General features: G+C 36.3%; 1 long non-coding RNA gene across 1 annotated transcript; it reads left to right on the top strand.

Annotated features, from left to right (window-relative positions):
• The first annotated feature begins 18,313 nt into the window (after window positions 1–18,313).
• Window positions 18,314–47,183, top strand: LOC103886308. The gene is made up of 3 exons (XR_649818.4): window positions 18,314–19,259; window positions 20,458–20,577; window positions 42,582–47,183. It is a non-coding gene; the product is annotated as an uncharacterized LOC103886308 (long non-coding RNA).
• The last annotated feature ends 24,906 nt before the right edge of the window (window positions 47,184–72,089 follow it).

Here is a 72,089-nt window from a genome sequence, read left to right on the forward strand (position 1 = left end):
TAGCAAGTATGTATATTACAGGAAAGAGTCAAGAGAGGGGAAATTGACCATGAAAAGATTGACTTCTTATCTTGAGAGGCAAATGGAGACTGGAGTATATGGAGTGGCTGGTTCTAGGAGACCTGGTATAGGAGGGTCTGGATGCCCAGGAGACAGATGTGGGACACGGGCTCTTAGAAGGTCTTTTGGAGATTGCTTCTATTTCTCAGTGAGATAATATGGAAAGTCATCCACTGAGGATGAAGACCAGGAAGAGATACTGGGAATTTGAGGAGAAGGAAAAATTGTGAAATAGTCATTTAGGAGAGAGAGTGAATTGACTGAGAGAAGCTGTAGGACTGATATGGGCACACTGAAGTTTAGCAGTCATGAATCTGAAGTAAAGCAGGCCAGCATGTGGCAGTTGATCCCAGGCCAGAGACGAGGGATGTAGAATGAGGAAAGGAAAGCATCTAGAATAGTTCCCAAATTTGTGCCCTGAGCAACAGGTAGAACTGGTGCCAGGGGATGTAAGTGGAGACACAGGTATAGATTGGGGAGTAGAAATGGTATGAATTGAGTTTTTAGGATGTTAACTTAAAAGTGCCTGTAGGATATCCAAGCGGTCTAGTATTCAGAATTTTAGGTTTGGTGAGATAAATTCACATCACCGACACATATAAACATGAATTGAATGCAGTTGGCCAGGTAGGATGTTTAAAATAAGCCTCATTGTAGTGTTTGCTGGGTGTAAGATGCCTGTGGGGGTGCTGAGTTATTAATGAGCATAGCATGAGAGTTATTCAGAAGTGGGGAAGCAAAGGGGTTTTTGCAGCATGAGAGGCAAACAGAGCTGAAGAGCTATACCCAATTGTTTGACTGAAGGTCATGGAGCGTTTGAGTCCACTGGTCCAACAGCTCCTCTGTATTGGTGTTGCTTTAATTTCCTTAACACCTATTACCATTTTACTTAAATACTAACCTATTTTAATTTATTTTGAAATCCTTTTTGAGTCAGATGTCAGTTGAACAAATACCTAACTGAATATTGTATTCTTCCAGCTTTCCCTGTACACAGAAATATTTCTGTCACATAGAAGGTAGTTAACACATATGTGCCAACTGGTTTATTGAAAGTACAAACAAAAATGTTTTTATCAAATTTGCTATGTTAAAAATCTATGATGTTATTATAATTGTATTTTGAAAGAAAATGCCTGTTTTTGAATATTTTTTCATAGATGTTAAAAACCTGATCCATAAATACACCATTTCCTTTAAGTTTCTCAGATTTTAACATCTACTTTCAGCTCAATTTTTAAACAGATCAAAATTGGAATAAATGACAATTAGAACAGGATCCAATTCATATGTACTTCTCTGGTTTAATTATAGGAACATTTTATGATATCTAACAGATTTATACAATAGAATTTAATGGTGCATCACATACATGATAAAACTGAAATATTGAAATGTTTTATAGTTAAATTATCTAGAAAACAATTATAGAAACCAATAGTGTCAAGAAAATGTTTAGGGAATAAATTAAAGCATTTGATCATATGCATTAAAGCATTGGGCATAGTCATATCAGAGGAAAGAATGTTTTAAAGGGAACCATGTTAATACATTTTTAATAATATTTTATAAGTATATAGTATTATGAAGTTAATCAGATCAACTTCATATGATAGTGCATTTTACATATTATTATTGAATCATATTCAGATTCAATGCTTTGTAATTGTATAAAACAGAACTGTCATTTTTAATTTTATAATATGCTAATAGTTAAATAATTTAGTATAAAATTAATGTACCACTTTGATAATATACCAGGATTTATAGAAAATTAGTTTATTTTATCTTTTATTCCCAAATCCCTAAAATAGGTGTCAGCATGTGAAACTCAATTTATATTTTCTCTTATAAAGATTACTCTCGAGTGAATTTGAATACAATACTTTTGAGGATCTAATAAAAATTTCAACTTTGAAAATGAAAATGAGTGTATTGAAACATGATTTTCTGATCAATATGTGCGCTTATATTTTTGTGCTCTCTTGAGAGAAGGCTTTTTTCAACCCCAGGTTAGGTCATGTACAATGAGCAGTACTGGGATGGATTCAAATCCTTGCTTACTTCTTTTGTGTTTGCTTGTGTATGTCTGTGTGTGCGCAGTTATGGTTAACACAACTTCACATAATCTTATGTATTTACATTTACTATTTCACTATCATTAGACAGAGATAACCCTTGCTGTATTTTATATACATCTTATTTTTCCTCCTACTCCCAATTCGTCACTTTGTATTACAGACTCTGTGTGTAATTACTCGGAGGATTCTTTCCTTTACATCTGTACATGGATGCAACTAATGATCTAGTAAAATTTTGGTTATCTGTATACTCAAATAGCTTTACCTTAAGAAGGCAGAATGTGTAGCAATTCTGAGTGCAAACTTTGCAGTTAGGGTTTACTCTGCCATTTTCCAGCTGTGTGATAAACTCTCTAAGTCTTAATTCTCCTCTGTGATATAGGGATAACAATACACATAGGAAAATCTACATCATAGGGTTATCATAAATATAAAATGAAATAACATAGGTAAAACATTGAGCAACATGCTTTGCTTATGATAAGTGGTTACTATACTGCCATTATTTTAATTAAGTTCAACTGGACTAACATTCACTTGGATGTTGTAGTGGACACCAATTGGAGTGTCTTTTTAGAACAGTATGATCTCCCTCTTTCTGAGAAAGGTGGGGATAGTCAGACGTACATAGTAATATGGCCTCTTTGATCAGAGTCAACAGGCCTAGGAGTAGAACCTGACCCTAACCATGCCAGTCAAGGTCCTTCTCTAGAAGTTTTCTTTTTTCTTTTCTTTTCTTTTTTTTCTTTCTTTCTTTCTTTTTTTTTTTTTTTGAGATGGATTCTCACTCTTGTTACCCAGGCTGGAGTGCAATGACTCAATCCCAGCTCTCTGCAACATTGCCTCCCAGGTTCAAGCATTTTTCTTGCCTCAGGCTCCCGAGTAGCTGGGATTACAGGCATGTGCCACCATGCCTGGCTAATTTTGCATTTTTTAGTAGAGATGGGGTTTCTCCATGTTGGTCAGGTTGGTCTTGAACTCCCGACCTCAGGTGATCCGCCCGCCTCAGCCTCTCTAAGTGCTGAGATTACAAGGGTGAGCCACTGCATCCAGCCTAGAAGTTTTCAGACTAGAGATGGAGAAAGAGCTTTATTGAATCTCAGAGGGTGGAGCTAAAATATGTCACACTTAAACACTATAGGGAGCTTGTATAGTAGCATGTGAAGGGCTCAGAGAGAGAATATGGTTAAAGGCAGAAAGAAGCATTGCTTCAGTCTTTCATCCTGTGTTTATTAAGCACCTCTTTTCTACATATAGCTATAGGCACTGAGGACACAATGGTGAGCAGCACCAGACAAGAGTCCTGTTTCTGGGGTTCATCAGCTGGTGTTGGAAATGAGTGTTACGGAATAAACACAACCAAGAGTGACTGACTGTACAGTAAGTGCTGTGAAGGAAGGTATAAAAGTCCATGACATCTTCTACAGAAGAAAGCAGATGTAGCCTAGGGAGTCAGAGAAGTCTTCTTGGGAGTAAGTCACACTTGAGCTGATACAAAGAATCAGAAGTAGCTATCTAGGTAAAGATGGAGAGAAAGGTGAATCAGGTATGGGGGAAAAACATGGAGAAAGAATCCAGGCATTGGCTGGGTGTAGTGGTTCATGCCTGTAATCCCAGCACTTTGGGAGGCCAACGCGGGAGGATCACCTGAGGTCAGGAGTTTGACACCAGCCTGGCCAATATGGTGAAACCCTGTCTCTACTAAAAATACAAAAATTAGCCAGGCATGGTGGCGGACACCTCTAATCCCAGCTACTCGGGAAGCTGAGGCAGGAGAATCACTTGAACCCGGGAGACTGAGGTTGCAGTGAGCCGAGATCATGCCATTACACTCCAGCCTGGACAGCAAGAGTGAAACTCCGTCTCCAAAAAAAAAAAAAAAAAAAAAAAAGGCAGGGAGGAACACGTAGCCTTTAAGAAACTGAAAAAGAAAAGTTAAGTGTGGAATGGAGGTTCAGAAAATAGGCTCTGGATTCAAATTATGTGGCTTCAAACAGAGACCTACTAATAATTAGCTGTGGCTCTTTGGGTAAATTGTTTAAACACACTCTGCATCAGTTTCCTCAACTGCTTAAAGGGATGACATAGCAATCTCAACGTGGTCTGTGAGGACTGAGTTAAATATTATATGCAGAGCAGTAAGCACAATGTGTTCAGCATGCATTAAGTGTTCAATGTCTACGAACAGTCCAGAGACTGGTTCAACTTACTATTTTTCAACTAGATGGTGAGAAAGCAATAAACATTCAGTAGAAACTGTATTTTCCGTACCCATACAACCATTCCGTTTTTCACTTTCAACACAGTATTCAATAAATTACATGAGACAGTCAATAATTTATTGTAAAATAACCTGTGTGTTAGATGCTTTTGCCCAACTATGGGCTAGTGTAAGTGCTCTGAGCACATTTAAGGTAGGCTAGTCTATGACGTTCAGTAGGTTAGATGTATTAAATGCATTTTTGGCTTACAATATTTTCATCTTATGATGTGTTTATCGGGATGTAATCCCGTTGTAAGTAAAGGAGCATCTGTATCTGCTATCATAGAGGGTAAGAGTGCTGGAAAAGTAGGCTGAGAAGTAGCCGAGTGCATGAGAGCTTATCAGATTTCCATTTTGGAAAGATCACCACGTCTGCAAAGTAGAAAAAAGATTTGACAGAGACAAGATTAGATAGAGAAGCCAGTTAGGAGGCAATGGCCATGCTATAAGGCTAGGTAACGGTAGCTTGGATGCGGAGGATGACAGTGGAGAGGACAGATTTTAAAGTGTTTGGGAAGTGAAATCTGTAGGACTTGGAGACAAACTGGAAGTAGAATGTAACGGAGAGGAAGGTGTCAGGAGAAGCAGGAAAGTTCTAAGAGGTGAAGAAAGAGGTGAAAGGTCAGGAAATGCAAGTACAAACAATTATAATTCAGGATAATAAGTCTTACTGAGGAAATGGGAGCAAATTGCTATAAGAACCCAGGAGAGAGTATGTTTGTAAACAGTCTGAGGGGCCCTGGGTATTTCCATTACAGATTTTGGGAAATTGCTGGTTTTTTGAACTCACTGTCAAAATAGACCAAAAATAATGTTGAGATTATGTTCTTACGCTTTTCTCCAAAAAATCAGGTGGTGACTCACTGAAAGCACAACATTTATATATCTGAGTGCTTTATCTTTATGCTTCCTTATTTTGTCAAAACTCTGAGGCCACCATCCTTAGCAAACTAACACAGGAACAGAAAAACAAACACTGCGTATTCTCACTTACAAATCAGAGCTAAATGATGAGAATAAATGAACACAAAGAAGGGAACAACCAATGCTGGGGCTGACTTGGAGGTGGAGGGCAGGAGGAGGGAGAGAATCAGAAAAAATAACTGTTGGGTACTAGGCTTAGTACCTGTGTGATGAAATAATCTGTACAACAAATACCTGTGATATGAGTTTACCTATATCACAAACCTGCACATGTACCCCTGAACCTAAAATAAAAGTTAAAATAACAACAACAAATCTTCTGCACTTCACTATACAATATTCAATGCTGATTTTCAGATACAAAACTATAATTAGGAAAAGCAAGCATTTCTGATAGACAGTGCAGACAACAGATATTGGACCCTTAATGGATCTTACCAAGCAGAGAGTTATTCTGTCTTCCCTGAGGGAAGTAAGCAGAGGGGTGGAGTGGGGGCAGTGTTCACTCCATGCTCTGTTCCTTCTGTGAGAGAAGAATTTCCTCTAGGGCAGTGGCCCCCAACCTCTTTGGCACCAGGGGCTGATTTTGTTGAAGACAATTTTTTTTTCCACGGACCAGATGGTGGAGGGAGATGATTTGGGAATGATTCAAGTGCATTACATTCGTTGTGCATTTTATTCCTGTTATTGTTCCATTGTAATATATAATGAAATAATTATACAACTCACCATAATGTAGAACCAGTGGGAGCTCTGAGCTTGTTTTCCTGCAACTAGATGGTCCCATCTGGGGCTGATGGAAGACAGTGACAGACCATTAGGCATTGGATTCTCATAAGAAGCGTGCAACCGAGATCCCGTGCGTGCACAGTTCACAATAGGGTTTGTGCTCCTATGAGAATCTAACGCTGCTGCTGATCTGATGGGAGGCGGAGCTTAGGTGGGAATGCAAGTGATGGGGAGCAGCTGTAAATACAGATGAAGCTTTGCTTTTCTCACCTGCTGCTCACCTCCCTCTGTGCAGCCCGGTTCCTGCTGTACCATCCATGGTTAGAGGTTGAGGATCCCTGCTCTAGGGAATCTAGAGGCAAACGTACAAGCATGTCCCCCACAGCAGGATGATGCAGCAAGTTAACACTAAAGAACTGAATGAAGTTTCTTCTGAATGTGTGAGACCTATACTTCATTTTTCATAAAACAACAAAAGAAATTAGGCAAAAAAATGCTTTCTTATTTAATAATTTGGAGTTTATGCAAACAAAAAAATAAATAATGCAAATTTTAAAAATGCTAATAAAATTTGTATTTCTGAAAATTGATTCAAAAATATATATCATTGTTTGACAAAGAATAGTTGTAATAATAAACTATAGTTTTACTAAAATGATAAAATTCACTGGAGGATATAAAAAAGAGGCAGCAATATTACACAATCTTTAGTTAGGAAACTGAAAAAAAAATTAAATAAAAACTCAAACCACGAAATCCCTAGCTAATGTTGAATATGCAAACACCTAGTTCTATTTTTTAAATGCAGTTTTGTTTGTCTGTCTGTTTTGTTTTATATCGTGATTTAAGATGTCAATTCTTAAAGAAATTATTCTCTAAAACTTTAGAATTTCAAAATTCTCATTCATATTGATGCCATGAGGTTCTACCATGAAAGTGAATTTTGATCATCCTAGTGTTCACTTACTAATAAGTGTTTATATTATATGTGTGTGTGTATATATACACACACACACATATATATAAATGCAGTATGGTATGAGTTTTCTCTTAATGCCTTAACAAGTAGCCACAAACATTGTGGCTTAAAATAAATGTATCTCACAGTTCTGTAGTTTAGAAGGCTGACATGGGTGTCACTGGACTAAAACCAACATGTCAGTCTAGCTGCATTCCGTGTGGGAGGTTCTGGGGCAGAATCTACTTCCAGGCTCATTCGATTTCTTAGCAGGATTCAGTTCCATGCAGTTGTAGGACTGAAGTTACCACTTCCTTGCTGGCTTTTGGCCAGGCATCCTTAGCTTCTAGAGACTATGCGAATTACGGGCTATACTTCTCTGTGCCCCCACCTTCTGCCTCATCTTTCTTGTTTCCTAGCCCACATTTCTTTGACTTCATCTGGAAAGAGTCCTCTACTTTTAAAGGCTTGTTTATTAGATCAGGTGTATCTGGATAATCCAGATGATAATAGTCTTTCTATATTAAGGTCCATAACCTTAATTACATCTGTAAAGTCCCTTTGCCAAGTAACAATGTTACATATTCACAGGTTCTGGGGATTCCAGCATGGAAATCTTGGGGAGGGGGTATTTTCCTACGTACCACAAGGATATATTCCCAAATAGTTATTTGTTTGAATCTTTGGAGTATTCATAGAGTCTAAAAAGTTTTTAAATAAACTAGTAAAAAATTAAAAAAATACATAACATGTGTGCTGCATTTTCATAAGGAAATTTGTAAATCGTACTTATATTAGCTAACATTGTTTTATTTCTTAAATTACCATCAAATTATACATGTTTGGTAACTCCCTTTGAAGTAAATGAGCAACATTTATTCTCTATAAAACTTCCATTTTAACTAGGCACATTAGATATCATTAGTACAAATTCATTATAAATTGCATTCCAGATTTCATACAGGGTTTATTTACCCAGATCTTGTTATATATGAAAAGTTAACTAAGATAATATTAATATTAGTTTTAGTAAATGCCCTGCAGTTAACGAGAATCTACTTAATATGAGAAGCAATTCTTGCTTTCTTTTGTAATATTCACAATGGATGAATATCTAATCCATGTTTAGTTTATACTTATTAATCTAACCATTCTACATTTATTTTCATTCTAATGATATATGTAAATTCAAAAACATAATTTAAGGTAGATGGATTTTAAATTTCAAACTTTGGTACTTAATGTCATTAATTATGCTGAAAGGTACATGAATTCTCTATAATTACCTGGCTTATCACTATTTTAATGTAACATCCTCTTTTAAAAATGTAATTTTGGTTTTTTGGCATTAGTCTTTGATTCATATTTTATCCCAGCGCTGCAGTCTTGGATATCCCCTGCAGAGATGGATCTATTCCTAACAAGGTTTTTTTTGTTTTGTTTTGGAACTTGGTAATGATTATAATACTGATGGCAATTCCTGTCACTCTTATTAGGCTATAGCTTTTCAAGGCAGAGTGGTGCTCCCTGATCCTTCTTAAGCCCCTGTTTAAATGTAAATTAGAGGAGACCAATTTACATTACCTATTCCAGGCATCCATATGCAATACCAGATTGCAAAAGGAAATATTTGTAAGGAGATATCCCTATATTTATCTTATGACACTCATCACTATGACACTTTAGTGCTTGAGCAGCCAAACTAGAATAATTTCAATTATCTACCTAAGAAAAAAAATAATCCAAAACAGACAGACTTTTGTGTCTTTCAAAGCTGGATTGAGTAAAAGGGAGTGAATTTTAGTGCTTTTGGTCTAATTAGATAGCAGTTTGGTCCAAAGGATTATTTGCATCCTTTCCTGAACTCAAGAGATTAAATGCCCTTAACTGAATTTTGAAAGGCAGAAAGAGACCTTAGATGGTCTGACATCACTTTTTCTGGTTTAGAATTTAATTTTTAAAATGTTCCAGCTCTAGGTAAATGATGGTACAGTATCGTGGGCAGAAGGCAATTATGAGCAGCATTCAAGGACAAAGGAGAAAGAAAAGCAGCAAGACCCTTCTCCCAGACTGCAGAAGGCGAAAAGTCAGTGAAAATTTGGATTTCACCTTTGAAGACAAAGTACATTTTTCTAAATTTTCATCAAGTTTTCTACTTAACTTTAACTTTGGTGATTTGGTATCCTATTAATTTAGAACTTGACTGGAAATTTTTCTTATCAGCTGAAGTGCAGTTATTATCACCAAACGTCCATCACCTGAAAATAGGCCAGGAGAAGCCAGGAAAACAGAATATGCTCCTTGTTAGTATTTAGTGAATGGGTAAAGTCTCATTGATATCCCTTACACAAGATGTCACCTGAAATCCTTGGATTGAGCCTCATTGCTTTCTCATTTATAATCTATGGAACTTTAACTCTCTGGGCCTAACTGTTTTCAGTAGCAAAACTGGGTCCATATTACCCATTTCACAGATTTGTTTTAATGGCTAATGGAGATCATGCTCATGAAGTCTTTTGCTTCTGTTTATTATGTAAGGGTACAATGATGGAAGATGCTATTAATGCTATCATATTATTTAATTAGATGCTCATAACAAATCTGTGAAACAGGCAAGAAAGGCATTATTATTATCATTTCTTTTAAAGAAATTGAAACTCAGAATTAGTTAGAAGCTTTCTTGTACATGATGAAAGGTCCACAGTGATTTCCACCTCTCCAGGCTGCTTCTCAGCCATGCAGTTTCCCATCTAGATATGAAGGAAGCATAATTTAGAGTATCTTTTTTATTAAAGATATGGAGTCACCTATCATGTACATAACACACTGCTAAGTATGCCAGAGGAAACAGACAGCACAGTTGTTACCCACGCTTCCTGTTAATCAGACATGAGGCCTGTGATACTTGGTTCATGGCCCTTCTTGGCTCAGAAAGCATAACCATGGTGTTGAGGTCAGCATTAGTGCTGCTGATAACATATACGCTGTTACATACCAAGGACTTGGTGCTAAAACTGGCTTTATTCTTCATTCTTCTATTCAAAATAATCATTCCTCATTATCCATTATTTTTCCTTTTCTCTCCTCATTGAGTAGACTTTTATTGGTAGATAAGCAGTTAAGCCTGACCTCTCTAGTGGGTAAATGTATTATTTCCTTTATGTATTTATTTTAATGTCTCTGAAAAAGCAAAATGAATAGCCTTGAGAGTGAAAATACAGATGATTTTTTCTGCATCTATCTATTGAAATTAACTAGCATTAGGTCCTTAGTAACAATGTTAATAAGCCATTTAAATTTCTCTTCCTTGACATAGAAATTAAATAGCACTGGTTGAAGAAAACATACTTTTTTTTTCCCCAAATGTTGGATTGTAAAGGGGAAGGTGGATAGAGTAGGATTGGAAAGGCATGATACCTTTCCTCGCCCAATGTAAGGGTCGTGGCTGACACTTCTATAACAAAAGACAGGTTGACAAGAGAAAAGCATAGCAAACTTATTTAATCAAAATTTTATGTGACATAGGAGCCTTCAGCAATGAAGACTCAAAGACGTGAGGAAAACTATTTTTATGCTTAGTTTCAGTGAAGAATAGACAGCTATGTAGAAATGTGATTAGGCAACAGGGTATGATCTAATTGTAATAGACTGAGTGGGAAACCCAGAATAGCCTGCCCAGTTTCTTCTTGGCTGCTCTATGTAGCATTCCTGCCTCCTGGGTACAGGTAGGACCCCTCTGGAAGGAGGGTCTTATGACCTACTATCCGACAAGGTGGGTCACAGAATTTCTTTATGGCCAGCTCCTACACAGAAAAGTAGAGGAAGGTTAGAATAATAGTTTTAGGTTTTATAGCTTGCTTTGGAGAAGAAGAGTTCTAGTTTCTATGACCTGTCTTAGGGAATAGGAATTCTGCCTTTTGTGATGTGCTTTGGGTGAGATAAGGGCAGGAGATCACAGGGCAGGAGAAGGCCAGAGAGAGGTGGCTTCTGAGGCCTTCCAATCTCCTTTGGTTCAAAGTACTCAACATTCCAAAGCATTATACTTTGGGGTATAGTTTTCTGAGCCCCAACGGCAACTTTCTTATAAACTTTTTTTACAACACCAAACAGAGCCAGCATTATCTTTTGAGAGACACAAGGAGATGGCTGACGTTCCCTGCAACCTGAGTATGTTGTCTTTGATCATATAACATGCTGACAGATGACTGTTGGTTACAACGATGTAAACATATAGGAACTAAGCAGGTAGATTGAGTTAGATGTTGGTATGTTCGTGTTTTATGTATGAATGTGTGCCTGTGTGTGTTGTGGGAGTGAGATTAGGTGAATTGGAGTTGCTAGACATTGAGAGTGGAAGAAAGAATAAAAGATACAATGGCACACACAAACAGTCTAGATGCTCCAAAACCCTAAGCCCTGATTTTGATCAGAACATACAAAGACATACACACTTTGTATGTCTCCTACAGCTTATCATTCTCCCTTTATTCCATTAGCTCTGTTTTAAATCTGTTGGGTAACAAGACAACTCTAGGGAGCTATGTTTTTTCCCCTCCAGTTTCATTTCAATATGAAGTCTGTGTAACTAGAAAACTCTGTTTTGAGGCAAATAGCATGACCCACACCATTAGACTATTTCTGAATGATGGAGAACCAGGTTGGTTATAGCAAATTCCAATAAGCTTCTTTTCTGAGCTTGTTCCTTATAGCTCAGTCTTAAAGTGTTTATCTTGCCATTGGGAAGATGGACTAGTTGTCTTAGGTTTTATTTTGTTTAACTGAAATTATGCAGGCAAGAGACAGGAAATGGCCAGAATTGCCATTCACCATGTAAATGGGAACAAATAAAATCTTTCCAGATGCACTTCCACAAATTGTTGTTAAAAATCACAGAAGATTGCCCTTATTCTGAATTCCAGAAGTCTATCATATTTTAGAATCCAGAAAATATGATAGAGCATAATGAACTACTTTTCCAAGGTATCTCTATGGAATTTTAGGGTAAATTTTTCTCTTGTGATAAACTGGGATCATATATCCGGATTTTAGAATTGGAAGGTGTTTTATAAACCAGCTAATTTAACCACCTTTTAACAGAGATATTAACTGAATCATAGAGAGACCAAAGAGCTTGCCTTATTTTGCATAGGAAGTTAGTGAAAAGTTCTGAATAAGAACAAATTTAAATCTCCAGGAAATCTCACATGTTGGAAAAATCTAGGCATTTTGAGGAAAAAAACATGATGAAGAAACTGAAAATTATTGCTAAATGAACTATAGTGAAGATACTCTAATTTGATTCATCTAACAACAGGAACAATTAAACTACTCTTTTCAGACTAAGTGATATGTGGCTTACCGATAATCCAGTTCTTTCAGCTGTAGCTACCCAACATGCCTCTTTCTGGTGAATGTCACCTCACAGCTGAAGCAAGTTTATGGGGCACTGCAGTTCCCCGGGCGCTCTTTGTTCCGTGAGGAACCAGAGAACTTCAGTCTCAGGGACTGTGAATCCACCACCTTTCATCAGTCTGAAATGCATTTTAAATGAATGTCAGGCTGGCTGCAAAATTGATGTCGCCAGCTTCATAGTAACTCCAGCTGTTCCACAGTCCCGGGAGTACCTATCCCAATTACATATGATAAAACATAAGAAATGAGCAAAAACAATAATTTTATGCTAGCTGACTGAGATAAGAGACAAAAAAAGACAAAATTATAAAACTGCAGAATCGAAAACAATACTCCTAGCCAAAGCCAATATAGGGGGAAAAAAAACACAAAAAAACAAAAAAAAAAAACCTCCTGGGCATATTATCATGGATGTAAAGAAAATATATATGGATAGAAGCTTTATGTTGCTATATATACCAAAGTAAAACTATTAAATTTTGGTGTCTTCTCTGGAGAATGTTGAAAATCTTTCTTTTTCTTTTGTCTGGCATTTCTGAAGCTATTTTTCTCACATCTGACTTTGGTTAGCCAGTATTTCAAACATTATTATACTGAAAACGTTATTATATTGAAAACTCAAGTAAAATGATTTTGCCTGTAGGTCTCAGATTCCACTCAGAATTCTTTAATTATTAGTAAAGAAGGTTTGATTTTTGCCATATTGAAACCAGTCTCCTTAATACTTAAAGGATGCAAATATTTTTGGTTTTAATTTCGTGTCACTAATGTAGTCATCAGAGTTTGTACATTTTGTTATTCACTATTTCCCCGATTGGTGATTACCTGACCAGTAGTGGAAAAGTCCTCCATGAGGTAGCGCTTAACACTATTTGCCTGCATGGACAATTTGGCTGAATGTGTTTTTGCTACACTGACAAATCTGAACACAAAGTGATGGCTTGATAATGTCCATTGCTTAATTGGCATCACTTGGAAAGTTGTAGAGAATTTTGGTATGCTGGATGATGCTTTAACATTGTTCAAAGTAGAGGGGAAGACCAGGTGTGGTGGCTCACACCTGTAATCTCAGCCCTTTGGGAGGCTGAGGCGGGTGGATCACCTGAGATCAGGAGTTCAAGACCTGCCTGGCCAACATGGTAAAACCCCATTTCTACAAAAATAGAAAAATTAGCCCTGTGTGGTGGTGGATGTCTATAATCCCAGCTACTTGGGAGGCTGAGGCAGGAGAATCTTTTGAACCAGGGAGACAGAGGTTGCAGTGAGCCAAGATCACACCACTGTACTCCAGCCTGGACAACAAAGTGAGACTCTGTATCAAACAAACAAACTGAGGGGAAAATAAGGTGTTTCTTGTAACCAGACATAAGGGAAAGCAATGAGTAAAAAACTAAGAACAAATAAAAATGTGACTATCTGAAAAATAAAGTGTAAGCCAATTTTTCTATCTCTGTCAGTTGCTTGGGAGAATTAGGGTGGAGGAGTGGAAAACAGGATTTATTTTTAATATATTGAGAAGCAACAAAGAGCAATGGTTAAACACTCAGATTGTGGAGCCAGAATTTCCGGGCTTGAATCTTATCTTTGACACTTTTCGCTGTGTCAACAATAGCAAACTGCTTAATCTAAGCTAAGTCTCAGTTACTCAGATCTAAAATGGGGCTAATAATAGCATCTACCTCATAGACCCATTGGGAAGACTGCATGAGATAAACCGTGTCTTGATCCCAGTCCAGGGCATGACCCTCTGTAAATGTTAGCTGTTATTATTATTAAATCTCAAGAGCGTGTTGTGGTTATATATGGGAGAGCTCTAAGGAAAACTGTAAAGCCCGACCAAGAGAATATAAAATTAGTTTTGTAGATAAAAGGGATTTGATAAGACAAATAAATGCTGCAATGGCTACAATGCAAACTTGCTGGAAATAGCTTTAAGAATGTGGGACGTAACAACCAATTTTAAGTTGGAAGAAAAGTAAGGTTATTATTTTTTAGGTCCAAGTAGAATTGCCTAATCGATTCCATACATGGTGTAAGACTATATGCCTGGCGTCCTTTCCCCACCTCCATTGTAGGGGGAAGGGTGGGAGATCTAGTAGAAGGTGACTTGGCATACTAAGCAGCACAATCTGTCTATTCATTCTCTCAGGAGATCCTGGTGAGACAAGAAGCTGCAGACATTGCTGGAAAGGGGATGCGAGTTTCCATCCAGTCTTCGTAGGCCAGAAAATCTTGAGGCCAGAGCAATGATTCATCACTAGACTATGCTCGCCCGAAAGGGAAGCCTGTGCTTTGGTAGTTAAACTGTTTGGTAGAGACTAAGTGGTAATATACAGGTGCACTTATAGTGGGGTCGAGGGGGCAGGTTCCCCTATGGGTTGCAGTTTCCATATCATTAAAATTGTTATAATCAAAACTTTCTCACTGCTGAGTTATAAAATTAAAAGCTATCACTTGTTTAAAAAACTACCTAGTCCAAAGTTTGGTAGGTAGTAGTCATAACTACAATTGCTAATTCCTTTCCCTTCACTTATTTTTTCAGTATTTTTTTCCACTATTCTTTTAGATACGTTCTTGCTTATAAATCCAACTGTGACATTTTATTGAGAGAAAGATGACTTCTCATTCATTTTTCTTGCCTACATAGTTCAGTTGATAACCTATTGCTTTTCCCTTGGCATTGTACATTTCCTTTGTCTACTTTCTTGGTCCTGTGATGAATTGTCCTTTTCAGCTCCCTTCTGTGCTCAATATCTTCTATTTGCTCCTTCAGGTCCATTTACTACCTTCTCTACTCTGCTCTGCTTTAAGGACTCTATCAGTGGCTCCATGCTTTCTGGCTTCTGGATGGGTTTGACTAATGCAGAAAGGCAAAACACTGAATATGAGGAATGTATTTCATCAGCTCCCCTCCTATAGGGTCACCTTGGTCTGGCTGCGTTGGCAAGGTGGTCTTCTCTGTCTCCTTATTAGGGTTAACAACCCGGCTCCACTTCCCATCAGACCTAGTGCTGGCTTCTCACTGTTACTAACCCAAGACCTTAATAAGAGCTGCCTTTTAAACCCTCCTCTAATTACGCAATTTAAACCATGCTATCTCTTTCCAGCTAAAATCCTGAGACAGCATACTGCCTTTACGTTTGGATTCAACCATTCTTGAATGTCATTTTTCTATATTTAAATAAGCATGTATCTTACATTCAGAAAGCTTCAAATTGATAAGAAAAATCAAATAACATTTAAACATATCTCAATATACATTGCTCTGGTTTCAAGGTTTCACTGATCCAATTATTAGGTGCCCCAGTGGATGAGTTTCTAATCTGTACGTACATTTTTTCATGTTAGTATAAAAGCTAGAACCTGGCTAATGATATAATATATGTTGTAAAATTTTATGTAAGATTACTTCCTTTCATGATTTCTTGTTTAGAAAATAGTGACTGATTGTCAATTAACTTTATAAATAAGATGCTTCCAGGTATAAATCGCTGGGATAGAATAATGGTGAGGTTTTATGTTCTGTGTATATATATTTAAATATACAGTAAACTTATATCACTAACCCAGACACTAGATAAAACGATAGGTTATTTTAGTACGTTGTAAATGAAATAGCTACTATTGAAAATTTTTATTACTTAAAATTCTAAAGATTTGAAATTAAGAGCTGAGTAGAAATGTATTCAATCATATAAAACATACAAAGAAAGGACGTTTATTAGAAATTAAATGTCCTTTTTAGAACTAAAAACATTTGACCCAGTAATCCCATTATTCGATATATACCAAGAGGAAAATAAGTCATTCTACCAAAAAGACATATGCACACATATGTTCACTGCTGCACTATTCACAATAGCAAAGACGTGGAATCCACCTAGGTGCCCATCAATGATGAACTGGATAAAGAAAATGTGGTATATATACACAATGGAATACTATGCAGCCATAAAAAAGAATGAAATAATGTCCTCTGCAGCAATATAGATGCAGCTGGAGACCATAATCATAAGCGAATCAGTGCAAGAACAGAAAACCAAATATCACATATTCTTAATTATAAGTGAAGGCATGAGTTGAACAACTACCTATTGGGTACTCACTACCTGGGTGACAGAATCCATACTCCAAACCTCAGCATCACACAATATATCCATGTAACAAACCTACACAGGTACCCCTGTATCTAAAATAAAAGTTGACATTTAAAAAAAGAAATGAAATATCTTTTAGGCCGGGTGCGGTGGTTCATGCCTGTAATCCCAGCACTTTGGGAGGCCAAAGCAGGTGGATCATCTGAGGTCAGGAGTTCGAGACCACCCTGGCCAACATGATGAAACTCTGTCTTTACTAAAAATACAAAAAGTAGCCCGGCCTGGTGGTGCGTGCCTGTAATCCCTGCTACTAGGGAGTGCCGAGGCAGGAGAATTGCTTGAACCTGGGAGGCGGAGGTTGCAGTGAGCTGAGATCATGCCACTGCACTCTAGCCCGGGTGACAGAGCGAGACCCCGTCTCAAAACAAACAAACAAAACAAAACAAACCAAACCAAACACAACAAAAAGGAAGACGTGAAATATCTTTTAAAGATTAAATCTGTTTTTCACATTTGAGAAAAATCAAATGGACTTTAGCAAATACTTTACAAGCATGGCATAAGAAAATGTAAGTGACATAATGGTCAATTATGAGACTGACTTAATATTTTCTCTTATTTTTGGGTGCTCTGTTAAAATTCAGAGTTCTGTGTTACACTACAGCACATATTTTAGGAGTACTATTAGATGTGTGCTATAGTTGCTAATTAGTATTGGTAGTTCCTCAGTTTGTAGCCAATAGGGTACTAGATATTGGATCAGAAAAATATCTGACATGCCTTGATATGTGCACTCAAAAATCAAAAACTAAATATTTTTCTATGTTTCTAGAGAATTTTTAAAAAGATTACTTTGGTTTGTAAGTATTCTCTGGGAAACATAAATGTGAAAACCGAATTTAACTTTCTGGTGCACAAAGAACTGTCTATTTCTGCTTGTATGATGCCAAATAACATCATTATAAAAAACTTTCTGTGAAAATTCCAGTTTGTCCAAATGCTATTTTATTCCAAGTATAGTACCGTAAATGTAACGATAGTTGTGTTAATTATATGTTACATTTATGTAACATATATAATACATGATGTATTACAAATATGTATGTGTATGTGTGAATGTGTATATATGTACACACATATATATTCTATTTATTGATTTACTCAGGGAATATTTGTTGAGAGACATGGTCTCTGTCCTCATGGACATTACATGCAATTATGCATTTGTTATATATTTGAATAATTTTCTCCAGAAAGAACACTAGAATTTAGGACTATTTAGAAACATAAATAGGAAAATGAATGAAATATTGTTAATCGAGGCATTTTGAAAACAGTGGATTTTCTCTTAGTTTAGAAAATAACTAATCTCACATAAATCCAAATATTAGATCTCAAGATACCTTTTTCTCATTCCTACTTTTAATGTTAAATAAAAGTTAAACTGGGCCCGGCACGGTGGCTCATGCCTGTAATCCTTTGGAAGGAAGGACTTTGGGAGGCCGAGGCAGGTGGATCACCTGAGGTCAGGAGTTCAAGACCAACATGGAGAAACCCTGTCTCTACTAAAAATATAAAATTAGCCAGGTGTGGTGGCACACGCTTGTAATCCCAGTTACTTGGAAGGCTGAGGCAGGAGAATCACTTGAATCTCCGAGGTGGAGGTTGCGGTGAGCCGAGATCACACCAGTGCACTCTAGCCTGGGTAACAAGAGAGAAACTCCATCTCCAAAAATAAATAAATAAATAAATAAATAAATAAATAAATTAAATTAAATAAAAGTTAAACTTTCTCTGATCCTCATTTTGTAATTTTAGGGATATATTTTAACAATACTGTTAAGTTATTATAATCTACAAATTATTGCATTTGATCTTAATTTGGATATCATTCAATAATATCTTAGAGGCACTTAGTTTTCATACTCACTTGCATTTTTGCTAGGAATTATAGTCTTTCTATGTTGCCAGAAAAATGGTTTCATTTTCTAAACGCCATGATCTGATCTCTAGTTTTATATATTATGCACAATTCGCAAATTTTAAAAAAATGAATAAATAATACATTGTCTATGGTGTATATTTAGGAGTTGCTCATGTAGGACCCAAGCAAGGGTATGCATAATGACAAGTTGGCAGAGGGCAATTCGGGGACCCTAGTGACCTCCCAAGATAGCTTCAGAGATTTTATTACTTTTACAACCATTGTAAAAACAAATAAGAAAACAATAATGGATAATCTGATAATAAAAATAAAGATAATAAATTATTAATGGCACAATAAAATGAGAATATTGTAGAAAAATGTAATAGGACTAGATACGATATAGCCCATAACCATACATTTAAAAAGGCATTAAATTGCAAGTGTTCCCAGCATGGTCACCCAAGTTGAATATCATGAAATAGATAATGGTTCACTTGATACTTCCTAAAGTTTAGAGAGCAGCAGGGGTAGAAAAATTCATTTGTCATTTGAGCTCTTATGAATGACTAAGAGAAATATGTTCTCATCCACATTTACCAGGCAACTGCAGGAAGAGTGGGAGGCACGTGGTGGAGGCCTGTGACATCCAATGCAAGAACCAAAAGATGTACAGCTGTTGATGAAGGAAGGGAATGCTGTTTAGTGTGGGTGGAGAAACAGTATCTTCGGAAAGGAAAGCTGGATCCTGGCAGGAAGGAAATTCAGATCATATGATTTTGAAATTACTGATCCTGAAAATAGTATAGAAGTAGGTTTGAGTCTTCATAGAGTTTGTGTTCTTCTATAATCAACCCAACAATGGTTCTTCCTATCCCTCATAGATATGTTTGCAAAACTACAGTGCCACAAGGAGACACCTTTGGTTATCAAACGTGGCTCTGCATAACCATGCACAAGTAAGGAAGCACAGACCTGCCCTAAATAATTTTGCTTCATTAACCTGCAGGATTACTTTGAAGTGCTTTAAGTGGAAAAAAAGTTACAGGATATAATTGCTGAAAACTTTAACAGAATTTTCATAAAGCCTTTAAAAGATTAATACATAAAAGATCAGAGAGGACTACTGGGGATTAAAAACTGTTTATAGAAGAAAACACAAAGAATAAGCATCTATGGGCCATTTTCTGTATGATGAAGGGTAAATGGATACCCAAAGGACTAAACTCTGAGTAGACAGCTTTGGTATATTTATGACCTGTGATGGAAAGGATTGCAAACTCTGCTAGTGATACAAGGTTATTTAGAGTGAAGATGAATAAAAACTCAGAACCTAATTTCAGATTTAAAGAATATTTTTCAAATTCTTAACATACGTAAAGAGCTTTAAAACCCTTGACATGAGAGTGCATATAAGTAAGAATAATTTCATTGCTTGCTCCATTCAGTAGTTATTATATTCAATCTCAAGTAGGCCAGCATTTTAGCCACCAGTCAAGAGATTTCTATAAAGTTTGCGAGGTGCAGAAATCCTTGGCATGTATTTTATTGGGTGCTTTAAATGTACTATATAAAGCATTAGTGTGGAGAAATTATAAAAATTATAACACTCTAACCATTTCATTTTTAAAATGAGTTATCTGTATATTAAGTGCTGATGGTGTAAGTTAAAAGCACATAGGGAGAGCTTAAATACATGAGTGGGGCACAAAATGCATGCTCATTTTCCATTTTTCTCTGGCCACTTTCAGGTATAATACATATCATTTAACTGCCTAATCCATTAACAAGGATGGTTTCTCACCTGCATGTGCCTAAATGGAAGTCTAGAAATATCCCGGTTCAAGACTGCAGCGGGTTGTTATCTTGCCTTTTTCCTTTAGTTTATAATTTATTGCTGAAATGAAGCCATACTGTGTCTAGTGTAACTGTACACTTTATTTGAGGGTGTAGAATTAGTATATCTTGATGAAAAAAAGGTTTTTCTGATTATGTACTTTGTGACATAGGTGAATATATCCAGAAAACTTATAAGACGAAAACTGCACAAGTTACTGGGTGTCTGAAGATGTCAGGAGGCAACATGGAATTTTTAATGTGCTGGAATGTAAAAGAACCACTTGCTGAGAGTAAGTAAGCCCTGTAATATCCACCCCATGCCAGAGCTAACTTCTGAGAGTAAAGTACTTGTGTTCATGAGAAGCATAACATGGGTGAAAATTAACTAAAACCATGGAATCTTCATATGAAATAGTGTTACCATGAGCAAATGATGAAAGAATTCTCTAATGTGTAACCACTAGGACAGTTCTGCCAGCAGTTATGGAAGAGAAACTGAAGAAATCATGTGACACTCTTTGAGAACATAAATAAATTATAAAAAAAGAAAAAAAAAGAAGTAAGCTAGGAGAACAAAGAGCTGGGGACCAGTACTTTTTAAGATTTAAGTTTAGGAGCTAAGCCTTGTCAGTTTTTATTGGTTAATAAGATTGAGGAAATAGGTGGCAAGTACAGATGGTAAAGAGACTATATTCTAGGTACAACCCTAAGAGCCTTCAAAGTGTATATCTTTTTTATGATTCTTTCCTAGAATGTTCTTTTTTCTTACTTGACAGTCTCTCAGAGGATTTAGTCCACTCTTCCAACTTTAATTTCCACCTACATCCTGATGACATCTAAATAAGTATTTCCAGCCCCAATATCTCCCAGAAGTTCTAGATGTGAATTTCCAAATGTCTACTGGACATGTGCCTCCAGATGCTTTACAGGCATCTCAAACTCAACCTCTTTGTTGCTTCCTGGTCCTTCTGTTTTGGAGCTCCCTGTGTTCATTATCTTCCATCAGAAAAACTTTCCGATTATATTTCCCAAATATTTTACTAAGCCCACTTCCTTTCTTTCTTTTTCTGACAATATTGCTCTAGGTGGGATCTTTATCATTTATTTTCCAGATAATGCCATAGTTTCCACTTAACTGCATTGAGGCTGTCCTCTTCTCTAATCTGTATTCCACATAACTCTCAGTAATAGTTCTTAAATTGATACATACATGTCCCCACCTATTCTCCTCAAAATCTTTACATTGTTTCCAAGTTTCTAAACAAGTGGTTCAAACTCCTTATCTTGTACCATATCCACCAAAAACACTGGATTCAGTGGTTATTCCCTGAGGAAGACATGATTTTATGCCTCCTTTTTTTTACTCAAGAAATTCCCTGTTTACGATTATCTTCTGTCCAATTTCTTCTCATGGAACTTATACAACTTCTGGTTATGCTTTAATTCCCCAATCAAATACCACATCTTCTGTCCGACTTTTCTGACTCTTTTGTGCAATTACTATTATTATTTGAGATGGAGTCTCGCTCTATCAGCCAGGCTGGAGTGCAATGGCACAATCTTGGTTCACTGCAACCTCCACCTCCCCGGTGCAAGCTATTCTCCTGCCTCAGTCTCCCGAGTAGCTGGGATTCCAGGTGCCCACCATGCCCGACTAATTTTTGCATTTTTAGTAGAGAGAGTGTTTCAACATGTTGGCCAGGCTGGTCTCGAACTCCTGACCTGAGGTGATCTGCCCACCTCAGCCTCCCAAAGTGCTAGGATTATAGGTGTAAGCCACCGTGCCTGGCCGCTTTTGGTGCAATTATTTATTCTTCCGGGCTTACTTAATTTACTACTACCTATATTAAAACATGAACCAAATTGTATTAAAAGTCTTTTTAAATGGTTTGGTTCTGTGTATGGTTTTATCTGTTTCATTATTTCTTTTTAATTTATTCTTTAATTCCACTCTTTTCCTTTTGTGAGGCTACAAGATACTTGTAGATGAGACCTTGGTATAACTAGTGCCATGTATAGGATTCAACACATAGTAGGGTCTCAGTAAGTGTTTAATGAGTGAACTAGATAATCTTATAATGACAGAAAGATGTGAAAATAAGCGCCTGAGAGATTTAAGTAGCTGCTGTGGACTATGGGAAAAGTCATTGAATAAGAAGTAGAATGATTTTTTAATAATATTGAAGGTTTAGCTGAGACTGGAAGCCATATATTTATTAAGGGTCTGGTCAGCAGGTGCATTGCTGTAGGCAAGGCAGTGCAACGAAGAAGAGAAGAAAATTTAAGCTCCTCATGACAACAATATGGATCAAATAATTGTCCCAGAGGTCTCAGACAGTAGTTGATAAATGAAGCAACATTGAACCATGATCAAGGTGAGCCTGAGACCGTGAGTGTTGGTCCTGAGACCAGGAACCTCAGGACCAGAACATGATCCTGAGACTAGGAACACAGGTAATGTTCTAGGATAATAATCACATAATTTCCAAGTTTCTCGTAAAACAAATGGGGATGTTAGTATTATAAAACTGGTGGAAGAAATACCAGAGAAAAACTCACTTTGGGTTTGGATTTCTGACTATTGAACTGAGCAAATTCATAGGTGGTCAGGAGCAGCATGGAAATTATAATTCAAAGGGAAAGAATGAGCTACAGGATCCAACTGGAAGTAAATGTTACTACTTTCTGGCCTTGTTATTTTTCCTCTGCTGGATCTTTGCAATTGGCATGAAATTTTTTTCATAAAAATACCTAACTTTTCTTTACCTACTTAACTGTCCATCTACTATTCCATTTCTTTCTTTATCTTTATAACAAAACTCCTTGAAAAAATTTTACTCATTTTCTCTACTTCCTCTTTTCCATTGTCCCTTGATCCCAAGATTTTGCTCCTATGACTCCATTGAAACTCATCTTTCGACTTCACCAAAGATCTCTAAGTTACTACATTTAACTCATAATTCTTGGTCCTCCTCTTAACTGGCTTATTGGCATCATGATGAAATTGATCACTCCCTCTTCCTTAAAATGATTATTTTTCACTTGACTTCTAGGACTCCACATTCCTTTGTTTTCCTTCAATTTAATTGGCTGCTTCTTCCCAGTTTTCTATGTTGGTTATTGGAACAGGCCTTAGATATGTTTTTTCTTTCTCTTTCTCCCTCTCTCATTACACTATGCTCACTTCCTAGTTTACCTTATCTACTCTTGTGGCTGTAATTAGTATTTATCATGGATAATTCCCAAGTGTATGTTTTCAGATTGAGTATCTCTTTTGACTGTAGACTCAATTGTGCACTTTACATTTCAACTCGGACGGGCAATTGACATCTCACACCTAATATATCCAAAACCACATGTCTAATATATCTTTTCACCTTGCTCTTCCTGCAATAGTTTTCATGTCAGTTAATGGTAATTCTGTTCTTCTAGTTGCTTAGGTTAAAGTTGTTGAATAATCTTTGACCTACTTCTTCTTCTCACAACCCACATTTAATCTTACCGCAAAACCTATTGGCTGTACTTACCAAAAATATCTCAAGCATGACAACTTTTACCATCCCTCCACTCTCTTTTCTGGCCAAAGCTCCCAACGTCTTCCATCTAACACATTGCAATGGCCTTATAAATGGTTTCTTGGCTTATTTTGAACTATATTCAGTATAGCAGCTGAGTGAGCCTGTACAAATGACAATCAAAAGGCCTAATATCCTGTGCCCCAAACCGCCCAATAGCACTTTTTCTATCCCTCCAGTTCCCCTTCTGGTTTTGTCTAACATGACTCTTGCCCTCACTGTGCCTCTTGGCCTCAGTCTGGCCTCATTAGGGTTCTTCAAACATACCAGGTAAACTCTTGCCTCAGTGCTTTGGTACTTACAGTTTCCTTTGCCTAGAATGTTCTTCTTTAAGAAACCCAAATAATTCACTGTCTGACTTCTTCAACTTCACCTTCCCAGTGAGGCATCCCCTGGCTACCTGTATTAGTCAGTTCTCACACCACTAATGAAGACATACCCAAGACTGGGTAACTTATAAAGGAAAGGTTTAATAGACTCACAGTTTCACATGGCTAGGGAGCTTCACAATCATGGCTGAGACAAAAAAAAAAAAAAAAAAAAAAAGTCATGTCTTACATGGTGGCAGGCAAGATAGTGTGTGCAGGGGAACTCCCCTTTATAAAACCCTCAGATCTCATGAAACTTATTTGCTATCACGAGAACAACATAGGAAATACTCGCCTCCATGATTCAATTACCTCCCACCGGGTCCCTCCCATGACACCTGAGAATTATGGGAGCTACAATTCAAGATGAGATTTGGGTGGGGACACAGCCAAACCATCTCACTACTTGATCTAAAATTCTAAAACTTCCCATTTCTCCTTCTCCCTCTTCCATTTTTTCCCCTTAGCTCATTTCTATTTAACAAGACTTAGCATTTTCTAAGAGCAAGTCACTGTCCTAAATGCTGATGAAATATTAACTTTTTAAATAACAAAAACAATGCTTTGAACTCAACATCATTAGTCCCATTTTACAGATGAGAAAAATGAAACCCAGAGAGGTTAAGTGACTTGCCCAATGTCAAGATGGATTCAGGCTCTGTAGGTTGTGCTTTTAACTAACACGTTAGGCAGCCTCTCACCATGCAAACATTTCATACATGTTACTTTTTAAATTTTTGGATTTTCCGTCTCCTCGACTAGAATGTAAGCTCTATGAAGGCAGGATTTGTGCCAGTTTTGTTCCGTTCCATTGCACCAGCACCTAGAATAATGTCTGGCACATATTAAATATTCAATAAATATCAGTTGCATGACTGAATGAATGAGTGACTGAATATACAGTTTCTGTCTTTATGAGACTAATCATATTTAATTAAGGAGACATAAAGTCCATGAAGTATTTAGCTCAAAGTCAAGTACTAAATTGCAGGTTACTGTGTGCACAGGGACTGACCACTATATGGGCAATTTGTTGTTGTTGCATATGATAAATTGGTTTAGGAAAGGATTGGTTGGATTCTGACTATAATGTGAATTTTGAGAAGGAAGAGGAAGCTTCCTGTGGGCAGCAGACACTTCATTCATCTCTTGATATTTGGTACTGAATCTCTCCTTTCTCTTTACAGCAAGCTCCTTGAAAGAATAGTCCATGCTGCCTCCATGTTCTTGCCTCTCACTCTTTCTTCAGTGCTTTGCAATAGGGCTTCCATATGCATAATTCAAAGGAAATTGCCACAACAAAGGCCAGTGGTATTTTTAACCATCAATTGCAGTGGCACTCTGAATTTCTCATTTTAATTAACTTGCCTGTGGTATTTGACCAGATCATTGTTTCTTCAGTTTTGAAACTCATCTGATTTTCGTCTAATTCACTGACAATTTATTTGAGTCTTTTGTGAGTTCTTTCTACAGGTAGCTATTCTTCTCCTTTTACTAGTTCACTGTAGGTAATTTCTTCTCCCAATATTTCAATTAAAATTTATATGATTTTGACATTCATACTCAAAGTGTTCCAAATTTGCTTTATTTATCTTTGCTTCAGAAAAATCTCTCCTAATGTACTCTAAGTTTTGGGCACTGGACCATCCTCCAAGCTAGAGATACATATAGTAGTTACTTTAGAGTCTTCTCTCTCCTGCCTCATATATCTATATATGGTCAGTAATTAGGCCCTGTTGATTTATTGTCTCAACTATATCTTGTTTTGGTACATACCTCTTTGTTCTTTAGTATAGGCTTTTAGAATCTTTTCTCTGTACTCTTACTGTAGTTTCCTACTTTGCTTCTCTTCTACCACTACAACCTGTCCAGTTCAACTTTCTTGTCACTACCAGCTTTAATTTTCTAACCTCAAGTTAGAGCATATTATTCCATTAGTTAAAGAAATTATTGATTCCTCATGTACTTTAGGTTAACGAGTTTTTGATAAATGGCTTGTTCATGATCTGGCCCCCCACATACCTCCACAGGCTTATTTAACATTGAATCTGATATTTAATTGCACAGAACCACCAACAATTCCTTAAATAGAGTATATATTTTACATATCTCTGCATCTTTAATCTATACTTATAAAGCTGTTCACATTTTTGGTCTCAGATGAATTCAATCAAGCACAGGGTTCTAATTTCCCCAGACAATTGTTTTGAGTCTTTCCTTTCTGCCTTTTGTATCTTGTACCTACCATTTCTACAAGAGAGGTCATTTTCATGAATGTTTGTCAGTTTTATTATAGGTACACAGACAATAAAGACCACGTACCCTCACAGTGCATGGGGTACTACATTAAATGAATAAACACCAAAGACTATGCATCTATTTTACTGGTAAAACTGTGGAGGGTATCTGTATATGAAAGTATGAGGAAGTAGTCTTAGAGACACAGTGTAAGGGCTGCTTTCAGAAGTCCTTGAAATCACATAATTTTTTAAAACCATAAGTATTCATGTTAGGTAGACATGATATTTTGAAGATGATATGGCAGTGGAGTGTATAATGAAATTGAGAGAATATAAAGTTTGATGTCCCAGTAGAAAAACATTAAAATTATAAAACTGCAGATTGATGACAAATAAAAAAATTAAAATGCTATAAAAATTGAAGAATGAAAGGATGGGAATTGTCATCAGGATGAAAAAGAAAAAGCAGGTAAACATTACTGTGAGTTTTTAGCTTGAGATATTAGAGAATTAGTGGAATTAGTAAGATGCCAAAGATTTTTAGATATGGAAAGTCATTCTGGAAAAGAGAGAGAAAATATGGACAATAATAGGAAGAGGCTAAGAAAACTGGAAAAAAAGAGTGAGGAGGAGGGAGTGTGAGAAAAGAGTGTTTGACTGACAGGAAGGGTGAGAAAGGGGATGCATAAATGCAGTGCTGTAAGCTCACGTGTTGTATAGGACATAGGGCGGAAATTACAAGACTAGATTTCTGGCGTAGTACTTTACCGTAACTATCCGGATGGCCTTCAGCACTCATTTAATCACTCTGATGCTGACTCTGATGCTAATTATGAGGCTTGGATTTTATGAAGCTTACACATGTGTTATTAAGTCAGTTTTGAACTTGTTGGGTTGGAGGAAAACATGGGAAAGTCATGCATGGATATTCTGTAGCGTTAGTGAATGCAAGGTTTGCTCAAGTATAAGTCAGAGCTGGAGATGGAGAGTTGAGAGCCATGGTGGAGACTGTGATGTGTTCTCTGAAATCTATTTCCATTTCCTCCTTGGTATATCTTGACCTCATACTTCAGTATCCCTTCCAGTTAAGTGTAATCGTATCACTGAGTTATGGCCAATGTAACGTAGGATCAAAGTGATGGCTGCAACTTTCAGACTGGGTCCTAGAAACAAAAATAAAAACCAAAAGAGACACAAAACTCCGCATAAGTTTTATGCTCACTCTCTCTTTCTCTTTATCATCTATTAACCAGAACACAGAAGATCTAGTGAAGGATCCTGAGGTTCTCATGGTTCGAATGGGGCAATTGCAGGAGAGTTGCCCCAGGAGGCAACTGATAAGGAACACATGGGTGGGATCACCACATGAGCAATCCAAAAGCTTAGCAATTGGCCTTTCATGAATAACACAGACATCATACATAGAGAAGGTATAGTTGAAGATAGTGATTTAAATCACTGAAAAACTCAAAAGATTAAAGAATAGAGAACTAAGGACAGAGTCCTGAGACATACAATTGGAGAATGCAAAAGATAGAATGTAAATCAATGAGAGAAAAGTAGCAAAACAATTTAAGATGGTTCGTTATCACTGAAATCAAGGCAGAAAAGAATCTCAAGAAAGAAATAGGTCAAGATCAGTCAGAAAGTGCCATTTAGAATGACCGGAAAGAGGTTATTGCTAAATTAACTGAACATAATTGGTAGAAGTTTATTTAAAACAGGAGTAATCTGAGACTTTTTGAAGATGGAAACAGAAGAGCCAGTAAGAACAGGGGAATTGAAGAAGCTAGGGAGAGGCCCATGGGGTTAAATTATCATAGAAAGTGGGAATGAGTAAGTTTTATAGTACAGGTAAATGGAGTAACTTAGGAGAGTAAGAGAGAAACTGTCTTTGAAGGGAAAAATGAGAGAACAGAGAATCATCCTGACACAAAAACATGTTTTATTTCTTCAAGATAATAAAGAAGTAGTGTTCTGGTTGTAGCTGGGAATGCAAAAAATATTCACAGAGGTTATTATAGATTGGAGCCATGCTGTGGAAAGATGATGAAATAATTCTAAAATCTCGGTGTGACTTCTGGTAATTTCTAATACAAATAGAAGTGTGGAATCAAGGAAGAAGAAAAATCTACATGTGCCATAATATATTTTGGGACCATTTAAAATATATCCATCTCTTCTAATTCTAATTATACAACTGATTCAAGTTGGGCAGCTATACCGGTATGGAGAACTGTGGACAAATAACACAAAAGACATTCTTCTCTTTTATGAAATGAGAAGTCTAACCAATGACAGTAACAAGAAGAGCAATTCTTAAGTCCTCTTATTCAAGTACAATAAATTAGTAAAATATTATTGACCATGTTCATGATTTATTGTTCTATTTTTGTTTTGGGAAGACATCTTGAATAGGCTGCTAGTAAGATTAGGAAAATAAAGTACATAGTAAAGAAATGGTAGAATCAGTCACATTTGGTCTCTCTGATACTTAGTTCATCACATGTCAATTCACTAATCATCAAGGTCCACTCAAGTCATAAAAAATTCTGTAATTCTTCAAATATAGTAATTCTCATTGATTCAAATCTGTTGAAAAGATTACTACATCAGAGAAAAATAGGTGAGCAAATGACCATTCTCTGATGTTAGAGGAGAGAAGTCAAATATAGCATTTTTTTTAGACTAAGATTAGTATGAGCATTGGTAAAGTCTCCTCTTCTTCCATTTCCCAAGACAAAGACTAAAGAATACTTCTTTCAAATCTTTTTTTATGAATTAAAAACATTAAAAAAATTTTGTGGAGATAGGGTCTCACTATGTCACCTAGGCTGATCTTAAACTCTGGTCTCAATCAGTCCTCCCACTTAGCCCTCCCCAAATGCTGGAGTTATGGAGTGAGTCACCATGGCTGGCCTCCTTTACATCTTAAAATACCTAGCAACAACCTAAATACTAATCTTGATTCTGCCACTGTTATATTTCAGTTTCTCTTGTTTGTACTGAATGACGTTTACAAAATGCTGCACAGAGGAACAACATAAGTTCTCTGTTTATAGACAAGGAGCAATGTGATAAATGCTGTCACATTTGTTTTCTAAGTAACTCCTGCAGTGGCTTGAGTGATTATATAATTTGTGCGCAAGCTTTAGAATTAATAGTATTGGTATTCATAATACAGCAGAATGTCTACTTAAAGCCTAATAGGATTTCCAGTAAAATTTTCATGGCATAAGGACTGTCTCAGAAATAGACTCTTCTTTTCCTATAAACTAGCTATGTCAACTCCAAGACTCCTTCTGTGTCTACATAGAGGTCATAATGCCTTGGTGCAAATTGGAATTCTAGTTGTAATCAGTTAACATAACCATTGCAATTCATTTAAGAAAAATATTGCTTAACCTAAGAAAAGGAGCATGTTGCTAAGAAATTCTGTAACAATTAGCTGTTGTAACCTTTTGATTTGTTAAATAAATATCTTACATGATTTGTCTCAGCAATAAAAAAAGGTGTCAAGTCCGGGAAGACTATGAAGAGGATGATTTTAGACTTGATCACCTTGTTTTATTCTTTCTGTGATTTTGAGAAAATGAAATAAATCCTGGTAGGAGTAGATCAAAAGGTTATAGACAGGAGGTAGCATCATTCTCTCTCCTGATTAGTCTATGAGGGCAATTAGGCAAGAACTACAAGTCATAATTTTTCTTTCTATTTTTTGGGGAAAGATATGGCATCCTCTATAGTCACAATCCTTTTGAATGCTATTTTACATGTCGAGATGCCTAAGGTCTCTTACTAATTGGAATACCTTTGCAAGGGACTCATGTTGGGATGACACCTCTCACTGAGGGAGACCATGTGGAGTATAAGACAAGCAGTGAGATACTTTTTACACTTCTATGATTTCTATGTGCATTTTAAGTTTTGCATAAGTCAATTAACTCTCTCACCCATAACTAAGCTTGTCCAGATCTTCCCCTATTTTTAGATTGTGCTTCATATCTGAAATTGTAGATAATGCACAAAGTAGTGACTACCTACCATGAGTCTGTCTTTTGGCCTAGTGACCAGAGACCCATATGGGCAAAATATAGGATTATTTTGTTCTACTGTAATTTACTAAATATAACCATAGAAAGGGAACACCTCTGTTTTCAAAAGGTGTTTAGACCTCATCTGAGTGGTTTCTTTTCAATATTTTAAAGTAGAAAAACATTGGTTTGAATTTAGGAGATCTGGATTCAAATCTCGGCTCCATTATGTAAGAGCTAGACAAGTTACTATCTTAGTCTATTTCTGTTGCTATAAAAAAAAAAAAAAAACTTAGGCATTTATAAAAACAGAAATTTATTGCTCACAATTCTGAAAGACAAGAAGTTCAAGATCGGGGCACTGGAAGATTTGACATCTGGTGAGGGATCTTTGTTTCCAATATGGCGCCCTGTTTATATGTCCTCATATAGTGGAAGGGCACAAGGAAAGAACTCACTTCCTGACGTCCTTTTATAAAGGCACTAATCCCTTCCATAAGCATGGAGTCCCCAAGGTTTAATCACCTTTTAACAACCTCACCTCTTTATATGGTTGCATTGGGAACTCTGTTTCAACATGAATTTTGGAGGGACACAAACATTCAAACCATACCAGTCACTTAATCTGCCCATCTCAGTTTTCTCACCTGTAATGTAAAGAATTAATAGTAGTTATCTCTTATAATTGTTAAGAAGATTCAAGAAGGCAATTTATAGAAATTAATTTAGTGCCATCCACTCATCTTGAAGATGTTCAATCTGAATCCTGAGGAAGAGTAAAGAAGCCACCCTCTAAGGAATATATAAAGATCTGGCTTTGCTGAGACTAAGGCAGAGTTGGTATGACAGTGGGGGACCAGCTGAGACATCTGAAGGAAGGGTAGTCTCTGGGAAACGGATGGGAAATGCTGAGGCCAAAGTGGAAGCCACAGGCAGATTCCAGGCAGGGCTGATTCAATGGGAAAAACCTCAAGCCAGGCAATGAGGCGTAGTCGGAAGAAAACAACAGGATTTGGACTAAGAGCTTGAATGCAACTCATAATTCCATCTGTTGGGTAGATCTCTAAAGATGCAGAGTTGTCACTTATGATTGAGGATGGGACTTTCTAACCTTTGTTTTAGTTATGAACACCTCTCCTGGTGTGAGGAGGTTTGAGGCTAGTGGATTTAGGCTGTGCAGAAAGAGAGAAACAGGGTCCTGCCAGCACTAATAATAGTACAGGCATAAACACTGAGTGGTTTTCCCAGTTCATGCAGGCTGTCTGGCTCTCCTGGCTCTCCTCGTTTCTGCGAGGTCTTATGTAACAGAGATTTTTGAATTAGAGGAGACGAATTCCGAATTATAAGTAAATGACCCATGGGTCCTCACTGGAACTTGTTTTTATCCCTAGTATTAAGTGGTGATTGGCTACATCCCAAGAAACAGTTTCCCCAAAAGGACAAACTTATATATTGGCTTTGGTGTCAGATAAAACTTATTTCAAGTCCAGAATCTACCATTTATTAGCTGCAACCTTAGTAAATTTATTTGGATTTTAACAGTAAAATAGGGAGATTGATCCTAACTTTATTATTAGGATAGAGCAAACCTTATTATTAGGATTATGACGTTTCTGACACTTGGTGCACATCAGTAAGTATTAACGATTACAATTTTGAAAGTGGAATAAACGTATGAAAACAATGACTACTAGTTTAAGTATTTTCTTGCATTTTAAAAATTCTACAGATTAGGTCTGGGTAGGATGTGGACATTCCCAGAGAAGGACCATACTTTCCCCATTGTTCAGTGTTTATTACTTCATGACACTTCATATGTTATCTCAATTACATTTCCATTTGCCTTTGATCACTTTGTGTACCAGGTACAAATGTATTTATAGAGCTAAATTTTATTTGTCAGTACCAACATTGTCTCAATATATTTTTCAATGCTATTAACATTGCTTATTAATGAAAGATGGATGAGTAATAATGATAAGAGGAAGTTTTACTGATGCATTTGCTTTCCTCTTTTCCTTTCTTCCTTCAGAAGTTTCTTAAGCATTCCTATCAGCGTGAAATAGGTAAGGATCCTACTGGGCACAGTGTAACTCTTGTGGATAAATGGTACATATCAAGAAATCTGTTGACTTATCATCTAGTGACAGCCGTTCAACTACCTTTCTCCCTACTGTGGAGAGTTGCTGGCTGAATCATTAGAAGTTGATTAATAGTCAAAAAAGAAGAATCTGCTAGGATGTAGGAAATAGGCACTCTCACACACACTGCAGCAGAGGATGAAATTGGTTCAACTTTTTGTGACGGGGCATTTAGCATGAATATATACAGTCTTAAGTTCAGGTTGCTCTTTGACTTAACAATTGCACAGTTACAAAATAATTCTAGAGACATAATCAGATAAATGTGCAAAGATGTATATACAAGGATGTTCACTGCAGCATTGTTTATAATAATGAAAAATTAGAAACTGCCTAAATGGTCAATAAAGCAGGCTTGGTAATGATACTGTTATAAGACAGAATAATATGGGCATGTTTTCAAATGCTATAAAAACTCCATAATGATATAAAAATTTTTCATAAATATCCATAATGTCAAGTGAATAAAAGCAAAACAAAAAGCTGTATGTTTAGGTAACATTCTGCATTTGTAATAAAATATTTGTTTATATACTTCAAAAAACGATAGGAATACGTATCAAAAGGCACAAGAATTGTGCTAGTGTGTTGGTGCTATCATAGGTGATCTTATTTTCTTCTTAAACTTATCTGCCATAAACATAATTTGGCTTTATAATCACTCAAACATAATTGTAAATTAGGAAGCCTGCCTTTGTGCTGCCAGAGCAGAGGTTTTTATCTCTTTTCTTCACTGCTCTGTGCCCAACAGCTAGAATAATGTCTGGCTATATTAGAGGCTCAATAAATCTCTGTTTAATGAATAAATATTCACTGTGTTCTATATTCTCAAGCATTAATGGAGATTGAGCACCTTCTCAGGACAGTTGTGCTGAAATAAATGGGAGCCTAAATGACTCAACTTCCCAAAGGAACCTTCATGTACAGAACAATACCAGAGGTTTAAGGCAGTAAATTAATGCTTTAAGATATCCCCAGTTTAATTTACATTATTTGTAGAGTTTAAGGTGGGAGCCAGGTGTCAAAATAGATAACAAATGGCTGTGCCTAAAAAATTACTCATCCATTTGTTTATCCATTTATTCAACAGACATTTGTTGCATGCTAATTTCTTATGTGTGTTGTGAAAAGTGCTGGGAGTATAACATCAAACAGGTAAAGATCTGCAGTTTAATATTTCATAGTGTTGGCTGCCCAACATCTCCTTCTTTGTGTTTGGAGAATTTCTCCTCTTATGAGACCTGTATCTTTAAGGTAGATGTCAGAAACTTAATTTTCAAACCTTTTTTAACAACCAGGGCCCAAGAATTTGATTTAGGTTTCTCCCATCAGACATTTCCAAGCAAGATTTTGATTAGGAAACATGGTAGGAAGAAGAAGGCACATTTCAGAATCATTTCCTGGTGAGAATGACGGGGAGAGAGGCAGTATTACATGGGTTCCAACAGTGGCACCATGGAGTCCACACAGGCAGGAAAAACTAAGGTGCCTGTTCCCAGCAGCAGCAGTGGAAAACTGTGTCTTGTTAGCAATCTTCCAATGTAATTTGGGTATTGTCCTGGATGGACAGCCTGCAATAATTCTTTGACCTTCCTAAAGATCCTGTGAAATGCCGAATTATATCTTACAGTGTGTTTCCCCTTTTACCAGTGATAGGACACCCAATAGAACACTTGCAATGATCTTGTTTTCCACCTCACCGCAGCTGCATACACTCATGGTCACACATACAATGTGCCATTACCAAAACCCCGTTTCAAGTGTCCCATTCTTTGATTGCCACTTTTCCCTCCAGTTCACTGCTTCAATTTTCTCCCACTCCAATAACCCCTAGAATGGCTGATCCTGCTCATTTTATTGTCTGTGGCTCCCACTCATGTCCTCACTTTCTTCCTTTGTTGGTTCACTTTGTGGTCCATCACTGTAAGTCATCATTTGCGTTCACTCTCAGCTCCCCTGCCATTCTTTTCCGCTGTCAAACTCACCTGAGAAGACCCCATTGTGGTTAAATCCAACCTTCTTTCTCCTTCATCCTGGCATCCTAGCAGTCGAATGAGACTGATATAAAATACACTAACATGCTGACTATCTCATATTATATCTCACTATATATATTGCACCTTAGTCCTGTCCAGCCAGCCAAATATGGCCCTGCTCCATCAGCTGTCTCTTGCACACTGAGATGATTTCTTACCACATCCCTCCCCTTTCCTCTCCCCATCTATAAGATATTGAGCCACCACAGATACTGCCTCACTTGCATCTACTCCCAAGTACTCTGTATACCTGTCTTGTACAGTTGAACTGTCCCTGACCCATAATGTCATCCCATCATTTTACAACCTGTATCCCACCTTCAATCACCTATTAAAGGACATGACATTGGGTTCCCTCAATCCTATATCATTACCATTTCCCTCTTAACTGGATCATTCCCACTAGGGTAAAATATGCTGTGATGTATCCTAGTAATATTCTCTGACTTCACTGCCCTTCTCAGTAAATTAACCACTTCTCTGCACTCTTCTATAGCACACACCCTTAAACACGTTGTCAGTGTTCATCATTTTCACTTTCCTGCATCTGCAGTCACCTTAGGACAAGCTGCCACCACCAGTTTTCACCTGAACGACTTCTCTGTGGTCTCCTTGCCTCTTCACTGACACACCTATAGGCTCCTCAAAGCAGCTAGAGTGAGTTTTTAAAAGTAGAAATAAGGTCAAGTCACTCTTTGCTTAAAATTTCCCGTGCTTTCACTATATTCATGTAAAAGTCAAAAGCCCTTGCCAGAGCTTACAAGAGCTTAGGTTGGCACTAGGCTACTTTTCTGACCTCATCTCCTACTCCTCTCACCCTCCTCCAACTCCTACTGTTCTTCTTTTTCTTTTCTTCAAACATTACAATATGCTTCCACCTTGAAGCTTGTGATTTGCTGTTCCTTCTTCCTTGAATATGCTTTCCTGGAGCAGTCACATGTCTTCCTCCCTCAATGAAGGATTTTGCTCAAATGGTACACTGTCATGGAGGATTTTCCTCCTCGTCTGCAATAGCTGCTCACCACCCCCATCACTCTTTGCTTACCCTAATTTCTTCTTGTTTGTAAAACTTATTACCTCTGCCATATATTAAGTGCTTTTTAAAACTATTTCTCTATTCCCATTAGAATATTATCTCCATGAGAGTGAGGATGTTGTTTTGATCACTGATATGTTCCCAGTGATTAGGGATATTGAATAAATATTTGTTGAAAGAGTGCCTGGGGTTGTATGAGAGCAGAGGAGGGAACATCACACTCTTCTTAGGAGGTTCTTCTCAGAGGAGGTGACTCTGGAACTAGTATTGAAAGATGGGAAATATGCCAGGCAACAAGTGAAGGCAAGAGGAGAGAACATCGTGGGAGGGAAATGATATATTCAGAGGCAGAGAGAAATGGAAATATTAATCTTAGAGAGAAAAGTATTTCCATTATAACTACAGCTTAGGAATAGATGGAGTAGAGGTGGAGATAGGGTTTTCAGAGATAAACCTGGAATGGTAGACACTGTAAGTGTGTTAGGCTCTGTCTTCCACAGTTTAGCAGTGTCACTTTGTGAATACTGAACCATTCCACAGACTTTTTTCCTATATTTTTCATATGCTTATATTTTTTAGTGTTGGAAAGAAAATTAAACCACTCTATATTGCTGTGGATGAAATGATGCAGAACTAAAAATCCAATTGCCTAATTTATGTCATCCTCTCTGAAAATGCATCTAATGCTTCTAGTATTTTCCAGCCTTCACCAAGTAGTGTAGCTTTATATATAAACTATGTACATGAGCTAGGTTTGTATGAAGTGACAAATCCGAGATCAAGTCATTCTTTATCTGAATAAACAATGTTGACTTGTGTCAATCTCATTCAAGAACATAAATAGAGAGGATTATTTTCATCATATACAGTGTTTTTTAATCCTTTAAGGCTCTGATCAAAGCTATGGATGGTCTATCCAGAAAAATATGCATAAACACACATAAGCAATTTTGAATAAAATTTCAGAAGGTATTAGATACCAACCCAAGATTGTTCATACTTTCGTCATGTCCGTTGGCTGGGCTAGTATCCCCTTTTCTGACACATTTTTTTTTGTTTGTGTGTTACACATATGGTGCCTACCAAGTTAGAAGAGTGTGAAATGGTTTAACTAAACTTGCCTGCCCACCTCATAGATTTTTCTTGGGAGCCAAAATTATTATATATGTGAATGTTCATTTAAAGCATCGAATACACTCCAAGAGTTGTTACTTTTCAAAGTTAAACACTTGTGAAAGATTGTTAGCATGTGATTTTAAAAAATATATGTGATGTCATTATTTATCCAGTGTGTTTCTGAATGATTTATAAAAGCACTGGATTCTCTAAAGATCTAGAAAGTTTTGGAAAATAGTCTCTCAATGAAAAAACAAGATAAGCATATAAACAGTATTTTAGATTAACTGAATGTAAAACAGGCCAAATTAGAATACAAGCATGCATCACTTAATGATGGGGATACATGCTGAGAATTTGTTGTTGGGCAATTTTGTTGTGTGGACATCATAGAATGTATTTACATAAATCTAACTGGTATAACCTAGTATATGCCTAGGCTGTACAGTATAGTCTATTGCTCTTAGGCTACAACTTGTACAGCATGTTACTGTACTGAATGCCATAGGGAATTGTAACAAAATGGTAAGTATTTGTGTATCTAAACATATCTAATAGAAAATATACAGTAAAAATACAGTATTCTAATCTCATGGGACCACAGTCATGTACATGGTCTGTCATTGATGAAAATGTTGTGTGATACATGACTGTATTTCCCAGATTATTGACCAAGCAGTTAAATGGTGACTTACACTATTTAGTCTTAAAGGTTGACCAATAAACCAAATGTAATGGAGACTTTATTGGCTATATTTTTGGTTGCAAACATTAAAAAACACAACTCAAAAGGCTTAACTCTAGAAAAAGTATATTGTTTCATATAGAGTTTCTATATAGGATGATTCAAGTGTCACCAGGAATTAAAGTTCCTTCCATCTTTCCACTACCATGATTTTGGATCAAGCTAGTCTTGATCCTCAGGTTAGCTTCCCTTAGATTGCAGTCTGACTACCATAGTTCCATAGTTACATCCAGAAATGTCAGATTTCAGAGAAATAAAATGACAATCTCTTCTTTGTGCTTCTTTTTCTAAGTTGCTGTCCTTAGACTCACGAGACCTGCTTCTTAGATCTATGACCGGAATGGGTCATAGTTCCATCCATAAACCAGTTATTGAAAAACAGTATGAGTTAACCCGATAGAGTTAAACTATTCAGGATTTATTCCTGAACTGAAAACAGAATTATATTCCATAAAGTATAGATATATGGATAAAATTAGGGCTTCCTTAGTGAGCAAGAAAAGAAAAATTACAGGGAGGCAACCATCAATCTCTCCTACAAGAGTTAAATAGAAACATGAAGAAAAAAAGTTTTTTAGTAAAATAAGATTATTTAGAGTGTGTGTTTGTAATTTTAGTTTCAGTGGATGATAGGTGGATAAAAAATGTCAGATTATTAGCTTCTTAGAAACTGATCAATATGCTTTGTGTATACAAATGGAAACAGTCATAGTTTTATCAGAAATATCAGTTAATATTTGAGAAGATAGTGTTGTGGTTACCATGAATAAGTCATGTATCCTTTGTGAGACTGATTTCCTCTTTTGCAAAATGCAGATAAAGCAACTTGCCCTGCCTACCTCAAAGACTTTCCTTGGGAGCCAAAATTATTATATATGTAAATATTCATTATAAAGTATAAAATATAATCCAAAAGTTGTTACTTTACAAGCGGGAGGAAGATCTACAATGAAATTCATGAGTCAAGCAGGAGTTGTTCCAAATTATCCTTACATATTTTTCCAAAAGTTAAACAAATCCATGTGATATTTTTGTTTGTAGTCTATTTCTCTCAGATTTCAAAACACTTGACATAAATGGTCATTAAATTGCTGTCAGTGAAGTAGTTTATAAGCACTATTCATTTCTTGTTTAGAAAAAAAAGCCATTTAGAGATCTTAACTTGCACAGGAACAAACAATGTAAAGGTAATGAAACTAGAAATAGAATCATGTTTTTAAATATCTGGCTCAGATTTTCTTTCTAGAATTTGACCATTTTGACATTAAAAATACATTATAACATTTTGTCTTAGTTTCTTTTGTCACCTACAACAGTGGCTTTAAAACTTTTTAACTGTGAAAGAAAAATTTAACTTTATATTATGAACCACTACAAACACACACTCACACACACACACTCTTTCTCACAAACACACACACACACCACTTGTCTCTACACAAATATATGCATATAAAATGGATATGAAAGTACAGGAAAACAGTACATGCTGCTTTATGTGACATTACCTGTGATATTTAACACTGTTACAACCTACTAAATCAATTTTATAACCGACCAATAGGCTATGATTCATACCTTATAAAACACTAGTCTACAAATCAGTGAAAACAGTGGCAATCTAGAGACTTGGGGTTCTGTCCATCCAGCAGAAGTCCGACAGATGTGTTTTGTTAGGCCTAAGCACTGTGTTTATTTATTTGTTGGCTTTTTATAATTAACCCAACTTTTACCTCAGAACTACTGAAAATATCTAAGGCAAGGCTTGAGTGTGCATAGTTTGGAACATTCTTACAGTTGAGATCACAACTGTTCACATTTTTCCTGAGCAATTTCATCCCATCCCACGGTCTCACCACCAGCAGTATCCTACTGGACTGGATGCCCATGTATCATCATACTCAAGATGTTCCAAACTGAACTCAAGATTTCCAATCTCATCCAGCTTACTCCTCCCTTTGTCTTCAGCATCCCCATCCCATACCCACGTTATCTTCCACAGCAGTTTCCAGGCTCTACATTTTTTACCTATGGAGGGCATCACCATAAACTCACTTGGCAGTGAGTTAATTCCCTTTTTATTCATCTTTCCTCCACTATGAAATTAATTAACCTTACTTGTTACTTCCACTGTCACAGCTCTTGCCTTAGTTCAGGGCCTCATCATTCTTTACTTGGACTGTTGCAGTGTCCTTCTAAGCATGTTTCCTTATCTCTCCTTGTTGTCTTCAAATCAGTTATTGATGCCAGAAGCCAGAAAGATCCTAGGAGGGTTTTTGCTTAAAGTTCTTCAGTGACTGCCTTGCAATAGGATAAAATCTCAACTCTTTTCTGGCAGCAAATCAAGAGCAAGGTCCCTATGAGCTGATTTGTAACTGACTTCCCCCATTGTAATCACTGCAAATCCTTTTAGATCCATCTTCAATTTAGCAAGTTCCCAATACATTTCACACTATTTCATGCTTCTGTACCATTGTACATAACTATCCTACAGACAGAGTTCCTTTATTTGATTCCCAGCTCTGGTCTTTTCTTCTTTCAATCAATATTTGCACATCCTGCCTGATGTTGTGGAGATATACTTGTCTTCCTTCCTTCCTTCCTTCCTTCCTTCCTTCCTTCCTTCCTTCCTTCCTTCCTTCCTTCCTTCCTTCCTTTTCTTTCTTTCTTTCTTTTTCTCTTTCTTTCTTTTTTCTCTTTCTTTCTTTCTTCCTTTCTGTCTCTCTCTCTTTCTCTTTCTCCTTCCTTCCTTTCCTTCCACCCTTTCTTTTTTCTTTCCTTCCTTCCTTCTTTCCTTCCTTCCTTCCTTCCTTCCTTTCCTTCCTTCCTTCCTTTCCTTCCTTCCTTCCTTCCTTCCTTCCTTTCCTTTGTTTTCTTCCTTTCCTTCCTTCCTTTCCTTTGTTTTCTTCCTTTCCTTCCTTTCCTTCCTTTCCTTCCTTTCCTTTCCTTCCTTCCTTCCTTCCTTCCTTCCTTCCTTCCTTCCTTCTTTCTTTTTTTTGGCAATGTCTCACTCTGCTGGATGGATCTCAGCTCACTGCAACCTCCTTCTCCTGGGTTCAAGTGATTATCCTGTCTCAGCCTCCCAAGTGGCTGGGATTATATGCACATGCCACCATGCCCGGCTAATTTTTGTATTTTTAGTAGAGGCGGGGTTTCACCATTTGGCCAGGTTGGTCTCAAACTTCTCATCACTCATGACCTCAAGTGATCCGCCCACCTTGGCCTCTCAAAGTGCTGGGATTACAGGTGTAAGCCACTGCGCCCAGCCAATACACTTGTGTTCTAATTCTAAGTCCCTGTGAAGGTTAATTTTGTGTATTAACATGACTGGGCTAAGGGATGCCCAGATAGTTGGTGAAACATTATTTCTGGGTATTTCAGTGGGGGTGTGTCTGGAAGAGATTAGCATTTGAATAAGTAGACTGAGTAAAAAAGACCCACCTCCACCAGAGTGGGTGAGTATCATTGAATTCATTGATGGCTCAAAGAGAACAAAAAGGCAGAGGAAGGGCAAATTCTCTCTCTCTTCTTAAGTTGAGGCATCTTTTGTCCTCATACGTTGAAGTTCCTAATTCTTGGACTTTCACACTCAGACTGAATTATGCTACTGTCTTTCCTCATTCTCCAGCCTGTGGGACTTCTGGTCCTCCATAACCATGTAAGTCAATTCCCATAATAAATATCACACACACACACACACACACACACACACACACACACACACACACACACACACATATCCTATTGCTTCTGTTTCTCTGGAGAACTCTGACTGATACAGTCCCTTAATCTTTTTCGTGCGTGTGATTTTATGCAAAATACCTCTCTGCACTTTAGCCTGTCCCTTTGACTTGTGGGAATCTTTTCAGGGTTGGACTAAATACATGTGAAATGCACAACACAACTTCTGGGCATCTACACAGACATTTTCTAACCCTTGATTTCGTGTTTGTAAGTTAAATCTAAGTCTTTTGTGTAGCAAAATTAACATAGTTAAAATATTTTGGTTCTGAGGAAATGATGTATTGTCTAAATATACACTTTCAAATGTTTGTATATTTATTGACAATCTATGCCAGATCTAAAAGTAATCTGGAGGTAAAAAGTGAATAAACTATTGACACTTTAATCCATATTGTTTTGCATCAATATTACAAACTGTACGCATTCTTGGGACATTTGTGTATTTCTGATAATTATAATGACTTCTATAAAATATTTGGTAACATCATATCTTCTTGTTTTCTTTGGTAGGAAAGTGGGAGTGAGGAGTGGCCTCAAAGTGAAAATATTGAAAACCTACTTAGTTTTTGTAACCAAAGCATCACAGTGCTTTGAAAAAATGGCTACAAATTGATCAATTTGGAGAGGTAGTTAGTCAACTGTAGCATTAATATGACTCACACAAAAAAATCTTTAATAATCTCTGTAAAAAAGTAAATAGCGTTTCAATGAAATTTGGAAACAATGTCTTTATTTGTAAGAAAAGAAGAAACAGAAAAAATGGACCACACGGTGTTGGAGCATGAATAGGGCTTGCAGCTTAGTGAGATTTAAGTGTAAAGTGAGACAAACGAATCAGAAACACAGGTATACAATGGGCAGAAATGGCTGCTGAGGCAGAGAGAGGGCTGCAGGACTTATGGGCAAATCTTGCCTTAGTTTAGAGATTGCTAGGAGGAGAGTAGCTAAAGAGAGGCATTTTAGTTTACAAAGCTCTTCAGGACATTATCCTAATCTCACTCTCCTGGGGAAATATTGCACACAAAACATTTTGCATGGGAAGAGGTGCTATATTTCCTGAGGGCAGCCTCTCAGGAAAGAAAGGGAGCTGGCCACGGGATTTATTCTAGATGAGTAATAGGAACCAGAGAATAATTGAAGGCATATTAAAATAGTATAAATATCCACAGCAGAGGAAATTTTTATACAGGGTCTAGGGAATTAAAATGAGGAAAAAGGTGAGCAAATTAGCAAAATCAAATTTTACTTCTGCTTTTCAGGGAAAAGAACTGGAACTCGGCTATTCAGAAATAAACTGTGAAGAAAAGTGACCAAAAGCTATGACACAAAAGAGGCACTAATTTCTAAACGACAAATCCTAAGACGTATTGCTCTAGACCAATCCTCTGTCAGAACAAGATTAAATGGATAACCCATTTGGTCTTTTCCATCTCTAGCTCCTTTTTATTTCCACTTCCATTATTCTATGAATATACAAGAAAGGGAAATATAATATTGTTAAAGCTCAGGCATGATTTATTGACTCACTGTATCTTTAAGATAGCACATGTACTTTGTGTTGTTATATTTGATAGCACATTTTTTCATGAATAATTGTGAATAGAGTAAACAAACTCATAAAGCCTGTTTAAAGTGTCAGTGCATAAGTTACTGCCAGTGGTGTCTTGGGGCTGCATTAACTTATACGTGTAATTTTTCTTCTTTCCTCTTCCTTCTCTCCTCCCCTTTTTAATTAATAGATTTTCTCACTCATGAGCATTTAGCATCGCCTTGTTTGCCTGATGCAGTTCCCTTTGGGGTTTCGCCTGTGGATGAGGCAGAAGAACTTGGGGGAAACAGCTTGATGAATCACAGTTTGTTGAAGGCCATTATGGTAGTAGTGATAGAGAAATTGAATATTTGCAAAATGCCAGAGGTGAAGGAATAGGACACACATGATTAAAATTGCCATAAAATCAAAGCTGTCAAAGCAACAAAAGCCATAAAAAAGAAATATTCTGGCAACGTCAGTCTCCCACACATCCAGGGGAAGCGTGTTGCTGAAGAAGTCCATTAGGAGTAGAGGAGGATTTTTTTTCCCATTGACTATGAAAGCATGCACTGAACTATAAATGTTCTCTGCCCTAGGAATTTTAGCTGAGACACCTGGGGACTGCAACCTTAAAACATCATTCAGAATACAGATCCTCTCAGCACTGTTGGAAAGGGCTGAAGAAAGGGCAACGCAGTGTGCAGAGGTGTGGGGCAAAGGGGCAGGGTAAGGTAGGAAGAGTAATTGAGGTAGAAGATGTGAAGGCTGCGGCTGACTTTGGATGAGGAATCTTGTAGTGAAAAGTACCTGTGTTGTCCTTTCCTAAAGACAGTATTACCAAGGAGCTGGAAGTATGGAAAAAGCCCTCATTTCCTCCCCAGAATTCATGACTACAGGGCAGGTGGAATCTGCTGAGTGATACGTGAAATGTGTATTAAGAGAACAAAATGATCATTCTTCCCACCTGAAGAGATCCAGGTACTTTGGTAGAAGTGGTTGTTTAGAAAGAGAGAAAACAATTTGTTAAGCTCATAAAGTAATCTATCTAGGGAGGTACCAGGAAAGGGCTACAGTGATTACTCTTGGCCCCCTCAATGGAAGATTCCTGATTTGAAGGTAGACGCTTAGGATTCAACACAAGTTCTGAAAATGAGGAGAGGATTTGAGTGGGAGATCAGAGAAAACTAAAGGGTTCCAAAAGAACAAATTTGCAATTTGATTTAAACGGAAACAAACCATCTTATAGCTACCTGCTTGGAAAAAAATATTACACTTCTTGTTTTCTGTCAGGCTTACTGTGGCATCATTTAAAATACTTCTGTAATCCGTGGGTGCTTGCCAAATTTAGTTGCACTCAAACAACCTTCTGATACCATGAATCCATGACCAACTTTTAATGAGGAGTCCAGTTTTTTATTTTTATTTTTATTTTTTCCAGCAAGCTTTTTCTGAATCTCCAGTAGCAGCTGTGATGAGGCAGTGAGACAGTGAAGAGACAAAGCTGGTGCAATTGGAAACTCACAGGTAGTAGATGTGCTCCTCTCCTGGAGGGACATCCCAGGAGATGGATGAGCAGGAGAGAGTTGACAATCAGGTAGGAGGGACACCAGATAGGTCTCAAAAGGCCATCAAAGGTCGCAATCCTCTATACATTATTTTTGTTAATTGCTGTTCAAACTTCCCAGAAAGGTTCTTTTTATTAATACCTAGGGCTACTTGGGGCCACTTGTTTACATTCAACTCTTACAAATAGAGGCCAAAAAATAACGCATACACTTGTCCTGAGGCACTGGCTTTATTCCTGGAATGGAGCTAGTGCTCAGAAGAATTCAGCTGCTGTGTCTCCTACTGTCTACACAGCAGTCGTGAGAGGCTTACCACTTAGTGGAAAATTCGTCCCGGGAAAGTCACCTACCTAAGATCCCTTATTTGCAAAACAAGAGTACTGGCAACAGATGACCCATAATGCCTCTTCTGGTTGGAAAAACTTTACAGTTTTAAGTAAAATAACCTCTCCGACACTGTTTTCTTGTCTGTAAAATGGGGATATTAAAATCCATCCTTTTTCCCCCGGGGTGGTTGTAAACCATTAGCCTGTTGCAAACTTTACAATTGTATGAAATTATAAGAAATCCTTATTATCATCATCATAATCATCATCGCCATTATCTCTTTATTTTCAACAATTTCCTGTAAACATCGAAGGTTCCATTTGGGAACCTGTTCAATTTCTTTGACTGGATTTAAAGAAAGACACACAATGTATTTCTAAATATGTTTTGCAAGAGTTTTCTTTAATTTTTAAAAATAAACATCTGAACTCATCGTGCAAGAAAAGATACACTTGTGTGATTGTAATCATTTCCATGGTAGCAAATTGGGAGGTCACACAGGAAAGGTCTAAGACTTGACTGCAGGTTCAAGCAGCAGGAGAAGCTGGTCTGGGACCAAATAAGCTCTTATTCAAGTAAAACTGTCGAAAAACACTGCCAAGGGAATACAGAAAATAACTGGGGAAGGAAATTGCTTTTGGAATAAATGTTCTGTTCTTTCAAGTTTGCTCTGGTAGAAAAGTGCCTGTTTGAAGAGACTTAATAGAACCATTAGAGGGACAAAACATGAAATATCTCATGAAATCTTAAAAGGTTTATTTTATAACCATTTTTTCTAAAGGCATATGTGGAGGAAAAGGAAACCAAGGAGATGAAATTTGTACTCTTGTACACAAATGCATAGGGTTATTTGATGTGGAACAATTACTTGTGCCTAAATCTATTTCAAATACGCTATTTGATATGCGCTTTGCCATGTTTCTTGTTATTATTTATGTATCCTGTGCTACTCATAGGTCTTGACATCAAACTAAAGTGCTTTGTTTTCCTGGACTTGCTCTTTTACTGCACTTTTGCAGTTACTCCTAGCTCTTTAATTATCATCCATTGAATTCTCTTCAATTTTAGTAAAAGCTTTTAGCATAGCTTTCTACCTGTTATTTATCAGTTACTGAACATCTACTGTGTATCAGGTACTGTTTGTTCATTTGTTCAACAAATATTACTTGAGTGCCTGTCCTAGCTCTGGGAATAAAAGACTGTAGAAGATATAGTCCCTGCCCCCAAATAATTTATAATTATGTGGAATTTAAAATCTAGACCATTAAAATACGATAACAAGGGGCTATAGGGTCTGTCTCCTATGAGGAGCAACTAATCCAGTATTGCTTGTAGGAGGGGTTGAGATTGTTAGAGGTACGCATAATTTGGTTGAGGCATCAAAGACCGGCAGAAATTAGTTTATCCAATGGAGGAGTGAGAAAGGTATGAAAAAAGAGAGTGGTGAGGTATTCCTAGGCTTGGAAAGGAAGGAAGATGTATTCGTGTTCTATGGCTGCTATGACAGATTATGAAAGACTTAGTGGCTTAAACAACAGAAATGTATTTTTTCACAGTTTTGGAGGCTGGAAGGCCAAGATCAAGGTGCTAGCAGAGATTGTTTCTGGTGAGACCTCTTTTCTTGCCTTGCAGATGGCTACTTTCTTGCTGTATCCTCAGAGGGTCTTTCTACTGTGTCCATGCACTCCTGGTGTCTCTGACTTTTCTTGTAAGGACACCAGCCCTTATAAGGGGAGTAAGGCCCTCAAATGAGGGGAGTAAGGCCCCACTTTTATGACTTCATTTAACTTTCCTTATCTCTTTAAAAGCTCTATCTGCAAACACAGTTACATGGGCGGGGGGTGGGAGGGGTGGCGGTTAGGACTTCAACATATGTATTTGAAGAGGAAATAGTTCAGTCCATAACAGAAAGTAATGAGCTTATTTTAGCAGTTCGACATCATTTAAGTCTAGTCAGTGAATAAAGGAAGAGAAATTTGTGAAACACTTGAATGTCAAGCTATCCATCTAAAGTTAATAAATCATAGGGCACTGGTGAGTCATTTAAGGGTCTGTCCAATGGCCTACTGTGATCAAATTTGCACTTCATCAGGATCATTCTGGTTGCAGGGTGAAGGATGAATAGAGGTGGGGTCAGTGACAGAGGCAAGATCAGACACAGAAAGAGTAAGAGTGTGGCAGCTGGCCAGGCCAGTGACATTGGTGGCTTGAATCAGAAGTGGATAGATCTGGAAGAATTGCAGGAGGTAGAATTGATAAGAATTGATTAGTTGTGTAAAGAGAATAAAGAAGGGGAAATTATTGATGTTAAGATTTTGCTATTTAGAGTAACCAAGTGAGATAAGCAATAAGGAAAAAATACTGGAAATTAGGAATTAGACAGGAGATGATATGACCAGCTTTGACATGGTGAACTTGGGGCTGGTAGAATATCTAAATGGGCATGTTTGAATAGATATAATATATATATTAGATATAAGCCTGAATCTCAGAAAAGACATCTTGGATGAAATCAGTTTAAAATTATTTAGAACATGAGCAAGTTTGCAGTTAGAGCTATGAGAGTAAATTAAATTATCTCTATTAATACAAAGTAGAAGACATTGGAAAAACTACCAATAGTAAGTCAGAAGTATTGCCATTAAAAATAAGAAGAGAGGAAGACAATTTCTTCCTCTTATTGGTAGATATATGAAATGTAATTCAAATATAACTCTATTTGTGAATTTGAGTCAATGCCCTCAATAAAGAACAAATTATATTTATATTGTGATTTACCAAATACATTGTATTAAAAAGATTTGTTTCTGTTGTATTTATATATTTTTATTCTCTCTGATTTAAATTTCAATTTATGATTTGATTTTCAACTTAAAGTCTTTTAAAATCTAATTATTATTTTGGCTCCATTAATTTTCCAAGTGTTCCAGTTAGTCTAAGACTAAAGCCTAAATCTCTGTTAACTAGCAATGGAGTTTACAAATTTTGAATTACCCCAGTAATAACTCAAATCTGGGGAAACTTGACTTTCTAAACGTGACATTATTTTCTGCTTTTGAATTCAAATGGCATAATTTTAACAGCTATGTTGTAAAGCATTATCAAAAAATGTTAGTTCCTATTCTTGGTGAAGATATTCATCACACTTGTATCTCATTCACAGTACTAACACACACACACACACACACACACACACACACGGTTACATCTACCTTAGGTAAGTATACTTATTATGGTTGGCTCCAGGGAATTGGCAAGGCTATCAAGGAAGGGGAAACCCATATAGCTGGTTAATATTGATTCTCGAGCTTTGGCAAATTCATTCTTTGAGCATATATCTACTGTATCTTTGAGCATCTATCTTCCATTTCAAAGGCTGTGCTAGGTGCAGTGAATATAGAAAACAGCCATGAACAGAAGTGACACGAGCCTGTCCTTCCTCAGCTTACAGTCTATCTACTTTGGTTTTGTCTCCCCAGCTTCATTGAGGCATGATTAACAAATAAAAAAATTGTATATTTTTGTACATTTTTATACCTTAAATATTGTATATTGTATATTTAAGGTATAAAAGGTAAGGATTTGCTGTACATTACAAAATGATTACCACAATAAAGCTAATTAACATATCCATTACCTCATCTCACACACTTTTTTGTGTGTGTGTGTGAAAATACAACATCTATTCTCTTAGCACATTTTAAGTATACAATGCATCCTTACTAACTATGACCACTGCACCATATATTGCTGTCCAGAACACATTCATCTCACAATGGAAAGTTTGTAGCCTTTGACTACCATCTCCCCATTTCTGCCACCTCAGGCCCCTGGTAACCACCATTGCCATTCTTATGAATTTTATATTTTAGATTTCACATTTAAGTGAGGTGATATGGCATTTGTCTTTCTGTGTCTGGCTTATTTCACTTAGTGTAATATTCTACACTTCCATTCATGCTGTCCTAAGTAGCAGGATTTTCTGCTTTTTTAAGGCTGAATAATACTCCGTTGGGTGTGTGTACATACATATCTCTCTATATATAGACATAAATATATATAGTGTAAGATGTGTGTGTGTGTGTGTGTGTGTATCATAGTTTCTTTATTCATCTGTTGACAGATACTTCAGTTGTTTCTATATCTTGGTTACTGTGAATAATGCTGCAATGAACATGGGAGTGCAGATATCTCTCTGAAACAGTGTTTTCATTTCCTTCGGATATTCCTTGCCAGCATATATATTTCATGAACATGCCTAAAAATACTGCTCCACAAACTTTTTCCCTACACTACGAGGACAAGATCTTTTGCTTGCAGCTGTGTGTAGAAGAAGCCATTGTAACTCAATTTGTTAATTCCATCACCTGCATGGTGTCTTGTTGAAGGTAGCTACTCTGTGTCCCAAATCTTGTCTTACAGTGGGGTAAGTATTGGCCTGGACCAAGATCAGCCATCATGCAATCAATTGTTATCAGGCCCAAAAAGGTAGGAAGAAAGGTAGGTCTAGGGTTCTCTTTGGATTGGTATTGTTTCCAAATCTCTGTTCATAGGTATACCTCTCCAGCTTCGAATATTCAGGAATGTAGGCGATATTAGTTGAAGCAGGAAGACAGCAAATGGGAGGTAGTATTAGTTAATTTAAAAGTGACATCCCTTTGGACACAACGAATTCCAAGATCTCCACTGCCCCTTGCCTCTTGATTTCCATAGATTTTTGCATCATTTAAAAAAAAAGTGTAGACTAACTTAAGGCAAGCAACATTATCTACGTTACATTCTTGTCTTTAGAAAAATGTAATAATGTGGACAGAAAAAATGGAAAGGACTTTAAAAATTGTATCTAATGCTTTGGTTGATCTGCTAAATAATATTTATTATGCCTCCATTTAGAACATTTGGAAAAAGAAAGGCCTATACAATTTTTCATACTCATTCTTTGGTTAAAATGGGAAAAGAGAGAGCTGTTAAATGACTACACAATCATTTTAATCAGAAATAGTCCCAAGTATCAAATGAATGAATGTTTTCATTGGCCATTATTTTTTATATCTGCCAAGCAGTAGATCCGAAAAACACAATTAGAAGATCTAGAAGTACTTGAAATTGGAAATGCATTTTGTTATTAAATTGGCCTAAGAAAGTCATGATTTTTCCTCAGGGATACTTCAGTACCTTGGTAGATTATAGATGGTAGGTTATTATGAAATGCTGACAGAAGAGGCTATGATTTGAAAGCTTCCTGAAGAATTCTACCTATAATTTCTGTTAACATTTGACAGAGTTTCATGTCATTAGAACCACCAAGTTCATTGAAATTCAATAACGGCAGAGTTTCTTGCATACACTTCTCATTTAGAGATAACATTTCTGTTTCCTGACACAGAGATTCAGAATGAATATCTCAGAAAGGAAAGAAAACAGAACAGAAGTTACAAAAAACTCATTTCAAAATAAAATCAAGCACACCAGCACAAGTATCATATTGGGAAATACTTTAAGTGTGGGAAAAGGAGCAAATTTAATTGATAGGAAACAGACTTTTGTATTCAAGCTCAAACAACTCATCTTTTATTTCTTGTCAAGGCTACTACAGATAAATTTAAAAATTAAATAGTAATAACTCAAGTTGCTCTCGGGCTGTTTCGTCAACCTCAGTAGTTCTAGTAAGCATGATTGAAAGTGTAACCACCCCACAAATACCAACTTTTCAACAGCTTTTTTTTTTTTTGAAATGGAGTCTTGCTCTGTCGTCCAGGCTGGAGTCCAGTGGTGTGACCTCAGCTCAACACAACCTCCACCTCCCGGGTTCAAGTGATTCTCCTGGCTCAGCCTCCCAAGCAGCTAGGATTACAGGCGTGTGCCACCACACCCAGCTAATTTTTGTATTTTTAGTAGAGACAAGATTTCACCATGTTGGCCAGGCTGGTCTCGAGCTCCTGACCTCAGTTGATCCGCCCGCCTCGACCTCCCAGAGTGCTGTGATTACAGACATGAGCCACCGTTCCTGGCCATCTTTCAATAGCTTTTGCAACTCATTTTAAGACATGGATGACTAGGAATTTTCCAATCAGTTGACTTTTTCTCCCTTTTATCCTTTTTATTCCTATGTGGACACATCTATTCAATTTATATAAATCGCCATTTTAAGGTTAACTGGGCAAATTGATTTAATTTAACAACTCCTAAGTGTGATCTTATGTATACTTGATATCGGGCTGAAAAATAATCAGAAAACTTTCCTCCTGCCCCCATGGGTTTTTCAGGAAAAAGAATTAGGGAAAAATATATTAGTAGGTACTGCATCTCCTAAATGGGTCTCCTGATAAGAAAATAGCACACAAACTCACTGAACCAAAATATGAAGCAGGCAATGTGCTTGTTGAGTTTTAGAAACTATATTTTGCTAAGCAAATGTCGACAATATTTTCCCAAAAACTAGGCAATTTTTTTTTTTTTGGCAGAGCGTATGAAAAATGACACATCAGTAGTTAAATAAAGTTATCTTTAAGAGATTCTACCCATTAAAATTGCTCAGAACATATAGAACAGTTAAATAGGTACTCTTATTTCTGTTACCTAAAAGATGACAGGTTTTCTCTGTTGGGAAAACATTAAAATTTACACAATGAATACATATTATGTGCCTATCATGTGTCAGGCATTGTGCTGTTTTTCTAAATTAAAACAAAACTGGACACACAGGCTCACACTGGATCATTGTACAGTTGCCATAGTCTTGCATTTTCCTGTATGTCACTTATAATTTCCAACCTTTAAATATGCAATGAACTACAAATCAGTTAATTTTCAGGTTACAGATACTCTGTGATAGTTGTATTCTGAATATCAAACTTGGAATTTCCAGAAAGAATAATAGTTGATGCTACAGAATAAAAGGATAAAACAGTTGCAATTGTGACTTTCCTACACAAGCTGAAATTTCTGGACTGCCTTCCTGTGAGCCACCGGGAATAATGTCCTTTAGATTAGCACGTGTATGTATATGCTTACAGCTTTATGAATGTTAGAATTCTGACTTAAAGGCCCATTGCACCCTTGAAACGTCTTATGTCAAAGAGCCCCGTTTCTGGTTTCTATTTTGCACTTCTAAGTGATTTTTGGATTCTTTGGAATGCCTTGCCTGCAATGGCTGTGCCATTCTCACAGCTTAATCCGTGCCTTCCTTGCAACTTTATTTCTAATTAGTTGTTGCCTGCTTGGAGATGAAAGCCATTTTTGCATCTTGAAGGGCAATGCGAACTTAATGAAAATATGCTGATTCAAGTTAAAGATGTTTCCCTTATGAGTAAGGGCATTGAAGGTTAACCTGACCTTCTCAGGGAAATTGCTATACTGTGTTTCAGTTAAGATTATGTATTACCGTATTTCTTTCAGCTAAATCAGGCACATAATTTCAGGGTGAAAAGAGCCGTTTTTTTCAGTCACTTAAACATGAGTTGGTTTAAAAAGCCACAAAAATAAATCCTTAGCAGCAATAATAATAGTAGGATAGAATGTGGTGTGCTTATCAAGAGCTGCATTGACGTGGGACATCTGCCGTCCTATTTGTTTTTCTCTGACTGGAGAAATAATGTCCTCTCTAGCAATAACTTCTGAAATGTCTTTATGCATCTTGAAGTATCCTATAGTGGACATTGTGATGTGCTGCCTAGATGCGTCTATAAGGATCACGTGTTGGTCCAGCTGCTGGGAGTGCTGTAGAGGAAAGCTTTTGGCTGTCAGCCTCTTCCAGGATTGCCTTAGCTTCAGAGAGTGGTCCTGCCCAAGGGCAAGCTTTCCAGGCAGCAGCCAGCATCAGATGACTGATCAATGCGAGTGGAGGGACATAACGGCATGGCCACCTCAGCTCAATTTGGGGTAATTTTGAAGGGCCATGTAGTTCTAGGGTGGTCTGTGAAGAGATAAGAGAAAACATAACCTTCATTTAAATTCACCCAGTTATCATCTGTGCTGTGTCTGTCTCTGTATGTGCACATCTGTGCATTGCAAAACTTTTAATTTCAGGCATTGTGATGCACCACTCTGAAATACATAAGCATGTATTTTCTAAAAATGAGGATGTTCTCCTGCATAGTCACAGTAATATTGTGACTCTCAAGGGATAGAGCATTGATAATATACAATCATCTTACATATTAACTCATATGTTAATATTCCCAGTTATCCCAATGCCTTTTATGGCTGATTCCCCCCCACTGAAAATTCATCAATAAATCAAATACTACATTTGTCTCTTTAGTTTTCTTCAATCTACATCAATTTCTCCACCTTTTTTGGAAAGAAAAAATCATGTGCGATATTGACATTTTTAATAGTTCAGGACAGTTGTTTTGTGGAATGTCATATAATCTGGATTTGCCTGCTTGTTTCTTCATGATTAGGTTCATAAGCAACATTTGGGGGAATAATATTACATACGTGATGCTGTGTCCTCGGTGCATTGCATCAGAAGGCATGTAAGTTCATCCACTTTCTTTTGGGTTTTAGCTTTCTTCTCCTCAACTTTTAGAAGCTATTTATGTATCAGATACTTTATTGATATATAAACATTGAATATTTGCTATACACATTGCAAATGTTCATTTCTGTTGGTCCTTTGCCTTTTGAATTTGTTATAATGTCTTGTTTTGCTCTGCAAGAATTTTAAATAGTCAAAATTATTAACAGTTTACTCGTATTACATTTGGATTTTGAGTATAAATGAATTCAATCAAATTTTCTTCAGGTATGTGATTTCAGTTTTTTGGTACACTTATATATTGTGATGATTAATTTTACGCATCAATTTGGCTAAGCTATTGTGCCCAGATATTAGGTCAAACATTTTTCTGGAAGTTTCTGTGAAGGTGTTTTTTGGGTGAGATTAACATTTAAATCAATAGACTTTAAGTAAAGCAGGTTACCCAACATGATACAAATGGGCCTCATGCAATCATTTGAAGGCTTTAATAGAGCAAAAACTGAACTTCTCTTAGCAAGAAGGAATTCTACCAGTAGGTTGCCTTTTAACTCAAACTGAAACTCTTCCTGAGGCTCCAACCTGCCAGACTACCTCATCAGATTTTGGACTTGGTAAGCCTCCACAATTGCATGATCCAATTCCTTAAAACAAACCTCTCTATATTTGTATATACATATTCAGTTGGTTCTGTTTTTCTGGAGAACCCTGACTGATACGCATACCTTATCCATTTGGAATTTGTTTTCATGCATGGTGTGAGGTATGAATCCCATTTTACCTGTAATCCAAAAGGGTATTCAGTGTGTCAACACTACTTATTAAAATGTCTATCTCTAGCTGGGCAATCCCAGAACTTTGGGAGGCTGAGGTAGGCGGATCACAAGGTCGGGAGTTCGAGACCAGTCTGGCCAATATGGTGAAACCCCGTCTCTACTAATAATACAAAAATTAGCCAGGCGTGGTGGCGTGCGCCTATAGCCCAGCTACTCAGGAGGCTGAGGCAGGGCAATCACTTGAACCTGGGAGGTGGAGGTTGCAGTGAGCTCAGATTGAGCCACTGCACTCCAGCCTGGGCAATAGAGATCCATCTCAATAATAATAATAATAATAATAATAATAATAATAATAATAAAGAGTCTCTATCTTCTCAGTGATATGAGAGGTCATCTTTATGATACACAAAATTTTCATCTGTATATGAGTCAATTTCTGGACACTCTATTCTGTTTCACTGGCTTATGTATTCTTCCAATAATCACACATTTCTTGTTAAATTTTAGGAGTGTTAAAATATGTTTTCACTTCTAGTAGGGCTAATGCTCTTTTACTGCTTTTCTTTTTTTACAGTGAATACTCATCCATCTATCCATCCCTTCCTCAGTTCATCTCATTTTTGGATACATTTCAAAGTAAATTGAAGACATCACTATCGCCCTCCCAAATACTTCAGTATGCGTAACATCAAATAGAGTTAAAAATTTGTTAGCGTTCTCTATTTTCTTGGAATAAATTTGTTTGTAATGAAACTCACAAATCTTAAATGTAGTATCCAATGAGTTTTGAGAAATCTGAACACTCTCTGACTCCAGTAAAGTTCTTTTTCCCAGTAAATCTTCACTTATACTCCTGTCCAAAGGCAAATGCTGTTTTCATTTGTTTTTCTTATCGTAAATTAGTTTGACTTGTTTTAGGACTTCATGTAAATGGAATCATACACTAGGTAAGTACACTCTTGTGTAAAGTTTCTTTCATTCAGTTAGTAGTACGTTTTTATAGTCATCCATGTCGTGTGTGTGTCATTTCTCTTAATTGCTGAGTGGTATTCCGTTGTATAAATAAACTATACTTTATTGCTTACTGATGGACACTTGAGCTGTTTCCAGTTAGGGTCTATTATGCATTAAGCTGTTATGAACACACTTGAATAACTATTTTGTGGATGTATGTTTCCATTTTTCTTGGGTAAATATCTAAGAGTAGAATTACTGGGGTACAGGGTAGGTGAATGTTTAGTTCAATAGGGAACTACCATTCTTTTATCTAATAAATGCAAGTTCCAGTTGCTTCAACTTTGACGTTGTAAGTCTTTTTAAATTTAGCTCATCTAGTGAAAGTGAAGTAGCAGTAGGATTCTTCTTCATTAGGTTTTATTTTTACTAGAATTTCTTGCATTTTTTCCTGTATCATTTTTAGAATAAATTTGTCTAGCTCCAGAAAAATAGCTGTTGATATATTTTTGAGATCATATTAAATTTATATTCTTTTGAGAAAATAATATCAGGGGTAATCTTTTCCAAGTGAAAATGCTTTTCATTTGTCCAAATCTACTTTTGTATCTTACAGGAATGTTTTTAAAGTTTCCTCTTTTTCCACATTTCTTATTAAGCTGACTCCTAAATTTTGTGTGTGTGTGTGTTGTTATTATAAATGAGTTTTCTCTTTCACTGTATCTTTGATTGGTTATTTTATTTATTACTAACGTCTGTTAATGTATAATAGTCACATATTGATTTCAATTTTGTCATCTTAATAAATTATTTTCTTCTCTGACCTCCTTTCATTATTGCTCTCATGGGTTTTCTAGGCATACTGTCGTATCACTTGTAAATAGAGCAAATTTATCAGTTTTTCTAGTTCTTATGATTCCAATAGTTTTCAGTTTTCTTATTGCATTGGTTCTTGCCTGTAGTAAAATGTTAAAGAATAGTGATGACTTTTTGGAATTCTTATCTTGTTCATAACATTAGTGAGAATGTCCTTGTTATTATTAAACTATTCAACAAGAATGTTGGCTTTAGGGTTAAATAATGTATTTTTCTATATATGTCTAGACAGATAAATAGCTGATCGCGATATACAATGGATACATACATAGAGATATTGATCTATCTATCTATCAATCTATCTAATCTATCTAAACTACCCATCTATCTTCGTAATCATGCTGAGAAAGTATCTATTAATATAGCAGCCTATTTTGATTGAGTATTTTATCAGGAATGGGTATTTTGTCAAAACATTTTCAGCATCGAGGGGAAATCATGTTTTTTTTTTTTTTTTGAGACGGAGTCTCGCTCTGTCGCCCGGGCTGGAGTGCAGTGGCCGGATCTCAGCTCACTGCAAGCTCCGCCTCCCGGGTTTACACCATTCTCCTGCCTCAGCCTCTGGAGTACCTGGGACTACAGGCGTCCGCCACCTCGCCCGGATCGTTTTTTGTATTTTTTAGTGGAGACGGGGTTTCACCGTGTTAGCCAGGATGGTCTGGATCTCCTGACCTCGTGATCCACCCGTCTCGGCCTCCCAAAGTGCTGGGATTACAGGCTTGAGCCACCGTGCCCTGCCGAAATCGTAAATTTTAAAAATTTGTATAATAGTTCTTTAATGATTTCCTATTCTCAAATTATCCTTTTATTCCTAAATCAATTCCCACCTGGTTATGATGTATTATTTTCTTAATTTGGTATTGAATTCTATATGCTAACATTTTATTTAGAATATTTGCTTTGATATGAGATTGTGTTTTTAGTTTTTCTTGTGCTGTCTTTGTCATGTTTATGTTCTATTGTTACACTTGATACAAAGTTTGCAAGCTTTTACTCTTTCTTTTCTGTATGCCCTGGAACAATTTATGTAGTGTTGGTGTTACATGGCCTTAAAGGTTTGGTGAAATTTATCTGTGACACCATCTTGGCCCATTGATTTTATTATGTTTATTTTTTTTTTATTTTTAGGTGTATGATAGTCCTTTTGTAAATACTTGTATTTATTCTGTGGACATATGTGTGTTTTTCTGTTTTGTTTTCATTTGAGACTGAGTCACCGTGTTGTCCAGGCTGGAGTGTGGCGGCATGATCTCGGCTCACTGCAACCTCTGCCTCCCAGGTTCAAGCGATTCACCTGCCTCAGTCTCCTTAGTAGCTGGGATGACAGGCACGTGCCACCACACCTGGCTAATTTTTGTATTTTTAGTAGAGATGGGGTTTCACCATGTTGGCCAGGTTGGCCTCGAACTCCTGACCTCAGGTGATCAGCTCTCCTCGTCCTCCCAAAATGCTGGGATTACAGGCGTCAGCCACCGCACCTGGCGCATTTGTCTGTTTCAACTTTCTGTTTCAACTGAGGTGAATTTTGGTAAAATGATTTTTTGAGGAAAATGTTGATCTCATCTAGGTTTTCAGTTTTATTACATAGAACAATATGAAGTAATCTCTTTGGGGTTTTACAGTTTCCCCTTTTAAATTTCATATTAATGAAATAGTAACTGGAGGAGAAAAATTCTTATTTTGTATATCTTAGCTTTTTCACTGTTTTTTTCTGAATTAGGTCAGCTAATGATTTGTTCATTTTTGCTTACTTTTTCAAAGAATCAGTATTTTCATGTATTTGTCAGTTTTATTGTTTTTCTATTTTATATTTTGTCCTTTATCTTAATTGCATTTTATCCCATTCATTTACCTTCTTATGGAAGCATTTTTATTGTGCATTAAATATATGGAATGTCTTCTAATTATTGCTTTAAATGTATTCCATGAATTCTTCAAGGCAGCGTTTTTATTACTACTTTTTAAGAAATACCACAATTTAAGTTGTATTTACTCTTTTACCTAAGATTTGTGTAATAGAAACTTAAAAAATTTCCAGGTGGACAGGTTTTAATTTTTTTTTTTTTTTTTTTTACTTTCTACTTTCATTGCCTAGTGATCAGAGACTCTCGCGTATGGAATATTCTAAAATTATTGAGGCTTTCTTTGTGCCTAGTGGTTACGCAGAACATTTTTGTGTATGCTTCATGTTTTATCTACAATCAGGGATGTTTTCTATTATCAGAGTGCAACATTACATAAGTTATTCGTATGATATACCTCATTAGGATTATGTTGTTTAGTCCATCTGTGTCTTCATACATATCTTTGTTCACTTGACCAAATTTGATCAGAGACTTGTATGTTAAAGTCTCCTGTTAGTATGTTTCTGCCTATTTTTCCCTGAATATCTTGTAGTTTTTGCTTTATGAAGGTAGTTGCTATGGTATTTGGTACATAGAAAAAACTTTAGTCTGCATTAACATTTGTGATTTTAGCATTATAAACTTACATTGCGTATCTCTTTTTAAATAAACAATTACTTTGATTAATAATTCCAAAACTACTTATACCTTTTTCTAAAAATAAATCATTAATTTCACCTAGATTTTCAAATTGATTTTCTGTGAGTTGACCAAATTCATATCTTGGGAATATCTTAGGTTTTTTAGTATCTTTGCTTATTTTGCCATTTAAAAAAATTTTGTATTTTGTATAGTCACACTTACTCTCTTTATCTTTTTGTCATGAATCCAACATTGTCTGATATTAGGATTCCTAATCTTGCCTTCTTTTTGTTTATATGTGTCTTGTATACCTTTCCCTAGCTTTTTTTTTTTTTTGAGACCTTTTGTTTCAACGTTGTGTCTTTTTATAGCAAGTTTAAAAAAGTAGACTTTTGCTTTGTTCAGCCTGAGACCCCTTTTCTTTGATTTTCTTTCTCGCATTATTATGGATTCTTTTCTTAGTTTTCTCCTATGTGCGTGGATTTTTTCAGATAATTTGGAAGTTTGCCTCTTTGGTTCTTTCAGTGATTACATTTATATCATAATTTTATGTAATATACTAACTACTACTCTTCATCATTAGGCAGTAACTATTAAATCTTCATTTTGTGCAATAACAAAATTGTTATAATTTCTCAATGTTTTCCCTTCATTTCTACCATGAAATTACAGATGAACACAGTCTTTTTCTTAGCTTTACTACTTTTTTCCATTATACACTTTTTAAAAATGGTATCTCTATTACATTTATATCAGTCTTTAAAAATATATTTTAATCACTAGCTACTCAAGATGAGGAAATAGAGTACTTATGCCACTTTCCATTTTTCTCTTCCTTTTGTATCCACATTTTGGGTAATATGTTTTTGACTTATTTTTATGGTTTGCAATATTTTCTTTTGATTTTCTAACCATAAGTTTATCAGCACTTTGGTCTCAGTCTTGGAGTTAAATGAATTCAATATTCTAACCAATCCCTTACAGTTTCTCTATTTGTCTTTTGGTTGGCTCTATTAGTTTCCTTAAAAAAGGCTTATGGGAATTAGAATTCCTACACATGTGAAAATGTCTGTCTTCTGCTTTGGTTTGCATCTAGATTCCTGATTATAAAGCTTTTCGTGTTACGATTTCTTTCTCTGAAAATATTGTAGGCATTTGGCAATCCAATCCATTCTACTGTTAGAAAGTTCCGAACAGAAGTCTCCAAGGCTAGCCTGAATCTTCCTCCAATGGTGACTTTATCTTTGTGAACTTGATGCCAAACACAGTTTTTTTCTTTTGTTTTGTTTTTAGAAGACCGCTAACCCTACCCATGTATATTTTAGGCTTGATCATTCTGTATCAATTTTTCCTGGACACTTTTCCCGGACAATTTTCTCTTTTATTCTGTAGCTCAGTTATATTTCTAGAAAATAATTTTGATTTACATATTTGAAAATGTTTCCATTCCAATTATGGTCACTGCTTTTAAAACTCATTGTTTGAGTGAGCATTGCTCATTTTTTGCCTCATACTTGACCTCCATTTACTTGTTTTGTGTTTTTAGCAGTGGGTTTTTCTTAGCATTGTCATCAGTGAAGCTTCAGTAACTCTTTTTTTTCCTACTCAATGGTTTCCCTAAGCTTCTATTTCTTTGCACTATTATATATTTCCTCAAGCCCTGTGTATTTGCTTTGAAACCTTTGGCTATTTTACTAAATTTAAAAAATTTCATAATAATAGATTTGATATTGTAATTGTTTCTGTTGTTCTTTGTAGCCTTCATCTTTTACTTTGTAGCATTTAGGGGGAGATCTGGGACTGGTTAAGTTTGATTGTTTAAATAAGATGAGCTCTTCCTGGACTGGCTCTGTGCAAACGGTTTATGTGAGAGATCAAGGAAGTGCATGTCAGCTAGTAGGAATTCATCTTGGAGGCTACTCAAGGTGTCACCTTGGATGACACCATTTATTTATTTATTTATTTAAACCATGACTTTTACATGGCCAGGAGAGGTGAACAGCTATGAGGCTCCAAACTCCTCCTCAGTTTTTCCACTCCAATCTGTCTCCAGTCTCTTCAATAATGTCATGTATATCTGTTTCCTTGTGGAATTCCTGATACACCATGGTACCAAATGACATCTTGTGGAGCTTTTTCCACCAGCCTGGGTGCTCTATTTCCTTTGTTTTAAACAGAAAATATTTTAAACAAAAACTGTTATTTCTTTGGCTTCTGAGGATGCAATCCCTACTTAAGGATGACTATGTTCTGCTGGCTTTGCTTGAGATCTACAGGTTTTCACATTTGACGTTTTCCCACACTTGTCTAGTCTTTGCTACATTTTGCAGTTCTTCCATAAATTTTGAGGTTTAGGGTTAGAGCGCCCTGTAGTTTTGGAAAGGTAAAATAATTTGTATTTCTATTTCTTCAGTTAGTGTTTTTGAGGGATTTTTATGGGCAGAAAGACAGAGCTATAAGTACTCTGCTGTATTCTTTGGCTTCTTAATACGGGAGGGCTAAGGAAGTATGATGAATCTCAACTAATACAAAGATTAACCCGGGTGATGCTGAGACCCCGAGGTATTCGTAGTTTATGAAACTGCTATCAAATACAGAGATGCTGAAGGTATGCAGCATAGAATTTGAAAAATAAACTCAATCTTAGCCTTTGGTGTATGTGAGTACGTTCTTCTTTACTGAGTTATAATTTATATGTGAGAAAATGTACCAGGTTCTAGCTTTATATTATCTGCTGGTTTTCCAAATTTGTTTCTCTCGGTTTTTTTTTTTTTTTTTTCATAATCACCATTTACTTTTATCTTACTCCTTACCATTTATGGTTTCAAATAGAAAGTTTTGGCCAAAAGTAACAGAACCCAATTCAAAATGACTCTTTCCAGTGGTCCTCAAACTTTATGGGGCCATCAAGATCCCCTGCCCAGAGTTTCTAATTCTGTAGTATTGGGGTGGTGTCTGAGAATTTGCATTCCTGACAAGTTCCCAGGTGATGGCGCTGCTGCTGATCTGGAAGGCACACTTTGAGAATTACCGGGATAAACAATTTAGAGATTCATTATCTTGCAGTGAAGGGTGGTAGGATGTTTCAATGGCTGGTTAATTTTCTATTTCAATAATCACATCATTCTTTATTCTCAGAAATAGGGTTTCTCTCTCCTCATAGAGCAAGCTGTTTGTAGCACCACAGAGGGCAACAGTGTTCAGAGTGAGGAGGAAAAAGAAAGGCTGAATCCTCCTTATTTTCTGTACCTTTCCATAAAGCACTCTCACTGGTGAAAATTAGGCAACACAATCTTTTCTAAACCTATTTACTAGCCAGGAGAATCAAACTACTGTCCATTATTACATTGAACTAATCAAAACTTACTTCCTGGATCTGGCCCCAGTCTAAATAGCTAAATGAGATCTGAGCTTGGGGCTGGAAGTGGTTGGTTAAGTCGCCCAGATGGGCAGTAAGGCAGAACTATAAATTATTATATCTACATATTTCCTATGGTCTTTTTACAGTTTGGGGCCAGGCTTTCCCAGTTTATTTTCATCTGTTCAGTAGTCAGAATCTAAGTGTTAAATGTCACATCAACACTTTTTGTTAATTAGCAAGAACAACAATGTCTCAACTGATTTTTTCAAATTTACAAGTTCTATTCTTACTGTCTTTTAGAGGAATCAAATTCTGCACAGTTTTTATGTTAGTTGTGCAAAATATCTTCTTCAATATTTGCTTCTATTTTTTCTTCCCTGTTTCTTTCCCTGTTAAATACATATGCACAAATATATGGGTTTTTTTTTTTCTGTTTTTGGAATAAACTTGAAATAAGTTTTCTTCAGCTGAAATTGTGAGCTGCTTTTTTGTTGTTGTTTTGGCTATTCTAGTGTTTCATGTGTTCATGATTAATTCACAATGGCCTTGTTCTATCCAGGTAATTATACCTTGTTTACTTTATAATAAAGAGACTGGAGAATTTCATAATGAAGCCCAGTACATGTTGAATAATTATCATATCTGTGATGGTTTTATAGACATTTTATTGAAGTACACAAAAAATAAGTAATTAGTGTGATAAAAGTGAACATACCACCTCTATCATCAGTCAGGTCAGTGAATTGAACATTACAGTCAGCCCTCCATATCTGCGAATTCTGCATTCACAGATTCAACCAACCATGAATTGAAAATATTCAGTGTAATATATAAAAATTACAGTATAATGACTATTTATATAGTATTTACATAATATTAGGTATTGTAAGTATTTTAGGGATGATAAAGTGTTCTGGAAGAAGTACCCCGGTTATATGCAAAGGCTATGTCATTTTATAAAAGAGACTTGAACAGTTGTGGATTTTGGTATTCACAGGGGTCCTGGAACCAATCCCCAGCGGATACTGAGGGATGACTGTATATGCACCCTAAAAGTCTCTTTCAAACATCCTACTACCTACCACACCTCTTCTCCACAAGGGAATATAGATTAGTTTTGCTTATTTCTGAACATAGTATAAATTGAATCATACGGTGTGAATTTTGTGTCATTCCTCTTCCGTTCAACCTTAAGTATGAGATTCCCTGTTTTTTCATGTATCAAGCAGTTGCACCAATTTGTAGTCACAGGGTATATGAACATTCCAGTAGTTTCACATCACGACAATCCTTATTATTTTCTATATTTAACTTTAGCAGTTCTAGTGGATGTGGATAGCACTTATTTTACTTTTAATTCATATTTGTCTGTGGCTAATGAAGCAGGGTTTCATCCCAAGTTTAATGTCTTAAACACATAAGACTATTTAGATTTCTGTTTTTTTCTCATCAGTTTTGCTAAGTTACATTGTTGTAGTTACCTGTCTTGTCATCCGAATTTGCACATATTTTGTCATATAGATGTTTATAATAGCTATTTTTTAAAATCTCTATAAATTCTGAAGTGATGCCTCTTTTTTATTCCTAGTATTTATCATTTGTATCTTATTATTTATTAATATTTCAATTTCGCTTTTTTTTTGCTAAGGTTTTGCTAGGGTAATTTGCCCTTTCAAAGGCACACTTTTGGTTTCCCTTTTTTTTTTTTTTTTCTATTGAGATTTTTTTTTTTTTGATTAATTTCCACATTTTTTTCCTTCTTAATTTCCTTCATTCTGTTATCTTTGGGCTTAACTAACTGTTTATTCTCTAACTTTCTGGAAATGGATACTGCTGTGGTTTGAATGTTTTACTCAAAGTCTGTGTGTTGGAAAGTTAATTCCCACTGCAGCAACCTTAACAGGATCTTTAAGAGGTGATTAAGTCATGAGGAATCTACCCTTGTGAATGGGCTACCCTCATGCATAGGCTCTTGCTATTACTGCAGGAGTGGGTTTGTCATCATGAGATGGATTCATTATATGAGAGAATTTGGTCTCTCTTGGGCTTTCTTGTGTTCTCTTGCCCTTCCACCTTCCATCATGGGATGACACAACCACAAGGCCCTCAGCAGATGTAGGCCTCTTAACCTTGGATTTTCCAGTCTCCAGAACTCGAAAAAAAACATTTCTTTCACTTATTAATTAACCAGTCTTTGGTATTCTGTTACAGCAACACAAAATGAATGAAAATATTTACATAAATAATTTATTATCAACCATTTTTTATTTAAATATGTATATTTCAGATTTAAATTACTTTAGATTTTAATTTCGTTAAAAATATCTAATTTTTCATTGAGATTTCTTCTTTGACTCATGAGCTATTTGGAATTATAGTTCTTACTTTCCAAACATCTGGGGCTTTTCTACATTTTAAAAATTGTTTTCTAGCTTAATGTCATTGTGTTCAAAACAAAATATGTATAGTCTCAATTATTTGAAATGTGTTAAACTTGCTTTATATCCTGGTGTATGATCAATGCTGAAAATGTTCTGTAATTGCAGGATGCAGTGTTCTATAGATAGCAATTAGTTCAAGTTTGTGAGTCATATTTTGCAGATCTGTGATTTCAATGACTTTGTGTGTTTTTCTTATCAAGTATTGAGAGAGATGTATTAAAATCTTCTTTTATAATTATGTGTTCATGTTTGTGATTTCTTCTTTCACTTATGTCATATTTTGCATTACATATATGTATTTATGCATTTAGGTGAATACAAATTAATAAACTTTTTAACTTCCTGGTAAATGAAACATTTTGTATTATGAACTCCCTAATATTACTTTTTCTATAAGAATTTGCATTCTGTATTCTAAATAACTAGGCTATAAATTTTTAAAATATATAATTTCAGCAATATTATAAAAATTTCTAGCATTATGTCCAAATGAATTGTTGTGTTACAGCTCTTTTGATGATACTCAGTTGTTTACTGGCCTTTTTAATTGCAAAAGTACTTTTAAGTCTTTTAGTAAAACTTTATGGTGCCTATTTGGCTTTGAAACCTTAAGTTTTGAATCAGATCTGTCATCTCATAATCACCTATTATAGTCTGCTTGGGCTGCCATAAGAAGAAATTATAGACTGGGTAGTTTAAACTACAGAAGTATATTTTCTCACAGTTCTGGAGCCTGGAAGTCCAAGATCAAGGATTCAGCAGGTTAGTTTTCTCCAGAGGCCTCTTTCCTTGCCATGTAGATGGCTGTCTGTTCATTGTATCCTCACATGCTCTTCTGTGTGTGTACATCCCTGGTCTTTATTTGTTTGTCCAAATTTTCTCTTCCTATAAGAACTGCAGTCAGATGGGCTTAGGACCCACCTCAATGGCCTCATTTTAATTTAATCAAATGTTTAAAGTCCTTCTCTTCAAATATAGCCATATTTAGAGTTACTGAGTGTTAGACTTCAGCATATGCATTTTGGGCGTACATTTCATCCCATAGCAACATCACTGGCTACTACATCTACTACTAGAATTAGTAGGAAGGAATTTTATTATGCACTTTTCTGGTGGTTACATTTTTAACAAACTCTTTATATGATAGTTTTTCTTATTTAAATGCTCTTATGTAATTAAGAAATTTTCCTCTTCGTTTTCATGGGCATTTGTATATGTTACATGAATACCTCATAATACTCTTTAATATTTAACAACAAATATTCTTTCAGTAATTAACATGTAAAATGCACAAAGAGAATACGCTTATTTGGAAAGGTTGCAAATAACACAATGGGATGTTGAGACAGCTCCTTGTATCAGAATGTTCAGACAGACCTATATATTTTGAATACTTTTCTTAAATTTTAGATAGCTCACAATCCAACTAATCACTCATTTTGATTCAAGCTTACTTGATTAAAAAAAATGAAAACATATAGTGCTTTCTTATGAGGCTCATAAGTCAATTCTAAATAGCCACCAATTTTCATCTGTTCTTGCTCATGTGTTGTTTGTCAAGAGTTGAGTGTTGCAAATTCCAGCCTGAACAGACTGACATTTTAGATGATATGGCAGACTACTGTGGGCTTTTAAAAATACTAAAACTTTTTTTCTTTCTAGTCTTGTTTTAAATTGAATGAGGCCCATGTGATTGAGTTCTGGCCAATAGAGTTTAGACAAAAATGATGGACACCATTTCCGGGCCGAAGTAATTAAAACCTTCTGTAATCATTCCTTCACTTTCTTTCCTTGTGCTTTTGCTGAATAGAGATTTCTCTATGGATTCAGAGGAGGGCAAAGCTACAATACAGGGGAGTCTAGATCCATAATTGACAATACGGAAGGCTGTCTGCTGATCAGGAACATGTAATTTACACACAAAAAAACAAACTTTTATTGTAATATGCCATTGAAATTTGGGGCCTTACTTGCCACAGCAGCAAATATTTACTTAACAGATACAGATGGTCAATGTGTAATTTTACATATTTTACATAATATCCATTGCTGAAAAGCTTCCTGTTCAATGTTTTATTATAAAACACTTCAGGACTTTTTCTCTTAATTTTTTTTCTACTTGATTAAAATGTTATTGATGTTCTAGATGATGTCCATAAAAAATTAGAAGTTTCTTCCACTGCTTCTTACTTCTCCATTCTTAACTTTCTCTACCCCACTTTGCATTGTTTAGCCTCTAGTTTGATGAATTTTCTACTTATTATTTCTCAAACATCAAATAATTCCCTCTATACATTTGTTTTTCTGGTATATCTTCTCCCACATGGTCATTGAAGTCCTGAATTTTCTGTTGAAGGCTTTATTATTACTCAGTGAATTATTATGTTATGACTCTTATTTCTGAACCATTATTTTGACATTTGTCAAATCGATGCATGATGTTAGGAGAAAGGATTCTAGTCTTTATCAAGTACCTCTTATGAATCACTATATATTGTAAGCGTATTTAATGGTTACAATCAATTGAGTGCTCACTATGTGCCAGATGCACATAAACAAATTAGTTCAATCACCAGAATTACTTATGAGGTATATATACATATACAGGGTCTCACTGAATCATGCAGGCTACAATGCAGTGAGTGGCACGATCTCAGCTCACTGTAGTCTCAACCTCCTGGGCTCAAGCAATTCTCCCACCTTAGCCTCCTGCGTAGCTGAGACTACAGGCGTGTGCCACCATATCCAGTTAAATCTGGAATTTCTACAAAGAGATGGAGTTTTGCCATGTTGCCCAGGCTGGTCTTAAACTCCTGAGCTCAAGCAATCCACCCTCCTTGGCCTCCCAAAGTGCTCAGATTACAGGCGTGAGCCCCCGCACCTGGTTTATAAGATAGATTTTTCACTCCCATTTTATAGAGAAGAAACTGAGGTATTAAAGAGGTGAAAAAGTTCATAACCTAGTGGGAATTTAAAAAAATCAAGCTTTTCCGACTATACCGCATGCTACTTACCTTTCATGAATAGTTTCTGTTTCTTTCATTAAGCTTGAAATGCATCTTAGATTTCTGGAGTCAAAAATTGCGCTTTGCACCAAAATTGTTCAGTAACTATTTGGTAGTTCATATCTACATTTGGGTTTCTTTCAGAGCAGTGTGTTTTGTTGTTGTTATCGTTTTTTGGTTTTTGGTTGTTTTTGGAAACAGGCTCTCATTTTGTTGCTCAGTCTGGAGTGCATTGGCCCAATCATGGCTCACTGCAGCCTCGACCTCTTGGGCTCAAGTGATCCTCCTGTGTCAGTCTCCCAAGAAGCTGGGACTGCAAGTGTGCATCACCATGCCCAGCTAATTTATTTATTTTTTGGAAAGATGGGGTCTCACTATGTTGCCCAAGCTGGTCTTGAACTCCTGACCTCAAGCAACTTTCCCATGTAGGCCTCCCAAAATGTTGATACCACAGCAGGAGTTGCCACATCCATCCCAGAGCACATCTTTATTTCAGAAAAATGTACTTAGGCTTTAACCCTATGCTTGACCTCTCCATTTGGCAAAGTCAACATCCATGTTCAAATGCCCAACACCATGATTCATTAGTTGGGCCCCCTGGGAATTGAATCAGGAATTTCCTGGGATTGCAACTCATATTCAAGTCAGGCATGGACAAATCCAGATTTCTTGATGTTACTGTATTTTTTAAATGAAGGGGCTGGCATGTACCTAGAGCAAGTCTGGACCAGAACTGCCCTGTTGATATTTTTTACAGTTCAAAGTTCATAGGCTCACCTGTAAGAATCCATCTTGATATTCCATCTTCTATGAAATAATAAGCACTCAAAATTTGTCTGACTCATTATAGCCTTACCTTAGTCTCTAATCTATGTTTTCCTTTAAGAAGAGAATTAGGAGATGTTTAAATGAGTATCAAAATGAACAGAGTCTAATTAGGGCTGCATTCTATAACAACCCTACTTTACTTATTTAATACTATTTAAAAGTTCATCTCATGTACTTTGGTCACCGAAAAATATGAAATTATTTTAATTATTAATAATATCATTATGTTTACAACCTGTTTTCAGGTATTCATGAATTTTATATATATTTATTATTTTATGACAATTTATATATTTTATGCATTCCGTTTTCGGCAGAAAAATGGGTTGTAAATAAAGTAGGATAATTGCTAATATATATTCCATGACTTTAATGGCATTTTCTTCCCTGTGGATCATTATTAGTTTTCTCCTAAAACCCCTTTTAATTAATCAAAAGAAAATAGGAGATTTCCATTAATATCTGAGCATCTTTTCACCTTAATTTGTTCTGAAGCGCATATGTGTCATGAATTGTGAGTCCTTGGACAGATCGGGGGAAAATAATGAAACTCATGTTTTCTTACATTGGTAGAACATGGTCATTTCATGATCTGATAGCTTATAATGGTGTTCTTGGCCTTTCTTGTAGTACTTGCTTCCCTGAAAATATGTTTATTCAGGCTTCTCTGCCCTTTGTGTTTGACAGCCCCTGGGAATAGAGTGTTCATAAATGTGACACTATTAGACACACAGAGAGATTTTTAAAAATTATCTAAACCAAAGTCTTATCATTTGAAAGTTTCATTTGGGTCTAAGGGATAATGTAAGCACATATCACCAAGGACTGCACTTTACAGTGTATACTCAGCAGAACTGCAGATAAAAAGAAATAAATGTCATTAACCTATGGGTCTCAGAAGAAAGAAAACAACAAGCGGCCCCTGGGGATTTTACTCACAGGACAGATGCTATATTTAAAATTAAATTCTTCTCCTTTAAAATTAGGCCACGAATTAGGCCAGAAAAATAAAGATATAATGAACATTGCAATACTTAACGAATACTGAAGACAGCCATACTTAAATGGTTTTTCTTTCTGATTTTAATTTGTATAGGTCCCAAAATATGAGACAGAGTCTTCACTTAAAAACAGAAATGTTCAGGCAGAGCAAAATCCCAAATGAGGGGAGGTTACGGAAACATCAGGAGAGCAGAGTCCATTGTCACTGGGTACTGTGTAACTCACAAATGAAATTACCACTAACACATCTTATATCCCAAACTGAATTCACTGGAATAGCAGAAGACAAGTGATAGGTTTTCTGATTTCCTCTGGAAAGATGAGTGTGTGTCTGTACCTGGAATCTAATTACAGGCAAGCCACTAATAAAACTACGAGATACTTGACAATATGAGAGGGAAAATTGTACAAACAGAAAATTTATGACAGTGATTCACAGCACCACTGCAATAAAAGAATCTAGTTTGAGTGACACTTCCTGAATAGTAATAAAAAATTAGAAGCCCATTCAACCACCCAGAATATTATCAATATTTACTCCTTCTTTGGTTGTCAGTTTCATGTCATGCCCCCAAACCTCCTTTAATGGAAAGGAAAGAAATATAGGTTCTCCTCCCCACATACATTTAAACAATAAGTCTTTAGCCTTTAGGACTCTTTTGTTTTTCTGCAGGCAAAAGCAAGGAATTCACTTTTATCACTCTTGAGAAAAGCTGCTCTGTGGTGAAGAGCACAATTTTAAAGCCAGACAGACTTAAACTTTGATACTAAAATTTCCAAATGCTAGAAGAATGTGATCCTACCTATTTAAGCACTGATTTCTCATTTTTAATATGAATATGATAATTGCTTGGGGAGGTAGTGGAAGAATTAAATTAGGTATTATATTAACTGCGAAATGCAACGTCTTGCAAAGGTAAATACTGAATACACAGTAGCTGAGAGAAAGTGTGTGTGTGTGTGTGTGTGTGTGAGAGAGAGAGAGAGAGAGAGAGAGAGAAACAGGGGATAAAGAGAGGTAGAAAAATCAGGAAGAATTGAATCCATGATTCTGCAAAAACTTTTCAGACAACATGGTCCAAGCTTTATCCAAATGATTGGTCTTTTTAAAGCTTAAGTAAAGAAGAAATGGGTAACTTTTGAAAAGTTACATTTAAGATGTTTATTTTTCTACATAGAATTCTGGTTGGCTGCTGATTTAATTACATACTTTTAATTTAACAACTCCATAATTAGAGACTGATCTTTACCTGTCATTGATCATTAATTGAAAAATTCCCAAGGACAATCCCTAACTCTCATAGTAACATAAAAGACAATGAAATACATTGGGTTGAATACAAGCTAAAATAACATGTTAATGCAATTAGTAATCATTTCTGTAAGTGTGTTAATAATTAGTTAACATCTTTGTTCTTTAATTCCAAGGTTATTTTTTCCTGAAGTGGATTTGTGGATTTGTGTCTTTACCCATTCTTGGCCAAAGACTGAGACCAAAATCAAACTACTCCCTACTACTGGAACACTCCCATTATTTTAAGTATTGGTAGAATTTCAGGAGCTTTTACTGACTATATCTTAATTCTTAGGGATAGTATTGCTATAGATAAATTACTGATTTTGGGAGGCTTTACTCAGGCTAATATCATAGCGTATATTAACTGTGAAATGCAATGTCTTGCAAAGGTAAACACTGAATACACAGTGGCCGAGAGCAAGTGAGAGAGAGAGAGAGAGAGAGAGAGAAACAGACAGGGGATAAAGACAGATAGAAAAACAGGGAAGAATTTAATCCATGATTCTGCAACAACTTTTCAGACAACATGGTCCAAGCTTCATCCAAATGATTTGGTCTTTTTAAAGCAGAAGTAAAGAAGTAATGGGTGACTATTAAAAGTGCTAATTTTATCTCAGGTCAGCAGAGAATTCAAAAGTATAGTTCTGCAGACTGATATAGAGCCATTTCCTAAGGATGTTACACAGAATTTAGCATCAAAAAATGAAACAAAACAAACAAACAAAAGCTATGGAGATTGGGCACTATGGTCCATGGAAACATGAAAGCCGTTCCTAAGAACTTTCATGTCACAATAGGTATTATAGATATATACAGCAATCAATTAATAAGCAATCACAACTTTTTCCCCCATCCATATTTATTTTGCTTGTCTGCGGGGAGGAAAGAAATGTGTAGAGGAAGGAGAGACTTTAAAGGGGACAGCAAAAATGCATAATTCTACATTCTTCCTTTTCTCCCATCTCTTCCATGCAGGGAGGCTAAGGTCCACAAGTTCTAACATTCCAAAAATCCTGCCAGGGCCATACTTGTTTCTCGATTGTCCAATATGAAATTAGTTTCAGAACTGCAGCTCTAGAGCAGTGTTTTCCTCAGTGTGATCCTGAAGCCTCTGGTAGACCACAGGGAACTTGCCAACTTCATGGAAAAATAAAAATAGCAAGTCATTTATGTACTTCTCATGCCAACTGACTAGCAATTCTATATACTTTTACTCCACAGAAAATTGGGCTATTTAGAGTAGAGTAAGGGTTAAAAAAATTCAGTATCCTTAAGCAAAAAGAGCATGTTACTAGAACTTGGACGACCTAGCTTAGTACTCCCATAAGAGGTATGACTGCCACACAACTCTCATAACTTTGTAAAACTCCCAGTCTGTCCATACACATGGAACACTTTCAGTATTGGGGAAACATGCTTCATTTTCAGAACATCTTGATTTTGTGAAAATTGCCTGTAATGCCAGCACTTTGGGAGGCCAAAGCAGGTGGATCACCTGAGGTCAGGAGTTTGAGACCAGCCTGGCCAACATGGTGAAACCTTGTCTCTTCTAAAAGTACAAAAATGAGCCAGGTGTGGTGGCCGGCATCTGTAAGCCCAGCTACTCTGGAGTCTGAGGCAGGAGAATCACTTGAACCTGGGAGGTGGAGATTGCGGTAAACCTAGATCACGCCACTGCACTCCAGCCTGGGTGACCAAGCAAGGCTCTGTTTCAAATAAAATAAAATAGAATATTGTCAGTTGCTACATTTTTTTGCTGTTCATGTATTAGTTGAATTACTAGTAGGTGGGTCTTTTGAAACTTTTATTTATTCTGCTTTTATGTTATCAATTCGA

This window comes from Papio anubis, chromosome 1, assembly GCF_008728515.1.
Source record: "Papio anubis isolate 15944 chromosome 1, Panubis1.0, whole genome shotgun sequence".
Classification (NCBI taxonomy): domain Eukaryota; kingdom Metazoa; phylum Chordata; class Mammalia; order Primates; family Cercopithecidae; genus Papio; species Papio anubis.